General features: G+C 43.4%; 2 protein-coding genes and 4 pseudogenes across 3 annotated transcripts; 2 read left to right on the forward strand and 4 right to left on the reverse strand.

Moving 5' to 3' along the window:
* Positions 1–5154: 5154 nt before the first annotated feature.
* LOC136539214 (protein FAR1-RELATED SEQUENCE 5-like) lies at positions 5155–7420 on the reverse strand (annotated as a pseudogene).
* A 5823-nt stretch (positions 7421–13243) lies between these two features.
* LOC136539215 (protein LATERAL BRANCHING OXIDOREDUCTASE 1-like) lies at positions 13244–17096 on the forward strand. 2 transcript variants are annotated; one of them, XM_066531154.1, is made up of 5 exons: positions 13244–13498; positions 13589–13848; positions 14015–14342; positions 14492–14747; positions 15827–17096. In XM_066531154.1, exons 1-4 carry the CDS (start codon positions 13274–13276, stop codon positions 14732–14734), a joined length of 1056 nt encoding a protein of 351 aa, XP_066387251.1. In that variant the 5' UTR covers positions 13244–13273; the 3' UTR covers positions 14735–14747; positions 15827–17096. The 2 variants fall into 2 exon arrangements, with proteins under 2 accessions (XP_066387251.1, XP_066387250.1); XM_066531153.1 differs by lacking the exon at positions 15827–17096 and having other exon boundaries at positions 14492–15219.
* A 2446-nt stretch (positions 17097–19542) lies between these two features.
* On the reverse strand, positions 19543–22140 carry LOC136539217 (ATP-dependent RNA helicase FAL1-like; annotated as a pseudogene).
* Positions 22141–25002: 2862 nt separating this feature from the next.
* Positions 25003–25789, reverse strand: LOC136536792 (uncharacterized; annotated as a pseudogene).
* A 4-nt stretch (positions 25790–25793) lies between these two features.
* Positions 25794–26903, forward strand: LOC136536793 (uncharacterized; annotated as a pseudogene).
* A 6632-nt stretch (positions 26904–33535) lies between these two features.
* Positions 33536–35895, reverse strand: LOC136536794 (uncharacterized). The gene is made up of 8 exons (XM_066528972.1): positions 35759–35895; positions 35222–35638; positions 34988–35138; positions 34837–34922; positions 34586–34718; positions 34353–34495; positions 34039–34262; positions 33536–33648 (listed from the first exon to the last, which is right to left on the reverse strand). Exons 1-8 carry the CDS (start codon positions 35893–35895, stop codon positions 33536–33538), a joined length of 1404 nt encoding a protein of 467 aa, XP_066385069.1.
* Between the last annotated feature and the right edge of the window lie 36194 nt (positions 35896–72089).

A 72089-nucleotide genomic window follows, 5' to 3' on the forward strand; every position in this document is an offset into this window, starting at 1 on the left:
CATTAGCAAATTAATATAGTGTCTTTCTAAGTGTCTATGTTACTTAGTAGTCTAAGATTTGGGTCGTTTGACTTGTCGAGAAACCTAACCTCTGTAGTAGTAGGTTAGGGCAGCTAATCCTGTACATAGGATATATACAAGTTGTTACCAACAGAAAATTAGAACTTGCAATGGATTTTATAAATAATTTAGAGGTGCCTAGACCGCCGCCCCACTTGCATCCTTACCAACAGAAAATTAGAACTTCCAATGGATTTTTAGTCTACTGGATGTAGTTTTAAAAGGGTTTCAATGTAGCATGCCACTTATTCTTGTTTTTAAATTCCTAGGTGTCATGGATCGTAGCAACGACATGCAACAAGTTCGGAGGTCCCTGGAAGAGGGGGAGGAGATGGTTAGCAAACAGAAGGCGGACCGGCACGATCTTGATTTAGATATACAGCTTGAACGTGTCCAAGCTGAAATCAGGAGGAGAGAACAACGATGTAAATATGACAACTACATATCACTTCAGCGTGCCGAGCTGGACAAAGCGGTAGAGACTAAGCATTCAGAATTGGCCAAAAGAGTGCGGACAGAACAGATTGCCCTGCTGAGCAAAGCATTAACTGATCAGCATGCCACCTATGCCCAGAAGATAGAGCAGGAGCGTGCTCTCTCAAATGATGCCTTACAAAAGGTAATGTTTAAGTGTGTTCATTGTTCTGCATTATTCTTTTATCTTGGTTAATAGGTAGAGTAGCATTAATCACTATCCATTTTCTTTTTTTTCATGTTAATAGGTACAATAGCATTTTTCTTTAATCTTGGTTTGGTAGAGTACCTCTCTTTGTTCAGCTTTTGGAAGTTGGATTTTTCTTATTATTAGGTCTGTACCCAAATCTTTGTCAATCTTGTAATCTTGTATAATTATTAATACAACACTTGTACAAGCATAACATGATTTCGTACTTTGATGTAGCTACTTTTTAGTCTACTGGATGTAGTTTTAAAAGGGTTTGAATTTAGCATGCCACTTATTCTTGTTTCTTACAAAAGGCCCGTGAAGAAAATGATGCCAATATAAAGAACGAGAAACAACGCTTTGAGTCGATGATTGAGCAGGCAAGGGCACAATTGGTAACGTTGGAGAATGAGCGCTTAAAGATGAAGACCCTCATTGAGTCCTTCATCCAACGAGAGGAGGTCCGTGCCAACATGAATATAGAGGTAACTACGGTACTCTTTTAATTTATATTATATATATAACCAGCTGAACACCCCCCTTGTTTGCACTTTCAGGTAGAAGATATGATATGTATACCACGGAGATACATGTGTGTAATAACTAATAACGAGTGTGGCCCGGTATATGAATTTTTCATATAATTTTGGTTACTCGTTGATCTGAAATGATTCTTATTCGTCTAATCTATACATGCAGCATGTGGTAATGCACTTTAAGATTCACTCCGTGAAGGAAATGTATTCGGATCTACAGAAGTACTACGACAGTCGAGAACAATTGGCCGAGTTTGTAATTACAGAGCCAGCCACCGTTGAGTATTACATTCTGTCACAGCATTTGACAGCTTATTTTGGATACAAAGGAGACACACAGTTGTCCTACCTGAATCCTGTTCATGAGAGTGAGCCATCAACTGCATTGGTAAAGATTGACAGACAAGAAGATGTAGACAAAATGGTGGATGCACATGCTCATGAAAGGACAAAGATTTGTCATCTGTACATAGTGAACGGAGTTGGATTTTATGATGAGGACGGCCGTCCATGGCAGCCTGATGACGAAGGCCATCCATGGCAGCCTTATGAGGAGGACCGTCTATCGGGCAGCGCTGATGAGGAAGCTGAACAAGACGACACGTCTCCTGTGATGAAGAAACGACGCGCTGATGAGGAAGCTGAACAAGACGACATGTCTCATGCGATGAACAAACATGCTTCTTAGCTATTGGATAGTTGGAGTTTGGTCTTTTACTTGGTCACTTGTTTTATTTTTCTGAAAACTGAATGCACTTGCTCTTGGTCTTTTATTTGGACACTTGGTCTATTAGTGTTGCAAGCTGCTACTTTTCTGAAAACTGAATGCATGTTACTGTGATTGTGCAAGCTGATATTTTTTCCGAAAACTAAATTGCAGTGGCTTGTCCTTTGTCTATTTTACTTCTAATTAGAATATTGATAAAGGCAGCGCGCTCAGGGAATGCCCATTAGATGGCCTGGGCTCTACTAACTACAATGGTAGAAACAGGTGCTGCAATGTCCTGCAGATAGTCGATTGCTGGACTGGACAGTAACACCAGCTTGTCTATTTTTTCTGAATTGACTTTTTGTTGCTTAGAACGCTGAGTGAGCATGTCCTGCAGATAGTATAACCTGAACTCCTCAAGTACAAAACCAGCGTGTTGCTATGGTGTTCTATTGATAGACCTATGTTTTGATATGCACCTAACTTCTGGAGGACAACTCAATGAACCACATGCTGGGAATTGCAGGCATATGACATGTACTTTTACTGTAGAAGTGTGTTGTGTACCAATCCACGGAATTGATCGTTGGTATTCCTGAAGCTTGTTTTGAAATTCTCATTAATGTAATGGACACATGAATTTTCATGTTTTGGCTAGTGATTGAAAAATCGTGCTAAATTCTTGATAATCTGTGAACTGAATGGCTGCTTGCAATTGCTCAAACAAATCTTCGAAATCATCGACCTAGTGTGCTTTACTCTTTTCTCCACAGGCAAGATTAATGGTTTTTGTTACTGGTGTTTGAATCACAAGCAAGCTAGAATTGCATGGGTTCACCTATTTACGTCCACCTTTGTGTAAACTAACATTCTAATGAAGGCACAATGTTTCACGTGCAATAAGAATACTGCAGCAGTACAAAATTGTTGATATTGTTTTGTTTTTTGTACGTTTGTTGCAATCTGTTTGATGGAGTTTACCTGGATGCAAGTGGTTCAGGTCAGAATTAAGTTCATATTCGAAGATATCTTGTGAGGCAGCAATAATGCAAGGTGACTATGCCTTCATCACATAATGTGAAACTGCCAGTTAAGCAGTCATGAAACTGCTAACCTCAGGACAAACTGCAACGATACAAATCACAACACGCACTGGGTTTTGTTAAGTTCTCACTCTAGTATCAAGCACCTTGCCTTTTCCACAGACATCATTTCAAGTTGTCCTACACTATCAACCAGCTTGAGACAAAACCACAGTAAGTATTTATTTGTAAATGTTTGGTCAGACAACTGTGGACAGGAGGTTAGGTAATTAGGTTACAACCTGCTGCCTGGATTTGGGGGTCAACATGTATGTATAATCCCTTGGAGTGTTAGCTTAGATGAGTTTAGAAAGCAACCATATATAGCACAATGATCCTGTGCTTACAGTTACAGGCCACAACCATCTCAGTAAAACACATGTGCAGTACAAGACAATATATAAGAAGACAACTGAAAGAGTACTGTTCTGCAGATGATTAAGTTCGTTAATGAATAGATCCATGTACCCTGAAAAAAAATGAGCAAACAAGGTACTACTGCACAGCAAGTTGCATATATTATTCTGGTATCTTCAGATGTTGTACAGGAGTATCTCAGATTCAAACTGTTGCTACTTGCTAGTATGGAATGGTAGAATCAGGTAGCTTGTGCCTATTTTCAGGCACAGACAGACACAGAGGTTCAGGATTCAAACAGTTTCCTACAGCAGACTGAAACTGAATTCCTCCTGTGTGACTATTTCTAACCAACTATTGCTGCCAGTAGGACCGACATGCTCCGAGACAAACTAGTTGACGAATTGTCAGCCACACCACAACAGTTCTTGCTTCATCTGCACGCACAAGCATCAAAGTTGACTTGGCAGGCATGCACTGAAATCTGCATCACTCAATCATGGACAGTTAGGCCTACAATGAGGAAAGATTTGTTTTTTACCACAGTTACTGAATGAAGTACATCTCGCTGTCCATCAGAGAAAATTGTCGCAGCGGCACAGTTGTGTTGTGTGTCCATCTGACCATCTCGCTGTCCATCAGAGTTCAGAGGGAACCTGCTCCACGAAAAATATTCCAATGAACATTGCTATCTAAAGACATTGCTGCGTAAGTTCCATGTTCAGCCAAGATGGACTAGAACACTAGTACATTGATTCCTCCCTGTAGGCTTTTCAACTTGGCCTTTCTGGTTCACTGAATGGATTGCCCTTCAGTGCCTCCTACAATTTGGGAAAAACAAAGTATAGGGAATGCTCACAAGTACTGATTGTGTACAGATTGCTTATTTACCTACTAAGCAAAATCACACTGCCTCTGTCCACTGCCCACATGGCCTCTTCGCGATGTGGTGTCCTGCCAGCACCGTTCTCCTCCTGCTGTGCGGTAATTGTCTGCAGCAAGCCAGCAACAAGCAGGGAAACGATATTGCCTTGTTAGAAGCATCACATACCAAAACCATGCATTTACTAGCAAAGTTAATAAGGTAGAGAAAAAGACAGTCACTGAATTCAAATACATGACAGATAATAATTCAGTACGGAAACCATACTTACCATCAGAAATATGACAGTGCAATCCTTTGATCATGAAACCAGACATACTCCTTCAAAACTAAATGATAATGCACTAATTGCAGTAAGTAGTTTAGACAGATAATAATTTTAGGGTCAAATTGGCCCAGATCAGCAACACATCAACACGAACACAAAGCCGATGATATGAACAAACCAAGCATCATGATTCCATGATGTAGTTGCAATTTCTGACGAATACATTTACAGACAAAACGTGCTATGTGTCATAGCCTGAGGTCATTTCTAACTATCACTCTCCGCAAGGAAATACTAGAAACAACAGAGTTCTGCACTCTATAGCAGCGGTGCCGGAGATCCTCACTGGAGTTTCTCCATCCCGTAGGTATCTTCAGCTCCACTGGCTACCTTTCTTCTTCTTTCTGCTATCATCTCGGTGTATGCCTGAGAGAAGCCACCACAGGGTCAGTTCTATTCTATCATTCTTTGAACTACGTTTGTAACACAACAGTAAAGTAGCAATGTTTAGAACAGGGTTAGGCCAAAGGTATTTGACACAGAAGAAATGCTTAATTGACTGATATGCTGCAGCATACCTATTGTGCAACAGCAAGCGGATCCTTGGCAAATCATATATCCAGCACATCTTCAGGGAGCTTTGTTTCCTACAAATGAAGAGTAACATTAGCCATAACTAGACAATCCTCACAGACAGGCAATTGTTAGCTTTGATGAACATTACTCTTAACTACCTCTTCTCTCATGGAGCATGTTCGCCGATTGTGACCCTCACCCTTACACAGGGTACATTTCACCTTAGATCTCTTCTTATTTGAAACCGACTTCAACTTTTTCTTTGGGGCCCCTCTGCCAGGAACATGCATGGGATCCAAGACATTTCTGGACTCTGTAGAATCAACATACATGCATTGCGGCAGCACCGAACCATACCTCTTGTCTCCATTCTCTCCTCCGTTTGGCAGGATCATAGCAGCTTCCTCATGCAGAACACGTTTCAGCCGCTCATATGCTTCAGGTGAACGAGATGCTAAAAAGGATGCAGTGTGACTGATATTGCGTAGCTCATGGTACCTCTGTAGGCTATCGGAATAGTCATACATGGTGCTCTTCCTTATAGGAGGAAATGCACTCTTGGCCCCCCTTGTCCACCTTTTCAAAACACAGCAGCTTGGAAGCTTGCGTTCTTTGCGATATCCCAATACAAAGAAGATGTGTGATCAGGGGGTTCCAAGGGACTACAACTTAAGACAAGAACAAGAAATTCCCTTCAGATTGCCTTCATCAACACATATCTCACATTCAACATGGTATTCTCTGTCTCCTTTATCCTCCCTGCCAACAATATACTTAATCGCATCATAGTCATCTAGAATCTCTCTCGCAAAACACTTTTTGGCTGCTTTTATGCCGAACTGCACCTTGGCAAAAATTCTTGGTGTGAACGATTTCGCAGCCTCTTTCTCAATAATTGAAGCATCTGGTTCTAAGCATGGCAAAGAATTCAACGCTTCAAAGTCCAGATTCGCTTCATTACTGCGCAGCCACGAAAGGCAGTGGTCAAAGTGCTCAACCAGCTCGAACAATGTCATTTTACGATCTAGATTTACCTGAAGCCTAGAGTTCAGGCTCTCACTCCGCTAGTTGCTCCTCAGTCCTAAATAGCACTTATCAGCATGGTACGCAGCACACCAGATTTTCCTCCCCTCATACATCTGATACAACCACGACTCCTTATCTGTAACGTTATGCTTATCCAAGAATTCCAGCCATTTCCTCTCAATCTCTTCTATGGAGCAACAATCATAAAGGAAATACCTGAAATCAGCCTTCACACCATCATCGTGAAGATTACGCACAATGTTCTGCTCAATATGCCATATGCATAGCCTATGCGATGAATTCGGCCACACCAGCCTGATTGCTCTCTGCATAGCAAGGTCTCCATCAGTGATCACGGAAACAGGATGCTTCTGAACCATGGCATCAGAGAATGTGCTAAGAATCCACACATATGACTTAATTGTCTCCTACGAAATAATTCCACATGCAAAAAGAACTGTGCTGCCATGGTGATTCACCCCAACAAAAGGAACAAGGGGCAGGTTGTACCGATTCGTTTTGTACGTGCTATCAAATACGATGACATCACCAAATGCTACATAATCAAGCCGACATTGACTATCACACCAGAGCAGTCCCTTAAGGTGCCCTTTCCCATCAGTCTTGTAGTCGAAGAAGAAATCAGGATCCCTACGTCTACACTCTGTCAGGTAACTAATGACTGTTTGAGCATCACTAGCAGCAACTGTCTCCACCTTATTGCGATGGCAGAAATTATACAAGTCCCTTGTTGTGAATCCAACCTTATCATACCCACCGTACTGCATTTCCATAATATCCATTATCTAGTGTTTGCGGATCCCAGAAATCTGCATCGCCACAATATCAGTTTTTTGCTCATCGCTGATTCTTCTATGTGAACGCAGAAGACAAGCAAGGTCTCGTTCCGCCATTGGATGGTTGTGTTCATAGATGAAATCCTTCACATACCACTGCCCTGTGTTCTGTTCCTATGCAATCACAAATTTAGCAGGGCATCCAACACGAGTAATATTCCGTGGCTTCCGCTTCTTAATCTCCCTCTTCAGCTCCTTCTCTTCGCGGAAACCTTCACAATTGCAAACAAACTTCTGAAGGGTCCTCTCATTGTGGCCGTTGCCCCACTCACAATAGCTTTTCCTAACACTAAATCCTTTCCCCTTTGCGTATTTGTTATAAAACAGATATCCTTCTGTTTCACTACCAAATTTCTTCCTAACAATTTCATTGTACTCCAGCAAAGAATCAAGATCCGGCATTTCCTCCTGCATCAATCAACAACATTTGAGAAAAGTCTAAAGGAATAGTTCTGTAAAGGCACGATTTCATACTACATTTTCACATACAAGTCATTCAGTTGCTCTACCAAGTAGCGCTGATAGTGAAGTGCCTAAATATAGCAAACAAAGTACTGGAAAAAAAATTATAACTAGCAGCAGCAAGCATCCATACGGTAATGTCAAAAAATATTCGGGACTACAGTATGACAACTCTTGTTTTCCTTTCCCATTCGCACATATTACTATATTATTGTGGCATCAACAGCATTCATGTTCATAGATATCTTTTCTTTCACAAGGAAAGCCAACGGAGGAGCCTCCCAGTGCCAAGGCCGGGGATTGAAGCCGGGATGCTGGTTTGAGGGCTGGCTCAAGGAACCACCCGGACTAATAGCCCTACTGTTCATACAGTATCTACTAGGCTAAAAAGGGTTTATCCGCTCTTAAGGATATGCGGCCATTTTTAATCATTCCCCAAGGACCAGAGTATCAGACTTTGTTCCAATAAGTGTGGCCATCTACCAAGACAAGATAAAATTTGGAATCAGGCACCTATGCTGCAAAGCTAATGCTGTAATTGAATTTTATAGTGTAAAGTTATGAACCCTGAAATCATATTGCTAGTTTTGTTTGACCATTCTCAATGACAATAAACATTACGATAGAGAGTCAACGTATCTGTTGATATTATTAGTACTTAAACTTGCCCAGCAGTAATAAAATAAACTTGTTAGACATAGGTGTTGTACCTCTTCATCTGTGTCATTTACGTATGCCCATTATTTAGCAATGTGGTTGTGGTGTTTATTTCTAAATCTTTTAGATCTTCTATGGGATATGCATTTAGGCTTTGCAAAAATTCTATGATTGAATGCTAATGATGTGGCATTGAATATGAAGAAACAACGAACTTGTCAACTATGAAAAATAAAGAAATCACTAGGGCACATTTGAAGAAGCTTGTCTCAAAATGTTTCTGATAGTAGTTTTTGATTTTTTGATGTTATGTTACTAGAGGGTTTTTTTTATTTACAGGTGATTTAGCAGATAAATCCCTTTTCAGGGTGTGCTCATTTGATTACAGGTAGTAGAAAACCAGTACTAGCAATGTCTGGTAAAACAACGCTGCTAGAAAGGAATATATATTCCATCTACCAATAAGTGTGGCCATCTACCAATTGTGTGAGTAGTTTTCGCAGTAGACTTTGGATTAGAGTAGTATGGTATGTGTTTATCTGAAATGAGTTTATGTTTGCTCCTGCCTCTGCAGTGTATGCAATTCTGAATACTTAAATTGAAAGAAACAGTGAAGAACAACTGCATTTGCAACTGAAATCCTTGTCGATTTCCATCAACCAAACCAACAATACCTACATAAGAGATACACGAATGGCACCGACGAATTGCTCACCTCGCTGCGAAGGTCGTGGAGGGTTCTAGACGCCGGTGACGAGGTGAAGGCGGAGATCAGTGGCGGCGGCAGGTAGAGCTCCGGGCGGCGGCTATGGCGGTGCACGTTCTAGGGCTAGGGCTCGGGGCGGCTCCTGTAGGGTTCAAAGGGTGCGGCGCGGTGCTCTGGGCCTAATCTTCATATGCACGGGCGCGGGGAACCTCGGGGGGCGCGTGCACGGGAATCGGTTGGCGGTGGATTCGCCCGGTCGATGCGGCGCAACGGGGAAGGGACCGGGTCGCTGACGCATGCGCTCGGCTGCGGTTGCTGGGCCTATCGGCCTGCGTGCGCACGCGATGAATCGAGGAGGGGGAGTGGGCGGCGGCTGGGCCTGCCCATCATGAGGTGGTGGCCCAACTAAGCCACGTGAATACGGCAGTCAGCCATCTGCACCCGGTTTAGTCCCACCTCGCTCGCTGAGCAGCGAAGAACGCAGCTTAAAAGAACAGGAGAAGAAGCAGGGATTGAACTCCTAAACTATACAGTACCTACTCTCACTCGTCACTTGGGCCAATCGGGCTGGCGCGGCCTAGTTGGGCTCCCTCCGTGGTCGAGCCCGACCTAGCTGACGCTGGCCCGTGGCAACAAATTTTTTTGCCACCATTTATTTTAAATTTTTTTATATCTGCCGCTAGTGAGGCTATCACCATTCATATCCAAATTCTATGTATTGTATTTATTTTTCACCCTCCACAATCTTTTCCTCATCCATAATCCATGCTAATTGTTTTGAGTTACACTACTAATTGCTAATAAAAAGCCAAAACTTAAAAATAAGAAACACTCGAGTTCACACTTTAAAAAACTCGAGATTCCATTCAGAGCCAACCAAAGCAATGTCAACACCTCCTGGGAAAGGTTTCACGAGCACATGAAAAATTGCTTTTCTAGCATGATCCAATTTACGTTTTGGTTTACAGATCATACAGAGTAGCGACCAAGTTCAATGTTACAGCCAACAGATTCTGCTTATCGATGTCTCATTGCAGTGTCAAATCTCGTCTCAACATTAACAACGTTACAATCATACAAAGTAGGGCCGTAGGGCTGTAGGGACAATCATACATAACCTTGCAACTATAACAATGCGAGGTCATGAATATAACCTACTGAGTGCATTAGGAAGTTACATGCAAGTATTTTTTGATGTTTCAGCCCAGTCTTTGTTGGGCTCTCCCTTTGAAGATGCATGCCTCTTGTGACCACTCCGAGTCAATAGCGCAATGCTATTTGATCTTGGCATCTGGACAGCCCCAGCAACACAATCTCCAGCATGAGCACAGCTCCAAACTCGAGAAGGCCCTTCCCCTAGTGAACGTTATCTTCGGAATCCATTTTTTAACCTGCAAATTGACCATTGCTCGGTATCTTTACCAGCCAGCTTCTCGCACACATGGCAAGGAGGGTCATGCTTCTGCCCCTTGGGAGTGGTCCACTCTAAACACTCAGCATGGTAGACATGGGAGCATGGGAGAACACCAGCAACCGGTAAATCTCCAGTGCGTACAATTCTACAAGAACCCCAAGGTGACCTCTTTGTCACAAGCCTCTCACAGAGGTCACACCTTGTTTTCTGCATTACATTATTACGACACAAGGTAACTGAAGAAACTAGATCAACAACCTCAGCAAGAACTTGAAAACCTCTACAGTGAAGTGTGGAGAGGAAAATGAAAGCCGGTGACAGATGATGGAGACCGACTGTGGCTTCACGGCGGCGAGCAGGTGATGGCGAACGATCAGTCGGGAGACAACAAAAGGACGCGCAGAGTCGTCTAGGCGTGATTCACTGGTGACACACATGATCACAGACTATTGCTACACTGATTTTCCATACCACCTATATTAGTTCTGAAATGAAAAAAAAATCAAGTCAAGTCGAAGCATGAATTCTATGAAAAATTGATAATGTTAAGTCGAAGCATGAATACTATAGAAATAAAGCACCACCAACTCAGACTTTTCAAATGTTAGTATTAGTATCATAGTATGCTTTGCATTTTTTCTAAGAAAAACTGATAATGAATATGCAATGTGTCACAATACTAAATCACAATTGTGTAGGGTCCTATCTCATATTCTGCATATACCACCAGATAATAATGACCTCACCTTTTGTATATCAGATTATCACCCAAAGGTGTCTGGTGACAATACTCTCTGTTTTTCCCTTCCCCATACTGCTCTGAACAAGAAAAAACACTAATGAAACTGAGGCATTATTACGTTGAGCAGGAAAAAAAATAATTGGATCGGCTTTTAGCAGTAAAAGAAAAATAATTAACATTCCATAAGAACATGTATTATGCAACCTATCAAGCAGCACTGTTTTTTCACTTTCAACATTTAAAGCAACAAATCCATACGACTATATGAAAAATAACATTGGCAACCAAAATCCAGTGTACATTCACGTTTAACTCTGAACATCAAGCAAGTTCTTAACCAGGATAAATTCTAAATTTTTTTTGTTGCAGTTTAAACAGTCACTGAACTATGAACTAAGAACCAGTTTTCAGCTTTTTAACACTATATAATTTAGAGGCACTCATATGTATATTTTTCCCAAAAATCCTACCTAAAGATACCAACTTTAGTAATCCTCCCCACTGCAAGCGATTAATTTTTCAGAAAACTAGGTACTCCATCTGCTAGCTGCAATCAATTTAACCAACAGGCATGACAACCTAAAACAAATTGGATAATAACTAAGTAGTAAAAAGAATTCATAATAATTGTAGTATACCTCAGTCTGATGTTCACTACAATTAACTATTTGCCTAAAATAAGGAAGCATTGGGCAATTAAAAGGATATAGATTAAAGATCTAGAAAATTAACTAAACAGAAATCAAACATTTTCAGATACACGAGTTTCTAATTCCAATTAGAACAAGAATCCTCTAGATCCACAACCCAAGAACAAATTGCCTCCAGAAGACAGTGACATTACCATAGTTGAGGCAACAGCTGACTAAATTTCGATCTTGTTAGAGATGGGCAACAACACAAGCAGCGTGTATGGACGTGCTATGGCCTATGGGGAAGTGCATAGATTATACCTGGATGGGAGGAGGCGATAGGGCAGTTTCGGTGGAGGCGGGGGTCCTGATGCGGAGGACACCGCCGGCCGCGGCGGCGGAGGTCGGCGGAGGTGCCGCTCGCGTCAGGCGGCGGCGCCGGGGAGGAGGGAGGAGCGACGGCGCTAGGCACAGGCGAGGGTAGGCCGGCGACGACGGTGCCGCGCGAGGGCGGATGCAGGCCGGCGACGGCTAGGGCTAGCGCGAGGGATGGGCGCCGGTGCTGTGGGGAGGCGGATGTCGGGCAGGCCGGTGACGTTTCCCTTCTCGTGGGTGCGTGGGCAGGCTGGGAGGTGGGCCGGCGGGGGTGGTGGGTTGGCTTTGCGAAATGACCATAATGCCCTTGAATGAATAAAATCAATAAAAATAGCTATTTTGGGTAGGCATGAGGAAGCGTCAGCAAGCGTTAGGAAGCATTTTCAACCATTGTAAAATGGCTCTTAATTTATATATGTGGAAACTATAATGACGGTTAAAAAGGTACGGAGAGAGCACTTCCCTTTCCTTTCTCATCACGCGTGGATTTGTGAATATACAATCTGCATTCTGGTTGGTATGGCAGCTGGACTCCGTGTATTAGACAATTGAAATCACCCTGAGAAGGCCAGACAACTCAGTCGGAAAGCCTAATAGGCTCTGGAAAGCGCAAATAAAATCACCCGGAGCAGCTGGACAGGGCAGACGAATTCTAGAAAATTCATACAAAAATGCTGGAAGTTGTTGGAACCTGACTTGATCCGGAGCAATCTGTAACAACGTACAAGAAGAACCTCCTCAAGTGTCAGAATAAATATAGGCATCCAAGTGAGCTGAGTGAAATACGCACTCAGCCAACCAAGCCGAGCGAATAAACATACACGGCCATCCAAGCTGACTGTATGTATTCGGACAAATTTGAACGTGAACAATTCTTTTAGAGCTTCATTTGCAGTGCTACATTTTTTGTCCCGTCGACAATTTTGCCCACCTTTTTTCCAATTTTGTAGCTGACTATTCTAATATAATATTCTTGATAAATTTTCTTCTTCTGAAACAAATACTTTTCTCTGATAAGGACTGTCTTTGACCACCCTTATTCCAGTTTTCTAGCTGACTATTCTAATGTTCCTTGATGATTTTTCTTCTTCTCAAAAGCAATGGCTACTATTTTATCAGATAATGACCGTGCTTGACTAACTGGTGATAACTTCAACTGTAAGTTTTAGGGCCCCTGGCAGACTATAAGTATGATGGAAGATCGAGCTCTCTATATTCAATTCAGCAAGAGGCAATAAACACTTAAGTACCCCATCCCAGAACACTAATGGCTGACGAGTCATGGAGGGTGCCAACCCCAGTGCAAGAATTGGCGGCAGGCGTGGTGGAACCACCGAGCCAGTTCGTGCTGCAGGAGCAGGATCGTCCTGAAAGCCTGCTATTGGCCACTCACATGCCGGAGCCCATTCCCGTCATAGACCTCAGCAGGCTGCCGGCTGCCGATGAGGCTTCCAAGCTCCGGTCAGCACTGCAGACCTGGGGACTCTTCCTGGTGAGTCGTTCAGTTCATTATCTTCCCATTTGCATCGTGCAGTGCTTGCTTGCTCAGCCACGGACCAACAGCATCGTCTACTTTGTGCAGGTTACCAACCATGGGATAGAAGCATCTCTGATGGACCATGTGATGGCCGCATCACGAGATTTCTTCCACCAGCCGCTCCAAGAGAAGCAGAAATTCAGTAACTTGATAGGCGGCAAGCGGTTCCAGATGGAAGGTTATGGCAATGACATGGTGACATCCCAAGATCAGATACTCGACTGGCAAGATCGGCTGCAACTCAGGGTGGAACCAGAAGATGAGAGGAACCTTGCTTATTGGCCCAAACACCCTGACTCCTTCAGGTTATCTACTCGTTTAGTCGAAATTTCTTCTCCTTATGTCATTGAAGGATCGGAACACTGAAACTCCAGGGGAGAGGAGTGGGGTGTTGAATGAACGCGAAGAACCTGAAAAAAAAATTAGCAAATAATTCTCTTGAATGAACTATTGTACGGCCTTTGCTTGCAGGGATCTTCTGCACGAGTATGCATCAAAAACCAAGAATGTTAGGGACAATGTCCTACGAGCGATGGGCAAAATTTTGGAGCTTGGCGAAGATTATTTCATCAGCCAGATTGGGGAGAAAGCCCCAGCAATTGCCAGGTTCAACTATTACCCTCCGTGTCCAAGGCCCGAGCTGGTCTTTGGCATTAAGCCTCACTCTGACGGTGGCGCTGTCACGATACTTCTCGTTGACAATGATGTTGGGGGCCTGCAAGTTCAAAAGGATGGCATTTGGTACACTGTTCCATCCAAACCTCACACGTTGGTTATCAACTTGGGAGACTCCATGGAGGTAGGCATCTGAAAATCCAAGTCGTTTCCTCACTGGAATCTTCATAGAGTCACTTCTTCTTTTGTTAAGAGAAACAGAGAGAGTCTATAATTATGCAAATGCGAGTTCCTAAATGCAGTGCTGAATTCGATTGTGAAATTCTGACACAGATAATGAACAATGGGATCTTCAAAAGTCCGGTGCACAGGGTTGTGACGAATGCAGACAAGGAGAGACTCTCACTGGCCATATTCTACGGCGTGGAAGGTCAGAAAGTGCTTGAGCCAGCGGCTGGTTTGCTGGGCAAGGAGCGACCAGCACAATACAGGAAAATTAAGGCCGCAGACTACATTGTTGGGCTCCGTCAAGGAATTGCGAAAGGACAGAGATTTATCGATACTTTGAAGATCTAAGTTATTATTAAGGGTAAAGTATAATTTACACCCTCCAACTATCGCCAAAGTATAGATTTCAACCTCGAACTTTAAAACCGGATAACTTTGACCCTCCAACTCTTGAAAAAGTTCAACTTTCATCCTTCAGGGCGGTTTTGCGTATGAACAATACTTTTGATATTTCCAGGAGGCGCCGAAATTTTATATTATTTTTTTAAGCATCTTAACGTCCTTAAATGAAAAAACTCAAAACTACAAAGTTGTAGATCTCATTGAGAGCTACAACTTTGGTATAAAAAGTATTTTCATTTAACTCCATACAAATAATATATTAGTGCTCTAATGCGGCAAGCGCTAGTTGGCGATTATTATGGTGCTGAAATTTTATATTATTTTTTCGAGCATCTTACTGTCCTCAAATGAAAAAACTCAAAACTACAAAGTTGTAGATCTCATCGAGGTCTACAATTTATATATAAAAATTATCTTCATCCGCCATCGTATTGAAGGGTTTTCTATTTTTTAAAAATTAGAGTCTCATCACGAGACAAAATATATTGTCGTGTGATGAGACTCTAATTTCAAAAGATAGAAAACCCTTCAATACGATGGCGGATGAAGATAATTTTTATATGTAAATTGTAGACCTCGATGAGATCTACAACTTTGTAGTTTTGAGTGTTTTCATTTGAGGATAGTAAGATGCTCGAAAAAATAATATAAAATTTCAGCACCATAATAATCGCCAACTAGCGCTTGCCGCATTAGAGCACTAATATATTATTTGTATGAAGTTAAATGAAAATACTTTTTATACCAAAGTTGTAGCTCTCAATGAGATCTACAACTTTGTAGTTTTGAGTTTTTCATTTGAGGACGTTAAGATGCATAAAAAAATAATATAAAATTTCGGCACCTCCTGGAAATATCAAAAGTACTGTTCATACGCAAAACCGCCCAGAATGATGAAAGTTGAACTTTTTCAAGAGTTGGAGGGCCAAAGTTATCCGGTTTTGAAGTTCGAGGTTGAAATCTATACTTTGGCGATAGTTGGAGGGTGTAAATTATACTTTACCCTATTATTAATATCTTTGTCTAAACATGATTCAGTGAATGGTGAATGCACAAGGATAATAAAGAGCTGCTTTGCTGATTGTGAAGTCAGATTGGAGTCCCAGTCAATGTTCAATGTCCATGCTGTAATGCATTGTCACATTGTTATACATACATGCTCACTAGAATGTGGAAAAGATGTAATCCTGCTCATGTTATTAAATTTGGGGCATCAATAAATGATAATATGAATACCTATGCATGGTGAGTTGACAAGGTTGAGATGTACCGTTGACAATTGACATTGTGGATGATGAGTGATTGTCAAGTTGAGATTATTGAGATTTTGTTGAGTGGGTTCTAGCGTGACTTGAACTAACCAACATGTCGAGTTAGTGTATGTGGTGCAATATGTCTCGGTTGTGTTGGTGGTTGATGACGAGGGAAAAGGTCAAGAGAAGGTTTGTGCCGATGTACCACGTGCAGCGAAGGGCGGACTAGGACGCTTGGACCGAGGGACCGAGGCCGAGACGACCATGGGTGGTCCACATCAAGCACAAGGACGACAAGAGGATTTGCAGAAGGGGTGAAGATGGCATTGACCCAAGTCAAGGTGGGTTCAAGACAAGTCAAATGAGGGCCACGAATGAATTGGAGATCGTTGGCTGAGGACGAAGTGGATATGCATCGACATTGGGTGATTTGACAGTTTCAGCCTTAAACAATGAGCAAAAGGTTTCTTTGTTTCGGTCTCAAAACCGGGGTAGCAAATCGGAGACACTGTTCGCCTAAACGGTCGTTTAGCCTGTTTAAACACCGTGTAAACGCTACACGGTAGTGCTCCGTTTCCGTTTAATCACCCGTTTACCCCGTTTAATTGGCCGTTTTGCCCGTTTAATGGGACGTTTTGCCCGAATAATGGCTAAACGGTATGTGACTGACTATTTACCGTTTAGCGTTTAGGAAAACAATTCGGAGGACACATGTCATGTCATGAAGCTTGTGTCAAGGTGAAGCAAAGTCATGAAGGCACTGTGCCAATCCCATGGATGAAGAAAAATCTAGACCATTTTGCCCCTCGGGTATGTAAGTATTAGGTGCTATTGGTATTTTAGTCTTTTGCCATGTACCCTATTTATATGGATGTTGCTAGTTGGGTGAGGTATATCTAGCAACCCTAATTTCAGTTTCCATACATTAGCCAAGTGCTCAAGGCAATAGAGGCTAGCATAGGAGTTGCAATTATCTTGATCTAGTTTTTCAAATTCTAGTGGGAGGATGATAGGAGGCTGAACTTAGATTGCATTGATGAATTCCTCATAATTCAATCGAAGGTTGTTGGTTCAATTTCATGCTCCCATATCTTTCCCACTTGAATTAAAGACAAGATTTCTCTTTTCAAGAAATTTTGAACCCCTTTTCAATGGATTTTGTACCCGCTGCTTTGGCTTTATCTACCAAGTCACCCCTCCAAAAACCCTCTGCTTTTTCTTCTTTTGGTCGATGAAAATCTTTGAACTAAAGTTCTTGGGGTGCTCTTGACTGATTTATTTGTGCCTCGAGGTCTTGGAAATATATATGGGCATGTCCTTCAACAGATTTGACTCGAGCTCCTCAAATTCCTGATTTGAGGTTTCTTGACAGAACTCCAATTTGAGAGAGACATTTCAAAATTCTTGGTCAAGCTTGAACATTTTTGAAAAGATCTCTTGGGAATATCTTCACCATGGGGTTAAAAAAGGTGTGCGGAAATTTCAAGATTTTTGGCGGTCCTTTGATCAATATTTGGATTTTCCCCCCTTGTTTTTTATTTCTATTTGGTGCGTAACTTACGGACTTGAGTGTGAAACTTATGGACTTGAGTGCATAACTTATGGACATTTGTGCGTAACTTACGGGCTTGAGCAAACCTCTGAACTTTGTTGTGTAACTTCTGCACCTTAGCCCTTAAGTGTTGTTCTAACTCATTGTTACTTCCACTTTGCCTCTAGACCTTCCTAGCACTGTTCTCGAATTTTATAGTCACTTTATGGCTATGGGGTATTATATTGCAATAAGAGAAGTGTTTGGGGTGAAATTTAGGACGTGTGGCTAACTTGAGAGTTTTTGGCCCAAATTACAGGGTTTTCAGGAAGCTGTGCAGCAAAATTGGTGTGCTCCTGTGATCAGCTCATGCCCAGTTGAGCGTGTTCCTGAAGCTGAAACGATTAAGGGTCTTAAAAAATGGAGTCATAGGAGGATTGGAAATATAAAACTGCAGGTACAAATTGCTAAAGAAATTAATTACCGGCTTGAAGTGGCTAGAGACTCCAGACCTCTCAACAATGGTGAGGATTGGCTGCGGAAAAAGCTTAACCTCCATTGCCTTGGTTTGGCATCACTCGAGAGAACCATTACTCGCTTGAGACCACGGATCAGTTACCTGAGGGCGGGTGATGCAAATACTTTCTTTTTTTCACCAGCACTCTCAGTATAGAAAAAAGAAGAATTTTATTGGAAAGCTGTTGGTGGGTGACCGGGTCATTTCTGACCAAGCCAGAAACAGGAGCTTGTTTCAGAATCTATGAAAATCTCCTTGGTCCACCTCATGACAGAGAGGTCACGTTTGATCTACCTAGCTTCCATAATCGGCATCATGATTTATCTCACTTGGAGGAGGATTTCTCTCAAGAGGAGATATGGGCGGTGAGGAGGATTTCTCTGAAGAGGAGACATGGGCAACAATAAGAGATCTTCCACTAGATAAAGCTCCAGGACTGGATGAGTTCACGGGTCGATTCTATAAATCTGGTTGGAATTTCATCGAAGGTGATATAATGGCTGCTATTCTAGAAATTCAGCAAGGGTTCCATTTTAAGTTCAGGCTCCTCAATACAGCATTCATCACCCTCTTGCCTAACAAGGCTGATGCCACACAAGTGAAGGATTTTAGGCCAATAAGTCTCATCCACAGTTTCGCCAAACTGGTGGCTAAGGCAATGGCTAATCGTCTTGCTCCTGTTTTGCCCAATCCGGTTCGAAAGGTTGGAATATTCATGATAATTATCTTTTTGTGTCCAACAGATGGCCAAAGGTTTGCATAGTAAGAAAGAGGCTCACGTTCTCCTTAAGTTGGACATCTCAAAGGCTTACGTTCTCCTTAAGTTGGACATCTCAAAGGCTTTTGATTCGGTGGCTTGGCCCTTTCTCTTGGAGGTTTTATCTCATCGGGGCTTCGGCCTTCGTTGGTGCAATCTTCTTTGCCTTCTACTGTCAACAGCCCCCACTCAGATCTTGGCCAATGGGGATCCAGGTCCTAACATTGTCCATCGACGAGGGCTTCGTCTAGGGGATCCTTTTGTCTCCGATGCTGTTTATATTGGTTATTTCACTCATTTGCTGGGCCACTCAGTTGGGATTTCAGCAACCTCTTGCAATGGAGCGTGTGCAGCACCGTATCTGTCTATGCTGATGATGTTGTCATGTTTTCTTGGCCAAACACTAATTATCTTAACCTCATCAAGCTGCTGGATCTTTTTGGTCAGGTCTTTGGATTAGTTGAAACACACCATACATCAAATGTCACGCTCTTTCTGATAGATAAGCCTAGTGCTAAAGCACTTATATCTTACTTTTCCTGCACTTTTTACTTTTTTTTTTTTGCTTCCAAGCTAGTGATAAGAATATGCTCAGTATCTACTTTATTGGTTGAAATATGCTGTAGCAAGTTGAAGTCCCCTTTGCCTATAAAGGGCAAGGGAGTGTCATTATAAAAATAGGCCATTGCATTTTCATTCAATCCAAACGGCTAAGGGCCAAGCTGTCCTCTGGTAGTTCCATATCTGAATCTGAGATCCAACCGGGCCAACAATTTCGTGAACTTTAGGGGTCTGCTTATTTCAAAGTGGAAACAATTTCCTATTTGATAAGACTGCACAATGAGCATGTTAGATGGTGCTAACTAGACAGTAGAACCAGAGGAAATCCCATTGTTTAACAAAACTATTTAGCATAATTGCATTGTTATTCTTTCTCTAGATGTAAGGCATGGTGACCGTACAATTGTGCAGTCTACAAAAAGTGCAGATTTCCTTATATCTGTATGGCAAGATGTTGCGGACTTCATGTGAATATCACTATCACTTTCTGTATTTTTCCAATACTACAATCATGTGATTTCTTTTTCCTTTTTTGCATTATTTTTTCACACAATTCTGTAACTGCAAAGTGGAAGTTGGGTACAACACAGAGCACAAAATGTTCACTAGACAACTAGTCAAAACACCAGTTTATTTACCATAGATTGAACTACTTGAAGTATACGCTAGAGCAATCAATAGCAATATTTCTGTGGCAATTGAATATTTCTTTGTGATTCTGCCACTGATCTCGTAAGAACTAACGGTTAAGTGTAGAAACGATGCACAGAGTAAAGAATCATGTCACTGGATGTTGAACCATTCCTATTTCTACCATTTCTTAGAGAGAATTCTTTAGAGATAATCTGTATCATGAAAAGCAATCCAAAATCAAAGTAGTAGAAGTAAAACCATGAGTAGTTATTGTGGAAATAGAACAGTAACTTCTGAAATTTTGTACAATTGGGACTATCATAATATCTCTGAAACCTGCATAGCAAATATTTAAGTTTAGATCTTAAGAGAATACTAGATGATAGTAAAATAAATAATGGTGTATATCTTACATGTATTGGCATCTCGGCAATGAGCAGACCACTGTTCTCTTCTAAAGCCTTGAGTGTAGCCACCTCGCCACCAACGACCATGTTAATCACAATTCCATCTGCACCATTCAAAGGCCATCAGCTACATCAAGGAGCATAAGATGTGAATTGAATCACTATTATCTTAATATACCTGCTGCCAAACATGTTGACATGCGTCTTAAGTAAGCTTCCTGCAAAACTCAGAGTTAATCTTCAGGTCACATGAGACATCACAAAAGTAGAACTGGGAGAGCCAGTGAAACTGCGTAACAGAAAAATATATACATATAAAGCAAAAGAGCATACAAAGGTTCATGGTTTGTGTAGCAAATGGAGTAAAAGGAACAAATATGCACAAAAATGTGGGTAAAGCTCACCTTCTTTGTGGGAAGCTCATAGTTTATCAGCACCCGTGCCATAAGGGGTGCCTCTGCCATCGCTGCCTGAGGCAAGCAAGCATCTGTTGCGACTACAATGCTTAGTTTTGAGCCAGTACTTTCAAGCCTAGAACTTTCGGCAATATTGGTAGCTTTAGTAGTTTGATTCCACTGGATTGTTTCTTGACGAAACTTCTCAAGAACAGATGCACGCCTCTGCTTCAGCTTGATCACTATACTGTACATAGAAGACCCATTAGTAATATGTTGATGTTGATGTTGATGTGAAGTAAAAGCCTCCTAATAGCGAGGATCATAAACCTTTCAGACCTTGTGCAACAATTTCAGGGCACACAACAATATTTATGCTGGTAAACATCATAATTTTCAGAGAAAATATGCTGGATGAGGCATATTACTTCCAAGCCACCAAGAATTTCAGAGAAAAATGAACAAAAGGAAATACTAGAGTTAGTTACAACTAGGTGGTGAAATTGTGTTTGTGAATTACCAGCGGTGACATTGACACAAAGGAGAGGTTGGCGACGGCAGCATAGACGGCATCAAGCTCATCACGGGAGGAAACACATGTTGCAATCGGCAGCCCACCGCGGCGATCCGCGACAACCCCCAGGAGCTCCAAGAGTGTCCTCTGCGCACAATCACTTAATTAGCATAAATCATCATGAATCGAGACTAACCAAACAGTGGTATCGCAAAACTGCGCACAATCACTCAAATTAGTATCGGAGAGATGAAATCCAAGTGCACTGCCACAACTGCAAACGGAGCGAAGGGAGCGGGGAAAATAGATACGCACCATCTTGAACTGGGTGCGGTCGACGGCGAGGTAGTAGTGGCGGCCGGGGCTGCGGACAAACGGGGCGCACGATTGAATCGAGGAAGCGACAGGTGCAGCTCCCTCACCTGGAATGGCATGGGGCCGCTGCAGGGGAGGTCGGGGAGGGCAGAGCGTCAGAAAAATCTGCGGCGGAGCCAGCGACGGCGGTCGGAGACCTCATTGCGGTTCGCCGGGGAGGAGAGGATGTGGATTGTGGAATATTCCTCAACGATGCTTTTCGGGAAAGAAACAAGATTGACTATTTATTTACTATTTGCATGTCTTAAGATGAGCAAAATTTCTACTAAGAGCACCTCTAGAAAACTTTACATACTAAACTAATAAATCTTGCAGGTTAACAAAATAAATAGCAATCTTAAATTTTGTCCTTCTCCAACAATCTCATGTAATAGTTTCCTAAACGATCAATGCAAAAAAATCAACTCTAGCAAAATTTCTACTAAGAGCATCCCAAAAGTTTAGTATAATTTATATACACTAATAGATTATGCAAGTTAACAAAAAAAAATAGCAACCTTAAATTTTATCCTTCTCCAGCAATCTCATGTAATAGTTCCTTAAACAATTTGTACTGCAGAACCCCAAACTGTTTCTAACTAATCAAACCTTTTTTAAATAATTTCTTTATTTTTTACCACTTTCTCATCTAGAACCTTTTATTTTCATAATATACGCCTACGTCTAATTTACTCTGTTTTTCCAAGCAAAAACGTCCAACCAGAAGTGAATACCAAGTTTCTACCGATTGCGGAAACTTATAAGTTAAAAAGGGATATTTGGCAACTTTTTATGTTTAAAGAGCCTTTTTATCAAACTGTTGGAGGACATTTTTTTTCTTTTTACTAATATATCAAAATAAGGAGTTGTTTTACAAAACTAATGGAGATATGCTCTAGGGACCTTAAATTTGAGGACCCCTTAAATCTCTCCCTCATCCCTGATTACCGGGGCTCTAGAGGGAGCCCCTACTCTATTGTGTGTTTCTGTTTCTCCACCACATCTGTGCAGATCTGATCAACTCACCTTCTGTCGGTGTTTTGGTCCGGCAGGTCCTCAACCGACTAGTGAAAGTGTACTGCGTGCCCCTAATCCCGGATGGTGATGTAAAGAGACACAAGGTTTATACTGGTTCAGACAATAGGTGCCCTACGTCCAGTCTGAGAGAGCGATCTTGTATTCCTTGCACCGAGGTGCTTGTAGTAGGGGCTTACAAGTTGAGCGAGAGAGGGAGCTAGTCCAAGGTCTCTGCGTAGAGTGGCGTGGGGTGCTTGCGATGTTGATCTCTTGCAGTGAGAGAGCGTGTGTATTACAAAGCGTTGTGCGTTGCTTGCACGTATGTGTCTCCTTCCTAGAAGCGGCCCTGGTCACTCCCTTTTATAGTTGAAGGGAGGCACAGGGGCGGTACATGGATTTGTTACGTGGCGTTTTGTGAGCAGAGGCGGTATGTCCGAGCCCTGCAGCTCGTCACTATGGCGGCATGGTCGGTGGAGCAGTCTTGTCCTCGGTGCACTGGAGCAACACGCCGGTCACGCCTGATCCTGTGCGACGTGGGAGCTCCTGTGGTGGCATGCACGCCTTCTTCTGTTGGAGGCGTGCTGGTCACTGTATGTTTGACCGGCGCGGAGAGCCGAGGCTGGGTAGATGCGATGGCGCGGGTGTGCTGACTCTGAGGATACAGGAGCTTGGCCCTGTACACGACGTGGGAGCTCCTGCGGCTTGACGCAGGGCATGGCGCGTACTGCGGACGACATGCCGGTCCCAGAGTGCTGACAACGTGGAGAGCCGAGGCCCAGTCGGTGCAGAGGCTGAACCATTGTGGGGGGGCTCGGCGGGCGCGAGTCCCAAGGCTACAGGAGCCCAGAAGCGGATAGCCGAGGCTCGGAGGGAGCAGTTGGTCTTGTACGCTGATTCCGAGGCTACAGGGACCCGGACTTGACTTTCCAGGCCGCGATGTCCTTAGAGCAGGGGTTAGGCAGCACAGTGCAGCACAGGTGTCAGTCGTGGGCATAGTGCCGAGCACAGCGGCCGGTAACCCTCGCCCCGTCCTATCCCGAACGGCATGGCGTCGATGTGACTCCCGTCTCGTCGGCCACTCCGCTGTATCGTGCCGCTGTTTGGCTGACGTCGCGGGAGTGGTTGGACGCGTTGGTGGGATGTGACGTCCTGTCAGAGAAGTCGGTCAAGGCGGCGGTGATGGGGTTGATGCCGAGCCGGCCTCGAGCGAGTCGGTAACTGAGTGCTCGTCCGAGGCCTCATGACGCGGGGCCTCGGGCGAATCGGAGAATAAGTACCTCATCCGAGGCCTTATGGCACAGGGCCTCGGGCGAGGCGGAGAATCGGTACCTCGTCCGAGGCCTTTTGGCGCGGGGCCTCGGGCGAGGCGGAGAACCGGTACCTCGTCCGAGGCCTCGTGGTTTCATTCTGGGCCGAGCCCGCTTCGGGTGAGCCTAGATATTGTTCGAGGTGGTCCGGGTGGTCCAGCCGGGCCTCGGATAAGGTGGGGGTTTGCCGGTGGTTGTCTCTTGGCTTCGATATTTACAAGGTCTAAGTGATTTTTTCGGTTCTTGTTTAGGGGACCCCTTTTATGGTACCCGACACCTTCTCTGACCCAACGAGGCCACTGTTTGCCCGATGCCCACCATTAGCCTCCACCCCCGGCGAGGCCTTGGTAGCTAGAGGAGGGGCTGAGAGGTAGGCTACCTTGCAGCCAATAGCCGGTTGTATTATTAGTCTTGCTTTTAGAGCAGGTTAGTTTGTAGGTCAAACTGTGATATAGGTCCTATTTAGGGATGCAAACCACACAGTCAAGCCGCTAAAAGCATCTCTAGCGCTATCCTAATACATTCGCTATCTAGGGACAATAAGCAAGGCCCTGCGCCCCAAAAACGGTGGAGTTCTGAAAATTTTGGATCATTGCAGAAAGACCTGGAGATGCTAAGAAAGAATCTTGCTACACTACAGGAACTGGTGCAGATGATGTTGCTGTTAGAGAACTGACAAGGCAAATGAATGAAGAGAAAATTCCTTTATTGCCATTGAAAACTATAACCATCCCTTCATTGCCATTCAAAATTACATGATCCCTTCATTGCCATCAATTTTAGATTTTTTGTCCCCTCGTTGCCACTGCTGTTACAGAGGAGTCACAGCGTGACTTCGCTCCCATTCTCGATGTCCAGACACCATCCGACGGTTCAAAAAAGTGCCTCCCAGCGGTGGTTGGGCTGATGTCACCATGCTGCCACGGCTGTGGTGACGGCGGCGGGAGGTAGGTTAGTCCATCAGTCAGTCAGGGGTGCGCCCCCACCGACTACGCGAGCCGCTCAACCTTGACGGCGATCTCCGGCGGCACCCGCACGGCGGGGCATGGCCGCTCCTTGCAATGGCGGAGGTCTAGCCCCAGTGCGTCCGACACATCCTCGGAGCTCCACCCGGCCCGCCGGAGCGAGTCGGAGCACCGGTCGACCTTGAGCAGGAGCGTGTCGAGCACCATGTCTGAATCCACCGCGGCAGGGGCGGCCTCCTCGTCGTCGAACACACCCCCGGAGGCCGCCACCTCGACCATCTTCGTCACCTCTGTGTCCCTCCACCCGCCCTACCTCAGCACGTGGCCCAGCCGGTCAAGGTAGCTGTCCACCTAGTGCAGGGTCCTAGACCGCCTAGCCGCCGACGGCGGCAACACGCACCCAGAGGACCGCGACGACGTGGTGGACGCCTCCGATGAGGACGAGTCGTGGCGGCAGCGGTCGGACGCCGTGTCGCTCCAGAACTCGATCCAGCACGGCGCCTTACAGCCGCACGCCGCGCCGAGGCTACGGCGCATGCACGATGTTGTCATGGTGGTCTGCCGGCATGCTGCTGCGCGGCGCCACCGGTGTCGGCACCGCCCGCTGGTCTAGCGACTGGAAGCAGGCATTGAGGGTGAAGAAGTGGAGGATGTCGAGGCTGATGCAGAGGACGCGGTCGTCGGTGACGAAGAACACCGGGTTGCCCACGAGGTAGGGGCGGCAGGGCAGGAAGCAGTGGTCGAAGAGCGGCACGAGCAGCGGCGCGCATCAGATGGCGGAGCGCGTGGTGCTCTGAGACCTCATCTCGTGGATGCCCATGCTGTGGTACCTCAGCGAGAGGACGAGAACAATCTTTCGGCCGTGCACCCGGTGCAAGCCCGTGGAGGCGCTGCACGCGGTGCGCGCCGTGGCCATAGGCCCATTCCACCGTGCCTACCACGACCTCCCCTTCCCCGACGTCGCTAAGCTCCTGTTCATGCGGTACCTGCAGGACCAATGCGGGCTCGACGTGGATGGGTACGTCACGGTGCTCTCCCTGGAGCGCGACTGCATCCGCGATGAGTTCGGCACCAACGACGACTCGGACAGGGCCGCCGTGGAGATTCTAGAGAACGAGGAGAAGCTGTTGGAGATGCTGCTGCTGGACAGCTACTTCGTCCTAGTGGTGAGCTTGATGCTCAGCAAGACCGGCACAGGCAACACCACCGACAGTGTGACGCGGGCGGCGTCCATCAGCAAGGATTACTTCATACTACACATGGCCATGGCGCAGCACGCCGACGACATCAAGCTTGACATGCTCGTGCTCGAGAACTAGGTTCCCTTCGGAGCCATAAAGCTTCTCGCCACGTCGTGCCCCGGGCTCAAGCTCCAAAACTCCGTCGAGGAGCTCGTGCTCGGATGCTTTGACGACATGTACCCCAAGCACGCGCGCTGCGTCGGTGACAGCGTGGCCGGCGGCAACGAGTTCCATCACTTCCTACACCTCTTCCACTGGTCCCACGTGCCCAAGGACAAGTACTTCATCCTCTCGACGCCACGAACGCTCCTCAAGATCAAGAAGGAATCGGAGTAGCTGTTCCCCTGCTCCATGGAGCTTCAGAGGTCAGCGGTGTGGTTCTGTGAGGCATCGTCGAGTTGCGGCGACCTAGACATGTGGTTCTGGTGACACCCAGCGAGCCCCGTGGCCGTGATGAGCGTCCCATGCTTCCACATCCACGAGTACAGCACGGCGGTGCTCCACAACCTCCTGGCCTTCGAGAAACACTTCTACTAGGAGCACGACGTGTGCGTGACGGCGCACGTAGCGCGGATGGAGGGCCTGGTCCATTGCCCGCAGGACGTGAGCATGCTCCGCAAGCTAGGGGTCCTTGCCAGCATGCGGGGAGGCAGCCAACGCTGAGGAGGAAAGACGTGCCATGGCGCGCGTGGACAGGCGGCGTAGCCCCGCCACGTGCGCCGCCGGGGTGAGGCTGAGGCCAGCCATCCATCGGTCCACGTCCACCATTGCAGCAGTCGCCGCTGCCCAACACCACCGCCACCAAGCTTCCTCCTGCCTTGGACAGAGGAGGCACGGAGATGAGCCGAGGTGGTCTGCCTGGGTAACGATGATAGCCAGAGGAGGAGCGAGTGAATGCGCTGCTGTAGTAAGAGGTCGGTTGGGAAACGGGGAGACGAGTGAATGCGCTGCCGAGAATAGAGAAGTACTTTTTGAACCGTCGGATGGTGTCTGGACGTCGGGTAAGTCACACCGTGACTGCTCTGTCACATCAGTGGCAACGAGAGAACGAAAAATCTAAAACTGATGGTAGTAAAGGAAACATGTAATTTTGAATGGCAAAGAAGGGATTGTTATATTTTTCAATGGCAATGGAGGAATTTTCTCAACTTTCTAAGGTTTCTCTAGTTGATCTAGAAATCAAGGTTGATTCAAGATTTACTTACTTTGGGTCATCAGAACACTAGCCTCAGGCTGAGATGAGAAAGGAGCTAGGAAGTTCTGACTACGGTCCTACAAACACCAACCCTAACATAGTGGACTACGTCGACCATCAGGGCTGTCACCACCTGGGGCTACCACAATGATTCGTAGGGCCAGATGCAAGTCCAGGTAATCGCATGACTAAGCACCACGCCTATTCTATTGATTACTACTTAGTTTTGCAAAGACTAGAGCACTTGATGCAAGCAAGAATCCAATAAATAACTTAACGTAAATACTAAAGTTAAGTAAATAAAGAACTTAGGAATTGTAATTGAAGAACCCAGAGATTACTCAACGATGAATCCCATCTGTAGAAGTACAAATTCGAGGAAGATCCGATAGATCTGGCTCCCCCTTAGCTCTCTACTCTTCTCTCTCCCTATTTTTTATTTTACAACTAGATGGAAATCATCTAGAGGGACACTACTAAAGGGGGTATGAAATTATGAAGCTCTAGAGGATAGGGTTATGTAGGTGTGTGCCTCCTAGAGGGGGTCTGGGCGTCCTTATATAGGCCAAGGTGGAGTAGGGGCCAAGGAATCACCACATCATCGATCCGTGTATCATTTTATGGCCACCGTCAGATGAAATCGACCTTACTTGGGCGGTGGAGATCATATTTTAGTCGCCAAGGAACCTCCCCACTGACCTACGTAGAAAACCGGAAGAGAACCGGCCTCTAGATGCCCAAACCGGAGCTAAATCGAGGAAACCACGTTGTTTTTTGTTAACTTGAGAGAAATTGGCCTTATCAGCTAGCTAAACTGGTTGGCTCAGCCGGTCTAGCCGCTTCCTGACCGGCGAACCGCGCTGGACTGCGCCACCGCCTCGCCTAGTCCACTCCTGCAGCGCCATAATGACTGCACATGGGGCCCACTGCCGACTGCTGCGTTGACACCCGCGGTGTGAGGCCACAGCCTGCCAAGTGGCCATCGGTGATTTGCTGCATGGCACTATTGACATGGACTTCTCCTTTTATTTGTAGAATTAATATCTTTACATTCCTAGCTCCAAATATAGAAAATAATATATCCGTTTCGATCGTCTTGATGAGATCTTTGCGATGATATACTCCATTTCATCATTTGAGATAGTTTTATTTGGTAAAAAATTAAATATTCCTGCAAGACAAGTGAGAGCACAAAAACTCAAGGAACTTGTCAGTTTAAACACTATGCCTACATAGATGATGGAAATTATGAATATATGTATGGCAAAATGATGGTTTATGATTGACGTTAATGACCGTCAACACCCACAAGGCATTAAAGAGGTTGAGATACAACCTAAACCGGTGGACAGCCTCATCAAGAAAAACAAAGAAAATGAAAAGAGGTCGGGGCTGAAGAAGAACAACCCAAAGCAAAAAGAAGAAATTTTGAAGGTTGTTCCCACACCACCAAAGAAGAAAATGGTGTAGAAACAAAAAGAAGCTCTAAAGCCCACCACTACACCACCCAAATCAAACAAAATGGTGTGGAAACCGGAGAAAGTACAGTCATATATTTCCACTTCTCCAGACACAAATATACCATCATCAAGTAAAAAGTGAAGGGAGAAGAGTCCTGTTCATTGGACTTTAAACTATGAGCCCTTGCCGAAGGTAAATCGGTAGTTATCCTTTATATTTATAACCTACTAAAATAAAAAGTGTTAAACTTAGATAATTATAATGCATTCATTATGCTAAAAAAAGTTTAAACTATCCTACCATGCTCTATACAAGTATGTTTCGATTTGGGTATGATTTTTTGTTTAATCATACTTTCATAGGCTTTTCAAATTAAGCATGGTGTTTAGGTTGATTAGCCTACCTTGATCAAATTAAACAAGATATCTAGTTTGATCATTCTACCAAAACTACTAAGTACACATGTGTAGAATAAACAAAGGAATAAACCTATCAATAAAACCATATATAAAATAAAAATAAATGCAATAAAGCTACCCTGGAGTCATCACCAAGCAATCTCGGACCATAGGCCATGAACTAACTTGGGGAAGGACCCCGCAGAGGTACCTTGTATCTTTTATTTTTCCCATTTATTTTCTATATTTATTTAATTATTAGCATTTAAAAAAAACTAAAAATTTAAAAATACCAAAAAATAAAATATGATAAAAACAACAAAAATATGAATTCCACTCTCATATGTGTTTTAAGAATGTTTAGTCTCTCCTATGTTGAAATGATGAATAGTTGCTCTATCTACTGTGTCTAGGCTGTAACTTAGTATTTCCCAAGATTTAAGTTTATTAGCAAAAATGTCTCATCCTAAAAACTTGAAAACTTGTGGGTTACAAATGCATGCTCCTTTTCTAAGTTGTTGCGAGTTATGGTATGGTAAAATAGAATTTGCTATGACTTTGTTCTAAGAGAAACTAGACATCCGGAGTTTTTAATTTAAAAAATGCTAAAATTAAAAGTTCCTCAATGACTATGAATACCAATCAAGGCCATATGACATGATATACATGCAAAAACTTAGTCATATGCTGCTTGTTTTTACCTTGAGCTTTGTCAAATTGTTTGTGACCCTTGTGAAGATTCTTGTCATGCACCCATGATCAAGATACACATGCACCCATAAATAAACTGCTAACTCTTACACTGAGAGTTACGCAAAAACATGATTATTCCGCCCACCAAATAATTACTCCATTTATTTATCATGAGTCCCTATTTCTAAAGTTTTATATGCCAAAAAGAATATTATGGGCTAATGCTAAAAAAGGAGAAAGAAAAGAAAAATATCCATGCCAAAAGGCAAGAGAGAAAAAAAGAGAAGCATGCCAAAGAGCATAAAGAAAAGAAAGAAATAAATATAGCCCATACCTTCGAATAAAAGGCATTACTCCAAAAAGAGAGAGATTTATGATCAAAGGAGTACAAAAATATTTTAGAATTAGGAACATTATAAAAATTCCACACACTTGCATTCTTGATCAAAGTGTATGACTTGCATCTCCTTGAGGTCCGGTTTTTGACTTAGCAAAATATGCGATGCAAGTATGTCTCAATTTCATACCTACCCAAAACTCCATAAAAAAGCCCATAGTGGTAGGATGAAAAGAAGGAAAATATCAAATGCCTTGGTGAGGTTTCATACACATTGAGCGATTGAGAGAATCATTTGAGGAACTTACATTTATTTTACAAAATTCATAAAACTTCCGGAAAGACAGTTGATCAAAGAATGAATAATTGGTGATTCTGTTATAACCATTATATCTTGCAACCGCCCAAGAACTTGGAAAAGCTATACGCCCCACAAGGATCAAGGTAAAGGGTGGATAAAAATGCCAACTTATTTAAATTGCGGAAGAATACTTTGTTATAGTCATGGCACTTATAAAATATATTCGGCATAGTAGCAACTCTTGATCAACAACCAAATACTTAGCTATTTGCTCGGGATGAGCAGAGGTTAAGCTTGGGGGATTTATTGGCGGTCCTTAACGACCATATCCAATGGCCAATTAATATCCAAAACAAACAAACTTTTGACACATATGCATTTACTATTGACATATTTCCACATATATTGGATACTTAGTGTTTTGTGGGACATATACATGAAATACATGGGATTCATGGGAATAGGATCAAAAGGCGCAACTCTGGAAAGCGTAAAGCAGATTTTACAAAAGCACAACAAGCAAAAGCCCAAGCAAACGATGAATCTGGGCCAAGCACCGGCATAGACGTAGCCTAGGCCCACGCAGCAACCGACCAGAGAAGGGCGGTGGCTAGGCGCACCAGCTAGGGTGTGGCCGCACCCTGGGTGCACCCACACCCTAGGCACTGCCTCCTGGGCCCACCTTGCTCTAGCAGTATCATCAATGTGCCTAGGGTCAGTTTTGGGTGGTTTCCTAAATTATCTCCCCAAACCGACCATAGAGTACTATATAAGAAGGGGTCGAGCTCATTCTAAACACACACCTCATTTTGGCTCTACACCTCACACCTCCACTTGTATTCTCTTTTATCTTTTAGTTGTATTTGTGAGCAAGGCAAGACCTATCAAGGAGAGCTTGGCTCCTTGGGAGAAAAGATCTTTGGTAAGAATAACATGAAGAGTTCTTCTAAAGTCTTGCTCTCATTTGATCCATATAGTAGTGCTTATGAACTAGAGTATAGTTTTCATGTTATAATCATGACATATGAACTAGCATATAGTTTCTATGCTATGAGCTTAACATGTAAAACATTATGCTTAAACATTCATACAACTTGTATGATTAGAAGTAGAGCTAAGTTGAGGTGGCGGTTCGTCGTTCCTTTGGGTTTGCCCATGTCCTATGCTTGTCGATCCGTAGGGTCGGAGTCCCAAGGACTATGGGTAGTTTCCTTGTACATGGGCGTGGTGCCCGGGTGCACGGGAGCCTTCGGATATGAAGGTACTCCACGGTTGAGGGGTTGGCGGCAAGTGATGACAGCCGTGTCCGTCCCATGTAATCCCTCGTGTTCGGGTATTGTGTAGGAGTGCTAAAGTCTCTCGTGCTTGCTGGTAGACCAGTACTAAGAGATCTTCCTGTCCATCTTACACTTAGTTCTAACTCTAACCATGTAATTTGTATGACCATCAACTAATGTTTGCACAGCTATATTACGCCATGTTTACTTGGCTTATAAGCTGTACTTTTTCAGCCAATGAACAGTATTTTTGCCTCACAACAAATCAGCCAACAGTACTTTCAGCCATGGCTTATCAGCCAAGCGAACAGGGCATTAGAACATGCCTGCTCCACTTAGGAACATTTTTTTATTCTTTGTTTTCCTTTTATCCTTGAGGTTGGCCCAGATGTGTGTCCACTATCCTTAATATATCGATTTTACCCATGTCATAAACTTTGGTTTACTATGCAAGTGTGTAGTCTTGTTCATATCCATGCTAGACTCTTAAACCATGCCTTCCTTTAGAAAAATATAAATAACGATACCCTAAATACTTCCGGGTGAAATGCTACAACGATAGATCCGTGCGCTTGCGGATATTGTTTCTGTAATCGTTAAAAACTATCGTGTTGGTGTTCGTTGGCGGCATTGCTAAGATTTATCCAAATCTTAGTGATGGTGCTAAGAAATACAAGCATGCATTTCTAGTGTCGTTGCCCGGAATGGATTCCATCTCCATACTTAGTGATTGCCCTAAGAAATGCCAACACTATACAGACCACATGTCGCGGATGGGGTCGACAAGCCGAGTACCTAATTGCGACCGATTTATCCGTGAAACTGGCAAGGGGGTGGAGCCGGTCTAGAATGTCCGAGACATTGACTGGGCACCAGTCGAGCCTTTCTTGTGACACTCGGGCCGGATTGAGGAAAGGTTGGAGACGTGAGGCAACCCTTACCCCTGGTGCACGGGGTATGGTGGTTGTTCCCGTTCTCCATATGGGTACAGTTGTACACCTCTGCAGAGTTTGAAAGCCTGAAGTCCTTCAGGACGGAACCTTCCATTGTATCTACTTTCGATACCCATGGTAGCGTTGTTAAAGAGCTATGATCACTTCTGCGTAATCTTGATATTAAGTGTATACTTTCGTTCTAGTGATCAAGCATAGCATGTCACATCTTTAAGAAACACCATTGCTTTCCACAAATGTACAAATGCCTAATAATCTCTCATGCGTCCACGAAATATCTATGTGTTGAAATTAAGTCATGCGAGTACGCAATGTACTCACGGCGTTGTCGTTAAGTTATTTTGCAGGTTGTTAAGGCATTCCTTCGAGACTAGCTCCAATGAACGCCACGGCTAGTAGACCTTGGAAGGTCGTTTTCCAAGATGAGCTGCGTGTAACCCAATGAGTAGAAGAGTGAGATGAGATGTAACTTAGAATGAAGGCAGTAGTTAAGTAGAGGGTTAGTGTTAATAGTAGTTTTCTCCTTGAATCTATTTGATCGTCGATGATGTTTTCAGCTATGTGTTGGAGACTAGAGTATGTATGTAATTGAGTTGTTCGGTATGTCTTGTATCGGGTATGTGTGTATAAGTCAATGCAAAGATCCAGAAGAGGAGTTGCTGAGTGCGCTCCTAAGGGCCTCATGGTGGTGTGAGCGACGAGCCCTCTCCCACTCGATACCTGATCCGGACTGTCATCCTGAAAATCCAGTCTCTTTCTAGCAGAAGAGGTTTCATCCCTTCCCATACTCTTGCTGTAGGTAAACAATGAAGCATAGATAAACAATAAAGCAGAATGTCCAAATATGCTAGCAAGTTTTTCCCAACAGAATCAGGAAGATGTGTTACCGTGGCTGACTCTTCACCGATGGTGGATCGCTAATTTGAAGAGAGAGGGGAGGTTCTGCAGTATAGATTAATTTGAAGGTCATCAGTAAAGCATGCTGCAATGTTCGTAGGCTCCAGAACAGAAAGAAGTCAGAACTCACATTTGTAAGACCCGGGGAAGAAAGCGTAGCATCCCACCCTCCTATATCCTGAGAAGTGTTCTGAGAGGTAGTGTGATCAGGGGAGCCACCATTCGCGGCCTCAACAGCACCATCGACAGCAGGCTGCCGACCATATGGTGTGACCACCGAGATAACCTGGTAGGTTCTGTTGCCAGTAGTAGCTCTGTTGTGTTAGGGCGACCGCAAAAGTGAACCTCAGCGAAACAATCTTTGTCACGTCCAGTGGATATGTGTTAGCATGGGGAGATGTTCTAAGAAGCTGCTGAACCGTCTTCCCAATAATGCGGCGTGCCACATCTCCAAAGCATATCATCTCAGCTTCATCTGTTCCATCTAGCGCCACAAATGAAATCTTGTACCTGTCATTAGGCAGTAGGAGGGATTTAGTTAGCTGGACAGGAACAATGGATACGTCAGAAGGCTCAAGCAGCGGTTAAGTAGGAACGTACTTGAACTTGAAAGAGGTGTTTGAGCATGCGTTACATCTGTAGCCAGCACCGTCTGGAACACAGGACTTGCTGCAGGATGGGAACCACCATGACACATTGGGAGTGAGGCGGCCAATAGTAACGGTGCAGCGGTAACCGTTGTCCTGTAGCAGAGCATAGAGAGTTAAGCATACTATAGAACACGTGTATGAAGGAAGCTGTGAGCAGCATCTGAACTGATGTCCCTAGCTTACAGCAAAGTCATTTGGGTCCATCTCGTTAAGCTCTCGCAAAGTCTTCTCCGCACGCTGTGCAGGAGCCTGCGCCTGACCGTTCTCCTCACGCGGTACAGGAACAAACCTTATCTCAAGCCTCTGCCCCTGCAAGCTGAACAAAACAATAACTTGTTTCAGGGTGCCGGTGGGATGGACTCAGCTATCTGCTACTAATGTGTTGTTCAGCAAACACAGAAGTATGATGTGTTCAGGACCCACAAAAGACATACCTTCCATGGAACTGACGGGCCTCAGGAATAGGAGGGTTGAAGTACCAGCGTGATGCCGCATTTGCGCTCAAATTGTAGTTACCTAGCTACAATATGTGCTCCGTGGTATCGAAGAGACAAGGTAACTCGACAGTATCACGATAGGAATTACATCTAAATGGAGAGTAGTATCCTGGTAAAACTTCATCAGGCCTCCAACAAACAGCACAATGATGGGTTTAGCCTCGTTACGGTTGTAAACGCCATTAGTGGTGAAGGCAGCAGCTCTGTGTCCCCATAGAGTAATTTTCATTTCAGAGTAGCTGCATGCAACAGGACCAGATCAGAAATAATGCATGTTTAGCAGAAACAGCAAAGGAACAGTGCAGGGATAATCAGTGCTAACCTTAGATCCCTGAGGACGAAATGCCTGGTGAGTGTAGGGGCAAGCTTATTGGGCAGACGAACCCTATACGCCTCAGACACCTCGACCAATATCTCAATAGTATCTATGATTTTATTTTCATTAGTGTAAGCATACAACAGAACGAAAAGAACCGTCAGCTCGATGAACATGAACCCACCAAGGAAATTCTTGGTGTCACCAGCATGTGCAGACAGTGCATCTATTGGTGTTATCTTATAGGCGTACTTTGGGAAACCAGGCATGTCAGTTCTTGCGACAGAAATGGTTGTATGCGGGGTGAATTCCACCATGTAGGGGGAATCGACTGGCCTGTATCCTGACTTCGCATTAGAAACTCTAAAGCGGCTGATAACATAGATGCCATTCGCCTGGGATCTCACCATAGATGCTGTTACCCTATAACAAATATTGAGTTGACCGTGTTAGCATGTCTGTACAAAGATAGCGAAGATGCAGTCTTGATGGTACAATTACAGCAGCAGTAGCAGCCACTGAAACACAACCTAGAAGGGTTACATAGAGTTAAAGACCTTCTCAACAAGAAGCACTAGGTCGACGTGCTGAATCGGGCCATCATCAGTTCCACCACAATACTCCCACTTGCGGTAGACGTGGACACAGATGGCTGAACGCACTACGTTAGATTTGCACATCACTGTCGGCATCATCACTGTCGGATTTGTGAAAACCGACAGTGATGTACCTTCACTGCCGATTATGAGCTTAAAAATAAAAAAATAATTGGGGCTGGGCTAAAACCGGCAGTGAAGGACCACATCACTGCCGGTTTGTGGCTTGAACCGGCAGTGTTTTGGTGGCCACTCATCACTACCGGTTTAAGCCAAGAGCCAATAGTGATTGGGCTCTATCACTGTCGGTTCTAGCCAAGAACCGACGGTGATAAGCCTACAACACAAAAAGGCTGCAGCCGTCCCCTCCTTCCTCCTCTCTTCCATCCCGAGAACAGAGGCACGCGTTTGGACCCTTACCTCCATTGTTGCGGCTGCTCTTCACCATAAAGCTAGTGCTTGAATTTTGAAGAATGGCTTGATCTTTTTGCTTTAAGGTGAGTAACAAGCATCCACTCCTTTGATTTTGTTGCTTAATTAACTTCGTTTTGATAGCTACATTGCTTGATTCTTATTCTAGTTCTTTTTATATTCTAGAGAGCACTTTTCCAATTGGATATTTGTGCAAGGCTCAAATTATGCTAAAGCCCATGCTGGGAATGAGAACCCTGTCTTCTGCCCATGCAAAGATTGCAAGAATCATAGGAACTTTCGTCAAATTGAGTCTATACGATCGCACTTGATTATCAGGGGGTTCATGCCAAACTATACGATATGAACTATGTATGACGAGGTTGGTGTGAATGTTCTGCAGGGAAACGATGATGATGTGGACATGCCTGATGTAGCCATCCACGATTCTGACGAGGAACCCGGTGTCAACACGGAACCTATGGTCATAGTTAATAATATGTTTAGAAACACGCTAGCTGATGACACCGAGGATAACGATGGCATTTCTCAGCTGTTACGTAATGTAGAGACCGGATGTCTTAGTGAAAGACAGCTGAGAAAGCTAGAGAAAATGAGACAAGATGGCAAAACACCATTGTATAGGAATTGTCCAATGAGCAAACTGGAAGCCGACATCATGCTGTTAGAGTTCAAATCGACAAACGGATTGAGCGATAAATGCTTCGATCAGTTGTTAGGTATAATAAGGAAAATGCTTCCAGAAAAAAATGAGTTGCCAGAAAAGACATACTTGGCTAAGCAAATGATCTGCCCCATCGACCTCGAGGTTGAAAAAATCCACGCATGTTCCAATGATTGCATATTGTACCGTGGAGAAAAATACAAAGACTTGGACAAGTGCCCCAAGTGTGAAGCTCCACGGTACAAGGAAGGGCCGTCAGATGAGGGTACCAAGACCAGAGGAGGTCCCATAAAGGTTGTTTGGTATTTCCCTATAGCCCCCGGGTGCATAGGTTGTTTGCATGTGCAAAGTCAGCCAAGCTGTTGCGCTGGCATGGTGAAGAGCGTAAGAAAGATGCAATGATGAGGCACCCCGCCGATGGGCATGACAGGAGGAATGTCAATACTATGTTCTATAAGGGCATCGGTGGAGAGGTAAGGCACCTTTGGTTTGCTTTGAGCATAGATGGGATGAATCCTTTCAACCAGGTTAGAAGCAATCATAGCACCTGGCCAGTGACGCTCTGTATATACAATCTTTCACCTTGGGTCTGTATGAAGCGGTCGTACATCCAGATGCCACTACTGATCCAAGGGCCAAGACAACATGGGAATGACATCGATGTGTTTCTAGAACCAGTGCTCGATGAACTAGTGGAGATGTTTGAAAAGGGTGTGCCGGATGTTTGTGACGAGTACAAAAAGGAACATGTCACGATCAAGGGAGTACTTATCGCTACAATCACCGACCTGCCAGGTCGAGGTTCGTTGTCCGGAGAGAAGACAAAAGGCTATACTGGATGTGTCGAGTGCTTGGACGGCATCGATGCGGTAAATCTGCCAAATAACTCAAAGATAGTTTATATGGGACACCGTAGGTTCCTACCTAAGGATCACCCTTACCGCAGGAACAGAAAAGATTTCAACGGTACTATTGAGAAACACTTAGCTCCAAAATATCGAGATGGGCCTGTGATACTTCGAGAACTCAACAAACTGAAGGTTGTCCTTGGGAAGGGGGACAATGCAGTAGCAGCGCCTGATGGGAGCGTTTGGAAGAAAAAATCAGTTTTCTGGAAACTACCTTACTGGCCATTTCTGAGTGTACACCACTGTCTTGATCCCATGCACATTACTAAAAACGTGTGCGCTAACACTCTTAACACCTTGATGGACATCAGGGGGACATCGAAGGATTCACTAGCCACACGCCTGGACATGCAACACATGGGAATCAGGAAGGAGCTGCATCCCATGGAGCTAGAGAATGGCTAGTTCAAACTTTCGGTTGCATCATGGACATTGAAGAAGGAAGAAAAGCGTGCGCTTATTTATTTCTTCAATGAACTCAAAGTCCCGATGAGCTACTGTGCGAACCCGAAGAGGCTAGTGAACATGAGAGAACTCAAGTTCAACTATGTCCCTATGAAGGCCCATGACTGTCATGTCATTATGACTCAGCTGCTCCCTGTTGCCCTACGTGGTATCCTCCCCCAAAGGTCCGCGCCCCAATCATAAAGCTTTGCTCGTTCTTCAACACGATCTCAAAAAAGGTCATTGATGTGTCCACGCTAGAGCAGCTGCAGCGGGACATAGCCGAAACTCTCGATAGGCTTGAGATGCATTTCCCGCTGACTTACTTTGATATCTCATTGCATCTGCTCATTCATCTTGTTGACCAAATTAGAGCCCTTGGCCCAATGTACCTGCATCAGATGTTCCCTTTCGAAAGATTGATGAAAGTTTTCAGGAGGTATGTTAGGAACAGATTCAGGCCAGAAGGGGGCATGGTTGAAGGATGGTCAACGGAGGAGGCCATTAAGTTCTGCACATATTATCTAGACATCAAAAGGGCTGGAGTTCTAGAATCTCATCATGAGGGAAGACTATGTGGCAAATGAACGATTGGAGATAAATCTGTTATAGTAGACGACCTTGTTTCTTTTAGATAGGCATAGTTCGCTGTTCTCCAGCAAGCCGAGGGTGTGATGCCATACATTGACGAGCACGAGCAATCGCTGTAAACTCTGTATCTGAGCAGGTCACAGGCTTGGCTAGATAAAAAACATAAGGAGGAATTTGTCAGCTGGTTGCGACGTCGCTTGCTTGGAATAAAGTTGGGTAATCAACTAGATGCCCTAGCCAAGGGACCTTCGAGTACATATCTTAAGTATCAAGGGTATGGGATCAATGGATTCACATTTTACACAAAAAAACAAGATGGAAAGAGCACATACCAAAATTGTGGTATTCATTTTGATGCTCACGACAAAAACGGCAATGTGTAGACGACATACTATGGTTTCATAGATGAGATATGGGAGCTAGCCTATGGTCCGTTGAAGGCAGCTCTTTTTCGCTGCCAGTGGGTCTAGCTTGAGGAAATCAACACTGATAGCGAAGGGTTCACTACCGTTGATCTCACTAATACCGCATACAGAGACGACCCCTTTGTCCTTGCAAGAGATGTTATGCAAGTCTTCTATGCAAGGGACAACAAGAGAAAAGGAAGGCTAAAAGTGGTCCTAGAAGGGAAAAGGAAGATTGTCGAAGTCGATGGAGTGACGGACGAAGAAGACTACAGGGGCTATCAGGAAATGCCTCCATTCGGGGTGAATGTACCCCTACCTATCCTTCAAGAGGGTGACGAACCTGCTTACGTACGAATTGATCACAATGAGGCTCTCATTGTTGATGCACCTAAAGATAGTTAGATTATTGTTAACTATGTAATCATTATGCGGACGTTGTATGTAACACCCAAAATTTTTACCACAAATTAGCAATTAATTCTTAGCATTTATTAAATTTTCTAGGTATTTTTAACTTAGGCCAAATAATAAATATTGAATAAATAAAATAAACTATAAGTTTAGAAACTTGTTTGTTGCATTCATGCTGAGTCATATGGGTTTTGATTGAGTGTAGGGCTAGAAGATTTGAAATTTGTATTCAAAACTTATTTGAATTTGGCTTAAAAATGAAAATGGAGAAAATAGAATTTGATAAACATTTGATTTGAAAAAAAGGGAGAAAGACACCTTCTGGCCCAGCTAGCCTGGCCCTCTTCCCCCTCCTCCTCCCGCTGGCCTGTACCGGCGGCCTGCCCGCGACTGCACCGCGAGGCCTGCTCGCTTGGGCCCGCTGCTCCTTTCCCGCACCGGTCCACACCGCGCGTGGCCCAGTTTGGCGCCCTGGCCTGCTCGGCTTTTCCCGCAGCACGCGGCCAAGCGCCCGCTAGCTCGGCCCACCGCTCGGCCTTCATCACCCGAAGCCACCACGTCGCTCGCCCTCTCTCTCTCTCTCTCTCTCTCTCTCTCGCTGCGCGTCTGGACCCACTCGTCAGCCGCGTCGTCCACCTTCCTTCCCCGGCGCTCCCCTTCCTTCTTTTGCTCGGCCATGGCGCGTCACCGATGGAAAGTCACCGGCGCCGTTTGGAAGGTGCCGAGCCCCTCCCTGCTTCCCTTCCTTATTCCGCGCACCACCCGGCCTATAAAACCCTGAGCCGACCCCGCCTTCTCTCCCCACCTTTGCCCGCTACCGAGAGCCACCGCCGCCGGTGAGAGCCTCCCCCTTCCGAGCGCGAACGCCGACGCCAAGGCCACCCGAAGCATCGCCGGATCTTCCCGCGCCTGTAGGTACATCCCATTTCGCATTTTGGCGCTGTTTTGCCCGGCTACACCCTCACCCGCGCTCTCTCTCTCTCTCTCTCCAGTTCGCGGCCACCGTCGACGACCCGCCTCGGAGCCTTCCCGGACGCCGCGTTCCCCTCCAGGCGACTCACGGTGAGCCCCTCCACCTTCCCGTGCCCTCAGCTTTCGTTTTGGCGCCCTAGGAAGCCGTAGCCCAAGGTCCCGGCGCACCGGCCATGGCGCCGCTGGCCTCTCTTTCTTCCCCGGTGAGCCACCGCCCGGATCTCACCCTGCGCCGTCCGATCATCAAGGAACGGTCCAGATTAGCTGGTACCGGTTCGGTCCACAGCGGACCGTGGACTCAGTCCACCGTGGCCGCGTCAGCGCCCACGTCAGCGCGCCCACGCCCGCGTGGTGCACCGCGCCCATTGAACAGCCGCCACGTGTCGACCCGTCAGCATCCCCAGTCAACCCGCAGTCAACATCCGGTCAGCCATGCATGTTTTGCAGAAAAGCCCCCACTTTTTCCAGAAATCAACCCGCGGTCCAGTCCAGTTCAAACTAATTTTTATTTAGTCCTGTTTTTATTCATTCAAGTCCCTGAAGTTTCCAGAAATAGTAAGCCCGGTCCAGATTTCATTTAAATTCAGATTTTTAATTATTTTAATTCGAAAATAGGTTAGTTTATTTACAGAATTGCCATTACATCTTATTTCATGCATAACTTTCACGTTTTAAGTCCGATTTGAGTGATTCTTTCGCTCATGTGTTCGTAGAAATGCGTAGAACAGATCTGTAAGCTTTTCAACATATGTTTTCACTGTTTGGTGTACTGTTCTAATAGAGTTCTATCTTGTATGCATGTAATGATTGGAATGATGCTTGATTGATGATTGGATCACGATTAGAGGGTGAGCCATTCGAGGTGACTGAGGACCCCCAGCAGGATCAGCAGTATTCCCAGGACGACTTTGAGGAAGGCAAGTGTACCAAAGGCCCCTTGTTACCTATGAACTACTACCACTTACATTCATGCATGAGTTTAATTTGAATTGCCTTTAAGGACTTTACCTAGATGATTCATTGTACCACATATCCTTGATACCTAGGTTTATTGGGTAGGCATTTTGGATAGATGCTGCAGCGCTTAATATGAAGTAATTGTTAAACATATTTAAAGACTATATGCAATGTGATAAAATGGAGCTTTTTAGCAACAGATAGGGGGCTGGAGTACGGGGTTGAGTACTCTAGTGCCTCTCCATAAGGACTTTATCCTGAAGCGGCAACCCAGGAGGGACCGTACAACCCCGAGTGTCAAATGGCTCTGACTTTAACCTATTATCTAGTTTGTACTAGCTCGTCTGTAGCTCCAGTAAGGGGTAAGAGGGTATCTTTCCTTTTTCTGTTAGGGTGTGCACCGTGCTGCGATGCCCACGTGTGCCATTCCTTTGTAGCTACGATTTGTTAGTGCAACTAGCTAAGGGTTTCATAGTGAAACTCTGCCACACTTCCTAGGAAGAGGTGTAGTGGGTCTCGCGAACCCTGGCATTGGGAATCACGGCTCGATGGGTAAAGATGTACAATTTCTGCAGAAATAATTAACCTGTTATAACAGCCGTGCTCACGGATATGAGCGGTCTAGATCCTTCAAGATTAGTGGTTACTGTGGATGATGGATGGTTGGGATTTGAGACAAAGCTGGATGATACTTTAATACCACTTGGGAATTGGGACTGTTCATTAAAGTAGTAATTCAGGTTGCTAAAAATTGATCAACTAAAATTTGCGAACCGCAGTCAAACAGTGTCAAGCCTATTTGAGCCTCATAGATCCCTTTCTTATACTTGCTAAGCATGGTGAGCTTACACTTGCTTTACATCAAATGAAAATCCCGGATGGGTAACAGATAATGGATATGAAGAGTTTCCGGAGGATGTCCAGGACTACTAGGAAGACGTTCACCAGTTGGAGTCCCTGTGGCAGTTGGGCTAGTTTTTCCGCTGTGTTTGTAATAATATTACCTTTGAGCAAACTTTGTATTTAACTTTATGATGAGATATGCGATGTAATAAGTACTTTACTTTGATACTACTGCAATTTGTGATATGTGTGTGTTTGGACATCCTGGGCGCACATATATGAGTACTTGGTTTTGCTTTGCAAAATTGGGTGCGACATTGTATCAGTAATTCGCACTGAATATTTAATTTATATTTTGTGCGCATCTCTACAATTTAATTATTGACTTTGTAATCAAATATTAAGATGATGTTCACAAACACTATTATTTGATAATTATAGACCATTAATTAATTATCATAGAATTAAATAATCAAGACACAAATTTTTGTGTTATTTTAGAATATAAACTAACTGCATTATTTCTATTAATAAATAAATAAAGAAAAATAAACTAAGCGAACTCCCTATCCTAGCTCAGCGGTTAAGGCCGCACACTCTGTACTCTGAGACCGCGCTCGAATCCCAGGTGGACCAAACTTTTTTGATTTTGCATTTATTATTTAGTAGTGCATTACAATGGGATAAAAGAAAAAAATAAAACCATTCTAACCGAACTTCCTATCCTAACTCAGCGGTTAAGGCGACGCACTCTCGACCCCGCGACCCGCGCTCGAATCTCAGGCGGGCCAAACTTTTTTATATTTTTTACAAAAAGGATGCGATGGTAGGCTCCAAACCGATAGTATTTTTTATATTTTTTTAATAAAAGATGGCGGCAGGGCCCTTCACTACTAGTTTTGGTTTTAAAACCGGCAGTGATAGCTTCTATCACAGTCGGTTGCTCAAACCGACAGAGAAGGCCTAATTCATTGTCAGTTTTTAAACTAAAACCGACAGTGATGTGTAGACGCTCCTCACATGCCAACAGTGCTCCCATGACCACAACAGTTGGAGCACTGCTCCCACCTACCCCGACAACTTTAGTTTAGAAATAAAAATATACCACGACTAAAATGACCCTCAGCCAAGAGCTAGCCTCTCCATGCATGTTGGTTTCAGTCAGGCCTTATCAGCTATGATATAATGTTTTCCTCTCACAATAAACCACAGATATCATTATGCATCGTAGTCCACCAAAATAGTGCACATATGAGGCCACCTTCACTATCGGTTCTATTTAAAAACTGGCAGTGATGTCCATGCCCCCTATATAAAACAAACTACCGGCCACATACATCGATCCCACCCACCCACGAACTCTCGCAGTCTCATTTCTCATGTTTCACTCTCACTTCTCAAGACATCCACTCTCTCTCTCTACGTGATTTGGTCATGGCTCCTATATTTTTTAATGGTATTGATATGTTGTCTTCTCCAATATTCTATCTATATTTATTTGATCTATATTTATATTCATGTTTCTTTGCATTCTACATTTATATATATTCTTATTCCTTGCATTCGATCTATATTTAATTATGTTGCCACATTTTACTTGAAAGAATTTTTTTGTGCATATATTTTATGTTCATATTTTTTTTGCATTTTATCAATCAGGTGGTATAAACAATGGACCTCCCCCACCACAAGAACCAGGTTTCCACCCTGGCGATGAGCCATTCGCTCCTAATGTGGCCATTCCACGGTTCCCTGTTTCAGCTATTGTATGAAATATTTTCCAACATCTTTAGTTTTTTTATGCTAACAAATAAGTGTAATTAGTTTAATATCATTGTTGCATGCATATATGTCGCAGACTATATCCCTAATAGATTGGCTACAAACAGCACTTAGCTGGTTCTTTATCTCGGACATCGTCGAGAACACGACATCTAATGCAAGTGGTTGGCTATCGACGTGTGAACTCAGTTTTTTCATCCCTTTGAGGGGTTAAAATCATCGGAACCATATCCACGGGACGGGAATACAGAGCCCGGACCTGATAAGCGCCCAATTAAGTGTCATGCGCATCTGTTTAGAGGCACTTCGACGTATTTGCTATGATGTGCCTGATTTCTCGCACTTCAAGGCACTTGCTTTGAATGCTGGTGATATCCCCGTTCCGCAAGCAAGCGAATGGTTTGTGAGCTACAACCATGCAGATGTGGTAAAATGGTCACTTATACCTGAGTCATGGTTATTTGTTGTTTATTATTGTAATAATATTCTCTAATTTTTTCTTTTTCTCCACGTGCAGATTGCGCTATAGGACCTTACCTATGTTGCATGTGGCTTGTGGGCCGTTCTAGACCAAGCTACGAAGCAACTCGGGTACGATTGGGACTTCTACAATAGAAACCTCGACCAGCTCACTATAGAAGGACGCCGGTACTATATAAGGATTACTAACAGGGGCAGTGGTCGTTCAGTAGGTTACATCTATGGCCGACCATTCTTTCGGTATTATGAGGCACGAGAGAGTGCACTCATACGGGCATTGGACTTCATCGATACAAGCGGATACATAATCCATGACATCCCTTACCATATATGGCTACAGAGGCATGTTAGTGTGTGTGGCTCGATCGATTCTGGTAGTGATTCTGATAGTAATTAATGTTTATTTAGCTAGGTTTTCAAGGCCGTAGTTTAATTGGGTTCTAATTTTAATATGTACGGCTTTGTGTGTTTAATTATTGTCATGCATGTAATTCGTGTAACATTTATTGGGCAACTAGAAATATATATTCCGGTGTCGTATTGGTCTCAAAATTATTCTCAGGCTTCCATGTGCCACGTGTGAAGAAAACACCAAATTTGGGATTTTTCGGAGATGGTTTGCTACTTTCTGAGGTTTAATTGAATTTCCGCGCGACGACAGTCTACCCACGAAAAGATTCGGAATGGTGCCAAACCTTTATACAGGCTCTAATGTGCCATAGGGATAAGAATTTTATGGAGGTGGATGAAAAAATCTATTGGGTCCAAGATGAAATTCACCCTCTTTTGTCTCATTTGGCACAGATAAAAATATAATAAATAAAAAAATGATCAGAAAAACCTCAGATCCTGTGTGGGGTCTTAATTTGGGTGTACAGGTTTGCCAAAAAAAATTCAAGCCATTTCGACATAGGCAGAGTATACATGCTTCACAGAGGTATATTTGTCTTTTCATCGAACCATGACTATACACATAGGTTATCAAGGTTTATGTGGTTCATAGGCATTCCGGTATCGTATTGGTCTCAAAATTATTCTCAGACTTGCATGTGCCACGTGTGAAAGAAATACCAAGTTTGAGATTTTTCGGAGATGGTTTGCTACTTTCTAAGGTTTAATTAAATTTCCACGCGACGACACCTATTAATTATAGGTTGAACTGAGTGTACCCACGAAAAGATCCAAAATGGTACCAAACTTTTACATAGGCTCTAATGTGCCCTAGGGATAAGAATTTTGTGGAGGTGGATGAAAAAAATCTATTAGGTCCAAGATAAAATTCACCGTCTTTTGTCTCATTCAGCACACAGAAAAATATAATAAATAAAAAATTGATTAGAAAAACCTAAGATCCTGTGTGTGATCTTAATTTGGGTGTATACGCTTGCCAAAAAAATTTCAAGCCATTTCAACATAGGAATACATATGCTTCTATTTATTCAGTATATAAAAGAATTTTTTAATATATATAAACATCACTGTCGGTTTTAAAAAACCGGTAGTGATAAGAAGAAATCGACAGTGATGCTGGTTATCACTGTCGGTTTATTTTGAAAACCAGCAGTGATATATAAAAAATTAAAAAAAAATTATGCTAGCCCTCAGGTTTGAGCTCGAGTCTCAGGCTGCAGAGTTGAGAGACTTAACCGTTGCGCTAGTATAGGATGTGTGCCAAGGTTTATTTATTTTTTATTTTTGACCTTTAGACCACTTAATAAATTATAAAATAAAACCAAAAAAATTGTGCCGCTCGGGATTCGAACACGGGTATCGGGGGCTAAGTTGCGGGGTCTTAACCATTGTGCTAGTAGGAGGTATTTGAAAGAAGTGAAAAAGATAACGTACTTATGCTGTAATCGCTACACGGCAATCACTGCCAGTTTAAAGAATGGCCTGACAGTGATATTTCTACATCACTGTCGGTTTAGACTTAAAACCGGCAATGATGTACTCCATCACTGTCGATTTATAATTAGAACCGGCAGTAATGAGGTCTTGTATAAAAGCCCGGCGTGGGTTGAAATTATCCAAATTTCAACCCCGCGCCAACCGTTCCCAGCCCTGCGCTCCTCTTCTTCGATGCCGACGCCCGTGCACCGCCCCAAGCCAGAGCACCCACCCCCCGCCCCCCGCACCGCCGTTCCCAGCCCCACGCTCCTCTTCTTCGACGTCGACGCCCGTGCACCGCCCCACACCGGAGCACCCGTCCACCGCCCCCGCGTCGCTGTTCCCAGCCCCACGCTCCTCTTCTTCGACGCCGACGCCCGTGCACCGCCCCACGTCAGAGCACTCCCCACGTCGTCCACCGCCCCTTGTTGGAGCACCGCTGAAAGGTCCTAATGGCTAGAGAGGGTGAATAGCCTATTAAAAATTTCTACAACAACACTTAACAAACCGTTTAGACAATTATGAGGCGAAGCAAGTATTGCGCTAGTGAAAGGTCCTAGTATGGCTAGAGGCGGGGTGAATAGCCTATTTAAAAATCTACAAATCAACTAGAGCAATTTGATTAGTATGACAAATAGCGTAATGCAAACTTGCTCTAGCTCTACAAGGGTTGCAAGCCACCTATCCAATAATTCTAGTAGCAATGATTACTTAGGCACACAAACTTGCTATTCTAAAGAGCTCAACTAGATGAAAGTAAATAATTAAGCAAGCTCTCAATTCTAGTTACACTAAAGAGCTTGTATCAACTAGTTTGCAAGAATGTAAGTAAGTAGGGCAATTATACCGCCGTGTAGGGGATGAACCAATCACAATATGAAGATCAAGCCAATCATCGGGAGAATGTAAATGACAAAAGACAATCGATTTTCTCCCGAGGTTCACGTGCTTGCCAACACGCTATGTCCCCGTTGTGTCGACCAACACTTGGTGGTTCGACGGCTAAGAGGTGTTTCACAAACCTCGTCCACACGATAGGACACCACAAGAACCGACCCACAAGTGAGGTAACTCAATGACACGAGCAATTTACTAGAGTTACCTTTCGGCACTCCGCCGGGGAAGGTACAACTCCCCTTACAATCACCGGAGATGGCCACAAACAATCACCAACTCATGCCGATCCTCCACCGCTGCTCCAACCGTCTAGGTGGTGGCAACCACCAAGAGTAACAAGCGAAATCCGTAGCGCAACACGAATACCAAGTGCCTCTAGATGCAATCACTCAAGCAATGCACTTGGATTCTCTCCCAATCTCACAATGATGATGGATCAATGATGGAGATGAGTGGGAGGTCTTTGGCTAAGCTTACAAGGTTGCTATGTCAATAAAAATGTGCAAGAGTTGGAGCTTCAGCCGGCCATGGGGCTATAAATAGAGCCCCCCATGGAATAGAGCCGTTATACCCCTTCACTGAGCAAAACACGCTCTGACCGGACGCTCTGGTCAGACTGACCGGACCCTGGACTCAGCGTCCGGTCCACTGCTTTATGCCACGTGTCTTTCTGAGTTAAAACTGAACCGTCAGATCACAACGGCTACATGCTGACCGGACGCTCCGGCTAAACGGACCGGACGCTGGAGCCTCAGCGTCTGGTCGAGTACAGTAAGGGTACAAATCTATTTTTCCTCGACCGGACGCGTCCGGTCCACCTCGACCAGACACAACCCAATGTCCGGTGGTAAACCCTAGCTACTATACCGCTAGGTCAGCGTGATCAGACGTAGGTAGTCAGCGTCCGGTGCAAACAGATCCAGCGTCCGGTCACTTGATCGACGCTGGCATCTCCTCTGTCTTTTTCACCTTTGCTTAAATGTGCTAACCACCAAGTATATCACCTTGTGCACATGTGTTAGCATATTTTCATAAACATTTTCAAAGGTGTTCATACTTCACTAGATCCTAAATGCATATGCAATGAATTAGAGCATCTAGTGGCACTTTGATAACCGCATTTTGATACGAGTTTCACTCCTCTTAATAGTACGGCTATCTATCCTAAATGTGATCACACTCACTAAGTGTCTTGATCACTAAAACAAAATGGCTCCTACATTTTATACCTTTGCCTTGAGCCTTTTGTTTTTCTCTTTCTCCTTCTCCAAGTTCAAGTATTTGATCATTACCATGCCATCACCATTGTCATGATCTTCGTCATTGCTTCATCACTTGGAGTAGTACTACCTATCTCATAATCACTTTGATAAACTAGGTTAGCACTTAGGGTTTCATTAATTAACCAAAACCAAACTAGAGCTTTCAATCTCCCTCTTTTTGGTAATTGATGACAACCCTTACACAAAGATATGAATTTAAGATCATTTGAATCCATGTTGCTTGCCCAAGCATGTTTACCATGTATAAAGGATATAGACAAGTTTCATGAACTCCAAATGGTAGTAATTGCTCCCCCTACATATGTGCTAAGAGTTTGAATTGTAGCTTGCACATATGCTTAGATAGGAAATATAGGAGTCAATTTCTACCAAGTGATGCTAAGGTATAAGAGATGGACCTTTGAAGCGTGATACCAATCGGAGTGCACCAATATACCATCCTTAGCACCATTAGTAACTAGACATACACAAAAACTAGAATACCCCATGAGATCAACATTAAAAGCAAGGGTCTAGTTTTCATAATGTGAGCATGAGTCTAGTTACTTAGCCTATGCATGCTAGTTTTTCATTTCAACATTCAAACCTACAACTAGCATACACCACACAAACATGGATATTTGAAATAAAAAAAAACTTATGCCATGCAAGCAAACATATGTTATGCTCATTCAAATGCATTATACAAGTTTATGAGCTTGCTCCCCCTACTTGTGTGATCAAAATTTTAATTGATCCCTTCTTTCCTTTATTATATCTCTCCCCTAACACTCATATCTTTATTTCTCTCCCCCTTTGTCAACAATTAGCACAAAAGGTGAGCTCAAATTATGGATAGGTTGGGGTGAAACTATGTGAAATAAGGATCATTTTCCCAATTTGGTTCAATCTAGATTACTTGCAAAAGATATTTAACTCGGTTTGATCCAAGGACAAGCTTCTTCACACCTCCAAATAAGGGTTATCTTGTACCATGTTGAGTTAAACACTTATAGCCCATTTTCTAAATCAAACACTAGGTTTACAAGCCCACAAACATGTCATATGCTACCACTAGATCATTTCAAACAAACAAGCAATAGCGGTACCATATAAGCATCAAATTCATTTGATTTTCATGAATGAGCCTAAGACATGATAGGAATGACTAGATGCACTAAACAAGTCCTTAGCAATGGATGGATGACATGTCAAACAACTTTACCTTGCTTTGCTCGAAGGAGAGGCATGTCATATAATGGGGGTGCATCAACACATATTGGAGAAATCAAGTATGTTCAATTCATTCCTTAGCTTGCAAAACCTCTTCTCATCAAGTGGCTTGGTGAATATGTCGGCAAGTTGATCTTCGGTACCCACACTCTCTATGCAAATGTCCCCTTTTTGTTGGTGATCTCTTATGAAGTGATGACAGACATCTATATGCTTTGTTCTTGAGTGTTGAACCGGATTGTTGGTGAGCTTCACGGCACTTTCATTGTCACATAGCAATGGCACTTGCTTGAACTTGATTCCAAAGTCACTCAAAGTAGCCTTCATCCAAAGTAATTGAGCACAACAACTACCAGCCGAAATGTACTCCGCTTCAGCCGGTGAAAGTGCCACACTATTTTGCTTCTTTGATGACCAAGACACAAGTGATCTTCCCAATAGTTGACATGTGCCCGATGTGCTCTTTCTCTCAACTTTGCATCCCGCATAATCAGAATCTGAATATCCAATCAACTCAAATCTTACTCCCTTGGGATACCATAATCCAACATATTGTGTATGCTTCAAGTACCTCAATATTCTATTTGTTGCCTTCAAATGACTTTCTCTTGGTGAGGCTTGAAATCTTGCACACATGCATACACTAAACATCACATCCGGTCTTGATGCGGTCACATAGAGTTGACTTCCAATCATAGACCGATACATCTTTTGATCCACCATATTGCCACTAGCATCACTATCCAAGCTTCCACTTGTCCCCATTGGTGTACTAATAGCTTTACTCTCATCCATTTCAAACTTCTTAAGCATGTCCTTGATATACTTGCCTTGACTCACAAATGTGCCATTCTTCATTTGCTTGATTTGAAGACCAAGGAAGTAACTAAGCTCTCCAATCATAGACATCTCAAACTCACTTGCCATCATCTTGCCAAACTCCTCACAAAATTCTTGATTTGTTGATCCAAAGATGATATCATCAACATAGATTTGCATTACAAACAAGTCATTTCCAAGCTTCTTGGTGAAGAGAGTGGTGTCAACCTTTCCCATCTTGAATCCCTTAGAGAGTAGGAAATCCCTCAATCTCTCATACCATGCTCTAGGTGCTTGTTTCAATCCATACAAAGCCTTTCTCAACTTGAACACATGGTTGGGTTTCTTTTCAACTTCAAAACCGGGAGGTTGCTCAACATACACAAGCTCATTGATGTACCCATTGAGAAATGCACTTTTCACATCCATTTGGTACAACTTGATGTTGTGGGCACAAGCATAAGCTAGCAAGATCCTAATTGCTTCCAATCTTGCAACCAGGGCATATGTTTCTCCAAAGTCAAGACCTTCAACTTGAGTGTAATCTTGAGCCACTAATCTTGCTTTGTTCCTTATTACTATCCCATCTTGATCTTGCTTGTTCCGAAAGACCCACTTAGTTCCAATCACATTATGACCCTTAGGCCTCTCAACTAAATCCCATACATGATTTAGTTTCAATGGATGATACAAATGAGAAATGCTCACAAAATGAGGCCAGTCTTGATCTTGTTTGCACACCTCTTGAAATATCACCAATGATAGTGTCTAATGGATGGTCTCTTGCAACATTGGTTGGTTGGAGCACTTGCACTTGATTGCTAGCATTTGATTGATCACTTGGTTGAGATGATGGACTAGCTATTTGTTGATCTTGCATATTGCCATCACTAGTGCTTGCTTGGACTTGATCATTAGAACCACTAGCTTGCACATTTGAGTTAGAGAGTACTTGATTCTTGTCATCTTCAACATCAATCACCTCTCTAGGCCTTAACTCACCAATGTCCATGTTCTTCATTGCATTGACCAATTGAGTGCCTCTTACATCATCTAGATTCTCATCTTCCTCTTGGGAACCATTTGTTTCATCAAACTCCACATCATGAACCTCCTCAAGAGTACCACTAGCCAAATTCCAAACTCTATAAGCCTTGCTAGTAGTGGAGTAACCAAGCAAGAAACCTTCATCATATTTCTTTTCAAACTTGCTCAATCTAGTGCCTTTCTTCAATATATAGCATTTACTACCAAAAACCCAGAAGTATGCTATGTTGGGCTTTCTTCCATTCAATAGCTCATAAGGTGTCTTTTCCATCATGGGGTGACAATAGAGTCGGTTGCTATAGTAGCAAGCCGTGTTGATTGCTTCGGCCCAAAATGAATGACTCACATTGTACTCACTCAACATTGATCTTGCCATATCAATCAAGGTTCTATTCTTTCTTTCAACTAGCCCATTTGATTGAGGAGTATACTTGGCCGAGAATTGATGTCTAATTCCAAATTCATCACACAACTCATCAACTCTAGTGTTCTTGAATTCACTACCATTGTCACTTCTAACTTTCTTGATTGTGGTTTCAAACTCATTGTGAATGCCTTTGACAAATGATTTGAATGTTACAAACACATCACTCTTATCAACAAGAAAGAACACCCATGTGTATCTAGTGAAATCATCCACAATCACAAATCCATATTTGTTTCCACCAATGCTAGTGTATGTGGTTGGTCCAAACAAGTCCATGTGCATCAACTCAAATACCTTAGATGTGCTCATTATGCTCTTCTTAGGATGTGTATTACCAACTTGCTTTCCGGCTTGACATGCACTACATAGCTTATCCTTCTCAAATGTGACATCTTTCAAGCCTCTAACTAAGTCATGCTTAATCAATTTGTTCAATTGTTTCATTCCAACATGACCAAGCCTTCTATGCCATAACCAACCCATGCTAGACTTAGTGATCAAACATGTTGACAATTGAGCTTCTCTAGCATTGAAATCAACTAAGCATAGATTCTCATATCTAAATCCTTTGAATATCAAGTTAGAGCCATCTACACTTATGATCTCTACATCATCCATACCAAATATGCACTTGAATCCAAGATCACACAATTGAGCTACCGACAATAAGTTGAAGTTCAAGCTCTCTACTAGTAGTACATTGGAAATGCTCAAGTCATTGGATATTGCAATCTTACCAAGCCCTTTGACCTTGCCTTTGCCATTGTCACCAAATGTAATACTATCATAACCATCATTGACATTAGTATTGATTGAGTTGAACATTCTTGCATCACCGGTCATGTGTTGAGTGCACCCACTATCAAGAATGCAATGCCTTCCTCTAGCTCTATAATTGCTCTTGCTTTCATTGATTGAATTGAACATTCTTGAATCACCGGTCATGTGTTGTGTGCACCCACTATCAAGCACCCAATGCCTTCCTCCGGCTTTATAATTTACCTACAAAAGAAGATCAATTCTTTTTAGGTACCCAAACTTGCTTGGGTCCTTGTAGGTTAGTCACCAAGGTCTTTGGTACCCAAATGGCCTTCTTCTTTGGGCCCACAATTGGTGTACCAATGAACTTAGCCTTCACACCATTGGCACCCTTATAAAGCATGTAACAAGAATCAAATTTGATTGAGGATACATTAGGTAGCTTGTTCTTGTTAGTCTTGCAATTTTGCTCTATATGCCCAACTTGCTTGCATCTATTGCAAAACCGACCATTGCCCTTCACAAAGCTAGCTTTGGGAGTGACAAAGGCCGTCTTGCCTTTCTTGGGGGTATAGCCTAATCCCTCTTTGTTGAGAGAAAACCTTTGGCTACCCAAGCACTTTAGCAAGCGGGCATCTCCACCATAGGCATTGCCTAAGGCACGAGTGAGCTCATTCACCTCCTTCTTGAGGGTTTCATTTTCCACCATTAGTGATGTATTATTCATAGGTGCAGTGGTAATGGTTGTGCTACAAGAAGTGTTAGTGGGAGCAACAATAATGGGTTCATGAAAAGATTCATTAATAAGATCACATGTTAGTCCCACATCACATGTTACTATCACTTGCTCCTTCTTGGCTTCCTCCTTCTTGACTTGCTCAATGAGAGAGGAGTGAGCCTTTTCAAGCTTAGAGTGAGCTTTGCCAAGCTTCTCATGGGCATCCACTAGCCCCTCATGAGTGGCATTGAGCTCATCAAAGGATTGCTCAAGAAATTTTACTTTCTTGCGCAATTCTTTGCACTCCTTTCTCTTCATCTCATTGCAAGCATGCACTTTCTCACACATGTCCAAGAGCTCCTCCTTGGAGTACTCCTCATCATCATCATCATTATCATTATCATTCCTACAAGAGTTACTTTCACATTCATCATCATCACTCTCATCATATTTTACCTTGGTTGGCTTTGCCATGAGGCATGTTGATGGAGTGTCGAAGATGGAGGGCTTGTCATTGATGGCGGTGCTTGCTAGTGCTCTCTTGATAGACTTCTTGCCATCATCACTAGAGTCATCACTATCCGATGAGCCATCACTATCCCAAGTGACTACATAGCCTCCACCCTTCTTCTTCTTTTGGAAGGTCATTCTCTTCTCCTTCTTTTCTTTCTTATCCTCCTTGTGCTTCTTCTTCTCATCCTCATCATTGTCACTATTGTATGGACAATTTGCTACTACATGATCGGGGCTCTTGCAATTGTAGCATCTTCTCACATACTCTTTCTTCTTGGTGTGATCTCTTCTCTTTCTTGCACCATAGCCCTTCTTCTTCATGAACTTGCCCATCTTGCGCACAAAGAGAGCCATAGCCTCATCATCAATATCACTTAGATCTTCATCATCACTTGATTCTTTCTTGGACTTGCCCTTGTTTTTGTATGATGATGAACTAGCCTTGAATGCTATGCTTTTCTTCTTCTTGTCCTCTTCTTCCTTCTTGTCCTCCTTGTCATCCCCCTCCCTTTGCACACGGTATGTCTCTTGTGTCATGACATCACCTAGTACTTGGTTGGGGGTAATGTCCTTCAATCCTCCTCTTATGATGAGCAATCTTAACATCTCAAATCTTGGAGGTAAGCACATCAACAATCGATGGGAGACATCATCATCCTTGATCTTCTCTCCCAATACCTTCAAGTCATTGACAATGAGTTGCAATCGATGAAACATCTCCGGAATGCTCTCATCATCCTTCATCTTGAAACTTGTCAACTTGTCCTTGAGGATGTACAACTTGGCACTCTTCACCGCCGGTGTGCCCTCATATGTTTCCTCCAATCTCTTCCACACCTCATTTGCTCTATCACAATCCTTGATTTGATCAAACACTTTGGAATCAATGGCATTGTATATAGTGTTGAGAGCCATTGTATTGCATTGCTTATTGATCTTATCTTGATTTGTTGGATCATCAGGATCAATGATAGCATAGTCATTCTCGGTTACTTCCCATACTTGATCATTGATTGAACCAAGATACATCCTCATCTTTCTCTTCCAATAACCATAGCATGTGCCATCAAAGAACGGTGGTTTGCCCCCACATGGTTGAACACAACTTGAGCCATAATTTGACACCGAGGTTGTTAAGCCTTTAATCAAATGGTGACCACGGCTCTGATACCACTTGAAAGGTCCTAGTATGGCTAGAGGGGGGGTGAATAGCCTATTTAAAAATCTACAAAACAACTAGAGCAATTTGATTAGTATGACAAATAGCGTAATGCAAACTTGCTCTAGCTCTACAAGGGTTGCAAGCCACCTATCCAACAATTCTAGTAGCAATGATTGCTTAGGCACACAAACTTGCTATTCTAAAGAGCTCAACTAGATGAAAGTAAATAATTAAGCAAGCTCTCAATTCTAGTTACACTAAAGAGCTTGTATCAACTAGTTTGCAAGAATGTAAGTAAGTAGGGTGATTATACCGCCGTGTAGGGGATGAACCAATCACAATATGAAGATCAAGCCAATCACTGGGAGAATGCAAATGACAAAAGACAATCGATTTTCTCCCAAGGTTCACGTGCTTGCCAACACGCTATGTCCCCGTTGTGTCAACCAACACTTGGTGGTTCGGCGGCTAAGTGGTGTTTCACAAACCTCGTCCACACGATAGGACACCGCAAGAACTGACCCACAAGTGAGGTAACTCAATGACACGAGCAATTTACTAGAGTTACCTTTTGGCACTCCGCCGAGGAAGGTACAACTCCCCTTACAATCACCGGAGATGGCCATGAACAATCACCAACTCGTGCCGATCCTCCACCGCTGCTCCAACCATCTAGGTGGTGGCAACCACCAAGAGTAACAAGCGAAATCCACAGCGCAACACGAATACCAAGTGCCTCTAGATGCAATCACTCAAGCAATGCACTTGGATTCTCTCCCAATCTCCCAATGATGATGGATCAATGATGGAGATGAGTGGGAGGTCTTTGGCTAAGCTTATAAGGTTGCTATGTCAATGAAAATGTGCAAGAGTTGGAGCTTCAGCCGGCCATGGGGCTATAAATAGAGCCCCCATGGAATAGAGCCGTTATACCCCTTCACTGGGCAAAACACGCTCTGATCGGACGCTCCGGTCAGACTGACCGGACCCTAGACTCAGCGTCCGGTCCACTGCTTTATGCCATGTGTCTTTCTGAGTTAAAACTGAACCGTCAGATCACAACGGCTATGTGCTGACCGGACGCTCCAGCTAAACGGACCGAACGCTGGAGCCTCAGCGTCTGGTCGAGTACAGTAAGGGTACAAATCTGTTTTTCCTCGACTGGACACGTCCGGTCCACCTCGACCAGACACAACCCAGCGTCTGGTGGTAAACCCTAGCTACTATACCGCCAGGTCAGTGCGACTAGACGCAGGCAGTCAGCGTCCGGTGCAAACAGATCCAGCGTCCGGTCACTTGATCGACGCTGGCATCTCCTCTGTCTTTTTCACCTTTGCTTAAATGTGCTAACCACCAAGTGTATCACCTTGTGCACATGTGTTAGCATATTTTCATAAACATTTTCAAAGGTGTTCGTACTTCACTAGATCCTAAATACATATGCAATGAATTAGAGCATCTAGTGGCACTTTGATAACCTCATTTCGATACAAGTTTCACTCCTCTTAATAGTATGGCTATCTATCCTAAATATGATCACTCACTAAGTGTCTTGATCACTAAAACAAAATGGCTCCTACATTTTATACCTTTGCCTTGAGCCTTTTGTTTTTTCTCTTTCTCCTTCTCCAAGTTCAAGTATTTGATCATTACTATGCCATCACCATTGTCATGATCTTCGTCATTGCTTCATCACTTGGAGTAGTGCTACCTATCTCATAATCACTTTGATAAACTAGGTTAGCACTTTGGGTTTCATCAATTAACCAAAACCAAACTAGAGCTTTCAGCTAGCCTACTAAAATAGCAAGCCACCTACGACAATTCTAGTTTATACAGTTTCTATCCACACAATAGCTATGACACTATACTAAGTTAGTGTGCTCTAAAAAACTAACTAAAGAGCCACACTAACCAAACTAACAAGCTCTCACAACTAGCTACACTAAAGAGCTTGATAACTAGTTTGCGGTAATGTAATGAGTGTGAGCAAGAAGGTTATACCGCCGTATTGAGGAAGGAGCCAATCAATCACAAGAATGAATAACAATGAAGACCAATCACCTCGGAATCAAATGATGAACGCAATGATTTTTTACCGAGGTTCACTTGCTTGCCGGCAAGCTAGTCCTTGTTGTGGTGATTCACTCACTTGGAGGTTCACGAGCTAATTGGCATCACACGCCAAACCCTCAATAGGGTGCCACACAACCAACACAAGATGAGGATCACACAAGCCACGAGCAATCCACTAGAGTACCTTTTGGCTCTCCGCTGGGGAAAGGTCAAGAACCCCTCACAATCACCACGATCAGAGCCGGAGACAATCACCACTCTCCGCTCGACGATCCTCCCTACTCCAAGACATCTAGGTGGCGGCAACCACCAAGAGTAACAAGCGAATCTCATAGCAAAACACGGACACCAAGTGCCTCTAGATGCAAACACTCAAGCAATGCACTTGGATTCTCTCCCAATCTCACAAAGATGATGAATCAATGATGAAGATGAGTGGGAGGGCTTTGACTAAGCTTACAAGGTTGTTATGTCAATGCAAATGGCCAAGAGAGTGAGCTTGAGCCGGCCATGGGGCTTAAATAGAAGCCCCCACGAAATAGAGCCGTTGTACCCCTTCACTAGGCACAACATGGGGTGACCGGACGCTCTAGTCATATTGACCGGACGCTGGACCTCAGCGTCCAGTCACACGATGCGTGCCACGTGTCCCCTCTCTTCAAATGTTGATCACTCGATTTCAACGGTCAAGTGACGACCAGACGCAGTAGCTCAGAGTGACCAGACGCTGAACCCCAGCGTCCGATCGTTTCCAGTAAGCATCCAGAGATGACTTTTCATGACTAGACACGTCTGGTCATGCTTGACCAAACACAGCCAGCGTCCGGTCAGTCACCTTCAACATTGTGTGTTGCCATGTCAGTAGGACCGGATGCACCCTGTCAGCGTCCGGTCACTGAGTGACCCAGCGTCCGGTCAGAGACCGACGCTGCGTGCCATCTACTGCCACTGACCGGATGCTCCGGTCCAACCGAGACCAGCGTCCGGTCACTCACAGTGACCTCCATCTTTTCTGTATAGGGCACCGGTGAAGTTCCTAACCCTTGATCAAATATGCCAACCACCAAGTGTATCACCTTGTGCACATGTGTTAGCATATTTTCACAAACATTTTCAAGGGTGTTAGCACTCCACTAGATCCTAAATGCATATGCAATGAGTTAGAGCATCTAGTGGCACTTTGATAACCGCATTTCGATACTAGTTTCACCCCTCTTAATAGTATGGCTATCAAACCTAAATGTGATCACACTATCTAAGTGTCTTGATCACCAAAACAAAATAGCTCCTACCATTTATACCTTTGCCTTGAGCCTTTTGTTTTTCTCTTTCTTCTTTTCAAGTCCAAGTGCTTGATCATCACCATGGCATCACCATCATCATGTCATGGTCTTCATTTGCTTCATCACTTGGAATGTGCTACCTATCTCATGATCACTTGATAAACTAGGTTAGCACTTAGGGTTTCATCAATTCACCAAAACCAAACTAGAGCTTTCAATCTCCCCCTTTTTGGTAATTGATGACAACCCTTTCACAAAGATGTGAATTAAAATTCAATTGAATCCATGTTGCTTGCCCAAGCATTTTTACCATTTGTAAAAGGATATAGACAAGTTTCATGAACCCCAAATGGTAGCAATTGCTCCCCCTACATATGTGCTAAGAGTTTGAATTGTAGCTTGCACATATGCTTAGATAGGAAATATAGGAGACAATGTCTACCAAATGATGCCAAGGTATAAAAGATGGACCTTTGAAGCATGATACCAATTGGAGTGCACCATTATGCCATCCTTAGCACCATGGTTAGCTTGATACCACTTGGAAACACTTGGAAATGAAATCACTAGATAGACTTATGCATGCTAGATTTCCATTTCATCATTCAAACCTACAACTAGCATACACCACACAAGCATGGATATTGAAATTTAAAACTTGTGCCATGCAAGCAAACATATGAAATGCACATTCAAATGCAACCTACAAGTTCATGAGCTTGCTCCCCCTACTTGTGTGCTGAAAATTTTAATTGATCCCTTTCCTTTGTCATATCTCTCCCCTTATGTCAAGTTTTCCCACTTTGTTGTCTTTCATTATATTAGTACACTAATATCTTTGTTTTTCTCCCCATGTACTAATATCACTAATATCTTTGTTTTTCTCCCCATGTACTAATATCACTAATATCTTTGTTTTTCTCCCCCTTTGTCATCAATGACCACAAAGGCTTAAAGTATAGATATGTTAGGATTATCAATGTCAATCAATGGGGTGAGGATTATTTTCCCAAATTTGGTCCAATCTAGATCATTTACCAAAGATGTTTAACTCGGTTTGATCCAAGGACAAGCTTCTTCACACCTCCAAATAAGGGTTATCTTGTACCATGTTGAGTTAAACACTTAGAGCTCATTTTCTAGATCAAACACTAGGTTTACAAGCCCACAAACATGTCATATGCTACCACTAGATCAAAATAAGCATAGAAGCAATAGTGGTACCATACAATTATCAAATTCATTTGATTTTCATGAATGAGCCTATTAAATGTGAAAGATGTCTAGATGCACTAAACAAGTCCTTAGCAAGGATGTATGCCATGCCAACCAACTTTTACCTTGGATTATTCGAAGGAGAGGCATGTCATATAAGTGGGGATGCATCAACACATATTTGAGAAATCCAATATATTCAACTCATTCCTTAGCTTGCAAAACCTTTTCTCATCCAATGGCTTGGTGAATATATCGGCAAGTTGATCTTCGGTGCCAACACTCTCAATGCAAATGTCCCCTTTTTGTTGGTGATCTCTTATGAAATGATGGCGGACATCAATGCGCTTTGTTCTTGCATGTTGAACCGGATTGTTGGTCAACTTGATTGCACTCTCATTGTCACATAGCAATGGCACTTTCTTGAACTTGATTCCAAAGTCACTCAAAGTGGCCTTCATCCAAAGTATTTGTGCACAACAACTACCGGCGGATATGTATTCGGCTTCGGCGGTTGATAATGCAACACTATTTTGCTTCTTTGATGACCATGAAACAAGTGATCTTCCCAACAATTGACATGTGCCCGAGGTCCTCTTCCTTTCAACCTTGCATCCCGCATAATCCGAGTCAGAGTAACCAACTAGTTCAAACTTTGCTCCTTTGGGATACCACAAACCAACATTTGGTGTATGCTTCAAGTACCTCAGTATTCTCTTTGTAGCCTTCAAATGGCTTTCTCTTGGTGAGGCTTGAAATCTTGCACACATGCATACACTAAACATGACATCCGGCCTTGATGCGGTCACATAGAGTAGGCTTCCAATCATAGACCGATATAATTTTTGATCCACCATGTTGCCACTTGCATCACTATCCAAGTTACCATTTGTTCCCATTGGTGTGCTAATGACTTTGCTATCACTTATGCCAAACTTCTTGATCACGTCCTTGATATACTTGCCTTGACTCACAAAAGTACCATTCTCCAATTGCTTGATTTGATGACCAAGGAAGTAACTCAACTCTCCAATCATGGACATCTCAAACTCATTAGCCATCATCTTTCCAAACTCATCACAAAAATCTTGATTGGTTGATCCAAATATGATGTCATCAACATAGATTTGCAACACAAACAAATCTTTTCCAATCTTCTTGATGAAAAGAGTGGTGTCAACCTTGCCCATCATGAACCCTTTAGAAAGTAGAAAGTCCCTTAAACTCTCATACCATGCTCTAGGTGCTTGCTTCAAACCATACAATGCCTTCTTCAACTTGTACACATGGTTGGGCTTCTTGTCATCTTCAAAACCGGGAGGTTGCTCAACATATACTTCTTCATTGATGTAACCATTGAGAAATGCACTCTTGACATCCATTTGATAGAGCTTGATGTTGTGGGCACAAGCATAGGCTAGCAAGATTCTAATTGCTTCCAATCTAGCAACCGAGGCATATGTTTCTCCAAAGTCAAGACCTTCAACTTGTGTATATCCTTGTGCTACCAATCTTGCTTTGTTCCTTACTACTATCCCATCTTGATCTTGCTTGTTTCTAAAGACCCATTTGGTTCCAATCACATTGTGTCCCTTTGATCTCTCTACTAATTCTCATACTTGATTTCTTGTGAAATTATTCAATTCTTCATGCATAGCATTAACCCAATCAACATCCTTCAATGCTTCATCTATCTTCTTTGGTTCAATGGATGACACAAATGAGAAGTGCTCACAAAATGAAGCCAATCTTGATCTAGTTTGCACACCTCAAGAAATATCACCAATGATAGTGTCCAATGGATGATCTCTTGCAATATTGGTTGGTTGGAGCATTGGAACTTGATTACTTGCACTTGCTTGATCATTGGGTTGAGATGATGTACTAGCCACTTGATCTTGTTCATTATCATGAGAGCCACTTGTACTAGCTTGAGTTGTATCATCTTGCACATTTGAGTTAGAGAGCACATGTACTTGATCATCTTCATCATCATTCACTTGCCTAGGCCTCAATTCACCAACATCCATGTTCTTCATGGCATTTGAAAGTTGAATGCCTCCAATATCTTCCAAGTTATCATTCTCTTCTTGTGAACCCTTGGTTTCATCAAATTCAACATCATGAACTTCCTCAAGAGTACCACTATCCAAATTCTAAACTCTATATGCTTTGCTTGTAGTGGAATAACCAAGTAGGAATCCTTCATCACATTTCTCATCAAACTTGCCCAATCTAGTGCCTTTCTTTAAGATATAGCATTTACAACCAAAGACCCGAAAATTTGCAATATTGGGCTTTCTACCATTCAAGAGCTCATATGGTGTCTTCTCTTTCAATGGGTGACAATAGAGGCGGTTGCTACAATAGCAAGCCGTGTTGATAGCTTTGGCCCAAAAAGATTGACTAACATTATACTCACTAAGCATAGATCTTGCCATATCAATGAGTGTTCTATTTTTCCTCTCAACAAGGCCATTTGATTGTGGAGTGTACTTCACCGAGAATTGATGTCTAATTCCAAATTCATCACACAACTCATCAATTCTAGTGTTCTTGAACTAACTACCATTGTCACTTCTAACTCTCTTGATGGTTGTTTCAAACTCATTGTGAATGCCCTTGACAAATGATTTGAATGTTGCAAACACATCACTTTTGTCCACTAGAAAGAATACCGATGTGTATCTAGTATAATCATCCACTATCACAAAGCCATATTTGTTACCACCGATGCTAGTGTATTGTGTTGGCCCAAACAAATCCATGTGCAATAACTCAAATGCTTTACTAGTGCTCATCATGCTTTTCTTGGGATGGGTGTTTCCAACTTGTTTTCTAGCTTGACAAGAGCTACAAACCTTATCCTTTTCAAACACAACATCTTTCAAGCCTCTAACCAAGTCATGCTTAACCAATCTATTCAATTATTTCATTCCAACATGACCAAGCCTTCTATGCCATAACCAACCTAAGCTAGACTTAGTGAACAAGCATGTAGATAATCTAGCTTCACTAGCATTGAAATCAACCAAGTATAGATTCTCATATCTAAAGCCTTTGAAGATCAAGTTAGAGCCATCTACACTTATGATCTCTACATCATCTACCCCAAATATTCATTTGAATCCAAGATCACACAATTGAGCCACAGATAGCAAATTGAAGTTCAAGCTCTCTACAAGCAACACATTGGATATGCTCATGTCATTGGATATTGCAATCTTACCAAGCCCTTTGACCTTGCCTTTGCCATTATCACCAAATGTAATACTATCATAACCATCATTGCCATTGGTGTTGATTGAGTTGAACATTCTTGCATCACCGGTCATGTGTCAATGCCTTCCTCCGGCTTTGTAATTGACCTACAAAAGAAGATCAATTCTTTTTAGGTACCCAAATTTGCTTGGGTCCTTGAAGGTTAGTTACTAAGCTCTTTGGTACCTAAATGGCTGTCTTCTTTGAGCCCATCCATGGTTTACCAATGAAATTAGCATTTACACCATTTGCACCCTTGGTAAGCATATAGAAAGAATCAAGCTTAATGGAGGATACATTAGCATTTTTGCTCTTGTTTTTGCATTCATGCTCTTTATGACCAACTTGCTTGCAAATAGTGTAAAACCGACCATTGTTCTTCACAAAACTAGTCTTGTGAGGAGAAAAGGCCGCCTTGCCTTTCTTGGGGGTATAGCCCAATCTCTCTTTGTAGAGAGAAGCTCTTTGGCTACCCAAGCACATAAGCAAGTGGTCCTCACCACCATAGGCCTTAGCCAAGGTGTGAGTGAGCTTATTGACCTCCTTCTTAAGGTTCTCATTCTCAACCATTAGTGAGGCATCACAAGTGAGACCATCACTACTAGATGAGGTGGAAGTAGAAGTACTACAAGAAGGGTTAGTGGGAGCAACAATGATAGGCATAGATAATGATTCATCAATTATATCACAAGTTAAACCTACATCACAAGTCTCAACATGCTTCTTTTTATCTTGCTCATTAAGCAAAGAGGAATGAGTCTTTTCAAGCTTTTTGTGAGCCTTGCCAAGCTTCTCATGGGCTTCCTCTAGCCTCTCATGAGTTGCTTTGAGCTCATCAAGGGCTTGCTTAAGGGCTTTTACCTCCTTATTCAAGCTCTTGCATTCCCTTCTCTTAATATCAAAGTGTTCTTTGGCATCTTCTAGCATGTCAAATAATTCATCTTTAGTAGGTTCATCATCATCACTATCACTATCATTTTCACTATCATGTTCATCATCACTTCCATCATCATCACAAGTTTGTACCTTAGTGGCCTTAGCCATGACGCATGATGGAGTGTCGAAGAGAGAAGGCTTCTCATTGATAGCAATGCTTGCAAGTGTCTTCTTCTTAGTGGTCTTGTCATCATCACTATCATCATCATCACTTGAGGAAGCATCACTATCCCAAGTGACCACATATGAACCACCCTTCTTCTTCTTGAAGGTCATCTTGTCCTTCTTCTCTTTCTTTTCCTTGTCCTTCTTCTTGTTCTTCTTGTTGTCGTCATCACTGTCGCTATTGTATGGACATTGAGCAACAAGATGATCTTTGCTTCCACATTTGAAGCACCTTCTTGACTCTTCCTTGTTCTTGGATGAAGATTTCTTTCTTCTAGCACGATACCCTTTCTTCATCATGAACTTGCCAAATTTCTTGACAAAGAGAGCCATCTTCTCATCATCATCATCATCCCATGAGCCATCATCTTCACTTGATGTTTCTTGCCTTACCTTGCCCTTGGATGATGTGGCTTTGAAGGCCACACTCTTCTTCTTCTCATCTTTCTTCTCCTTCTTTTCTTCCTTCTCATCATCATCTCTATATGTATCATCGGTCATTATATCTCCCAACACTTGATTTGGTGTCATGGTGTCCAAACCACTCCTCACTAGAATAGTGACCAATGTGCCAAATCTTGAAGGTAAGCATCTTAAGAACTTGTGGGAGAAGTCCTTGTCCTTCACCTCTTCTCCAAGTGCTTTGAGATCATTGACAAGCACTTGAAGCCTATGAAACATCTTCGGCACACTCTCATCCTCCTTCATCTTGAAGCTTGCAAACTTCTCTTTGAGAATATATGCCTTTGCACCCTTCATGGCTTGAGTGCCTTCAAATGATTCCTCCAATTTCTTCCACGCCTCATGAGCCATCTCAATATTCTTGATTTGCTCAAATGTTCTCTCATCAATTGCATCATGAATGGCACTTAGAGCAATGTCATTGTTTTAGAGAAGAACTTCTTCGACCGCAAAGGGATTCTCTGGATCACCAATCTCAATTTTGGTTTCTACCACCTTCCACACTTTTCTATTGATTGACTTGATATGTGTGGTCATCTTTGATTTCCAATATGGATAATTTGTGCCATCAAATTAGGGTGGCTTCTTGGTGTTGTTGATTTGAGCCATTTTTACACCGAAGGTTGTTAAGCCTCAAATCACGGTGACCTCGGCTCTGATACCACTTGAAAGGTCCTAATGGCTAGAGGGGGGTGAATAGCCTATTAAAAATTTCTACAACACTTAACAAACCGGTTAGACAATTATGAGGTGAAGCAATTGTTGCACTAGCCTACTAAAATAGCAAGCCACCTACCACAATTCTAGTTTATATAGTTTCTATCCATACAATAGCTATGACACTACACTAAGTTAGTGTGCTCTAAAAAACTAACTAAAGAGCCACACTAACCAAACTAACAAGCTCTCACAACTAGTTACACTAAAGAGCTTGATAACTAGTTTGCGGTAATGTAATGAGAGTGAGCAAGAAGGTTATACCACCATGTCGAGGAAGGAGCCAATCAATCACAAGAATAAATAACAATGAAGACCAATCACCTCGGAATCAAATGATGAACGCAATGATTTTTTACCGAGGTTCACTTGCTTGCCGGCAAGCTAGTCCTCATTGTGGCGATTCACTCACTTGGAGGTTCACGAGCTAATTGGCATCACACGCCAAACCCTCAATAGGGTGCCGCACAACCAACACAAGATGAGGATCACACAAGCCATGAGCAATCCACTAGAGTACCTTTTGGCTCTCCGCCGGGGAAAGGTCAAGAACCCCTCACAATCACCACGATTGGAGCCGGAGACAATCACCACTCTTCGCTCGATGATCCTCGCTGCTCCAAGCTGTCTAGGTGGCGGCAACAACCAAGAGTAACAAGCGAATCCCGCAGCGAAACACGAACACCAAGTGCCTCTAGATGCAAACACTCAAGCAATGCATTTGGATTCTCTCCCAATCTCACAAAGATGATGAATCAATGATGAAGATGAGTGGGAGGGCTTTGACTAAGCTCACAAGGTTGTTATGTTAATGCAAATGGCCAAGAGAGTGAGCTTGAGCCGGCCATGGGGCTTAAATAGAAGCCCCCACGAAATAGAGCCGTTGTACCCCTTCACTGGGCACAACACGGGGTGACCGGATGCTGGACCTCAGCGTCCGGTCATGTGATGCGTGCCACGTGTCCCCTCTCTTCAAATGTTGATCACTCGATTTCAACGGTCAAGTGACGACCAGACACAGCAGCTCAGAGTGACCAGACGCTAAACCCCAGCGTCTGATCGTTTCCAGTAAGCATCTATTGATGACTTTTCACGACCGGACACGTCTGGTCATGCTTGACCAAACACAGCCAGCATCCGGTCAGTCACCTTCAACATTGTGTGTTGCCATGTCAGCAGGACTGGATGCACCCTGTCAGCGTTCGGTCACTGAGTGACCCAATCTCCGGTCAGAGACCGACACTACACGCCCTCTGCTGCCACTAACCAGATGCTCCGGTCCAACCGAGACCAGTGTTCGGTCACTCATAGTGACCTCCGTCTTTTTTGTATAGGGCACCGGTGGCACTGTTGGACTGTCCGCACTCTACGAGCGGACACTCCACCGATGAAGTTCCTAACCCTTGCTCAAATGTGCGAACCACCAAGTGTATCACCTTGTGCATATGTGTTAGCATATTTTCACAAACATTTTCAAGGGTGTTAGCACTCCACTAGATCCTAAATGCATATGCAATGAGTTAGAGCATCTAGTGGCACTTTGATAACCGCATTTCAATACTAGTTTCACCCCTCTTAATAGTACAGCTATCAAACCTAAATGTGATCACACTCTCTAAGTGTCTTGATCACCAAAACAAAATAGCTCCTACCATTTATACCTAGTAATCATGGCCCTAAACTATTTAAGAACCATTGGTGTTATTTGCATGTTGTCGCAACAAGTTATTCCCTCGAGTCACAGCTAAGTGACCTTTTGCACTGTGTGCAGTCTAAGTATTTAAACATTGATCATCAACACCTCTTGACATAGTTAGATTGAATATGTGACAATGATATGAGCATATCTGTCTCGAATAGTAGTTGCATAATGTTATGATATCTCTGTACTTTGTAATTATTGCAAGCAATGGAAACTAGCAGTCAAAGGTACACGTTAATGACTATGGACGTCTTATTTGTGACGGTAGGGAGTGTTCTGTTTGTGTAAGAGTTAGATAAGAATTTCTACTCTTGGTTAAGCAATGATGGATTCTTGTCAAATGTGTACAGGTATAATCGCTATAGGTAGAGTGTCAATTGATTTTGATGGAATGTATAGCATGCTTAAAAAAGGCATCTATACATGTTTGTTCCATAAAAAAAAGTTAAAAACAACTTTTAAAATTGGTTCGGCAGCAGCAGCAAGTATGATTACTAAACCACATTGATCTCTGAATAATAAACAGTCCAATTATTGAGGTAATTTTTTATCATGTCAAGGATAAAGAACATTAAATAGATTTAGTTTGGCCATATAACATGAATAATAACTCTTGTTCAGTGAGTTACCATTACCACTTACCACATGCCTAATTTACTTAAATGTATAGGCAACCATGGCATGGTATGTAGTGCATGTTGGTCACATGCCTGGGATTTATCGAACCTGGGAAGATTTCTATACTCAAGTCAATCTCTACCCTGGTAATTTGCACAAAAAAACAACACAGAAGCTGAAGCTTTGTGGGCCTACTATAGTCATCCGGCCTACCTTGCAAACCATGGGCAACCGGCCTACTATGGTCCAATGAATGCAAACCATGGCCATCCGCTAGCACTAGAGATCGAAGTGAAGCCACCCGCCGGAGATGTAAAGATTAGGAGAATTGCTCCTTGGTCTTGGAAAGATGTCATGCTTTTATTTAGGGCTATAGTCATCGCTTTTCTTATTTGGAAGTTGATGTAGGCATAGTTTCGTAGAACAGTAGGTGCACTTTGTTGTATGTGGTCAATCAAACAATGAATTTGTTGTATGTGGACTGATTATTAGACTTTGCATTAAACATATTATATATATATGAACATATGCTATTAGTAGTTGTCCGTGGCCAAAACTAACCACGATCGTGTCACAGCCATGACTCATCATCGCCTGTTACCCCGTCGCTAAAGAACAGATCGGCAACAAGAAGCGGCTGATGTCGCTAGGACGGGAGAGCCGCATGATCCGACAAATGGTGACGGTGTCAATCAGGTCAGTGAGAATAAGCAGCCATGGACCCCATCCAGCCTGCTCGATCTGGGTCAAAATGACCAAGATGGACAGGTAACTTTGGTATCATGTGACTATGTAGCCACACACGCTAATCAATTGAGAGGGTCATAGCTTACTTGGTGTCTCTAGCAGGAGCCTCCACCGCCCGAGGAGCTAGAGGGTTTGGGTAGCAGGAAGGCCAGATCCAAGTGAGGCGTGTCAAAGATTCCTGTTGGTAGGAATGCACATTGGCACATTACTAAGTTCGATGAATTCAGAGATCCACTCTCACCGCCTATAGCTTTGACCAAATACAAGACTATCCTTGGGTTACTTGTTAGGGACTTCATCCTGATTAAGTACAGGAAGTGGATTGGGAAGGATGATGACCGGTGGAGGGTTCCCGAAAGCGAGAAGGATTACATATGGGATGTCAAGATCCTAGAGTATTTCACTTTCCCAGCCGAGTATGACAGGGAGTTAGTCAAGAAAAAAGCAAAAGAAATCATGGGGACATGCTTCAAGAATTTCAAGGGGACATTGTAAAAGAATTTTGTCCTCCAAAATAAAGAGTCAGATTTCGATGGTGGACAATTTAGTAAGCAGAAGGACTTCTGGTAGGATTTCAAGGAATACAGGTTATCCGAGGAGTACTTAGAACTGAGCAAGAAGAATAAGGAGAATTCGTAGAAAGTGACGAATCCTCATCATCTCGGCTCCCGTGGCTACGCCAAAAAGATGACAGAATTTGAAGCAGAACTTCAAAAGATGGATCGCCTTGCTGAGGAAGGTGTTTAGGTTGAGACCGCCGATTAAGAGCCCAAATCGGTATTATACTGTATGGGGAGAAATGTACGGCACGCCGAGGATGGGAGCTTTAGCTCCTCAAATCAACCCATGAGCGAACTCATCCAGAGGATCTCCCAGGTAACTAAGGAGGTGAGGCAAGGGACTCGCACTTCTAATAGGGAGAAAGACGTGCTCACCCAAGAACTCGGAACCAAGGAGCACCCTGGTCACACTAGAGGAACCGGTGTTGTTCCTTGGAAACTAGCATTCCCCCAAGAATCTAACACTTACCAGAGCCACTCGAGGGGTAGAGTGGAATAGGAGGCAGAGTATTTGAGGAGACTAAAAGAGATGGAAGATAGAATGGAAGCACAGATTGAGGCGACCGTTGAAGTGCGAGTCGAGCAAATTTTGTTGTCCAAGGGGTCAGTAGTACCACAAAACCCTACTCCTACTGCCTTTAGCCCACAGTTTAGGGCTCACAGCAGCTGTGGATCGACCCCGCTCGACGAAGAAGAGGCGAATGTGCCTCATCCGATGGACGACATCACTGAACCCATCAATGTCAGGTTGTACATCCGTCAGGAATAGACAAAGGACAAGGTGGCCCTCGGCCAGGCCTGGCCTGCGGGAGATGGGACAATTAATGGCTGCCCAATTCCACTAGGGTACGCTCACGTCACCATTGATAGAATACTTGATAAGAAGTATAACAAGATACCCATTGAGTATCCCATAGCGAAAGACATGCCAAAACTTGGTCAAAACATGGGCTCTCAAGTGGCCTAGCGCAAGCGCTTCATTAAGCTTGACTATCAATTGTCCTCTGATGATGAGGACGACTGTGAGTCTTCGCCCACCCGTGATGATCACTCACCATCTCCCAACAGAGATCACTCCCCTCCTCATCCAGAGCCATCACCCCTGAGAAGACAGAGGTCTCCTTCTATTCCTCCTCCTCCGACTCCATCTTCATCAGCCCCGAGAAAAGAGACTCCTCCTTCTCCTCCTCCTCCATCTTCATCAGCGCTGGGAAAATAGAATTCTCGTCGTCATCTTCCTCCTCCACCTTAGCCCAAAACAAGATCAAGGGCATCCTCGCAGTCGTAGAAAAGGTCCTTGGATTCGGTCACTAATGCTCCCAAAGTGGACCAACAGAAAAGAAAAAGGCCATTCAGTGGCAGCGTTACCACCTTGATGAAAGAAAAAATTACAGCACACATCTCGAAGGAAGATTGTGTTAGTTTCTTTAATCTCTGTGCCTCACTGCCTTTGTTTTTTTAGACTAAATTCGAAAGGCAAACACAGAATAAATATGCTACAACAAGAGACGAAGAAATACACAATAAAGATTTAAGGAACATACAGAAGTACATCGAAGACAACCCATGATTAACCATGGAAGAGGCTGCGACCATCTATTATGATGTACAAGGGATGGCAACACCGACAATGAAGTATGAAAGGGGCAATCTTTTGATTCCCGATCATGAGTATAAAAATCTGACAACATATATGCGCCAGTTACATGAATATTACATGTCTCAAGCAACAGAGACTGACGACTTTGGTTTTGAGGTTATTATTCGTTCGCCACATGTTTTCCATTATCCTGAAGAAGAGAAGTTCGATGTCGAGTGGGAGTGCTTGTTCCAGCTATACCAGAAATGCTCTCTCGATGTTCAAATGTTGACGCTGTGGACTATGTAAGTACCCTACACGCATGATTTTATAATTAACTACTCTCTCGAGACACAAATTGTTAACTTTTGAGCACTTCCCATGATTTTATGTAGGTGTATAGCAAAATTTTGCATTCTAAAAAGCAAATGGGATTACATAGGCTTCTTGGACCCTATGCGAGTCAATGAGAGGACATGTCTAGGCCTCTATGGATGTGATGTGGAAGACCTGAAACAGAGATTGATTGTTGTTTTCGACGAATTCACAATAAAGAAGAAAACCCACATACTTCAAGCCTACAACTGTGAGTATGTGTTCTCGGCTTTTAATTTTATGCTTTTTTTGTTAAGATTATTCGATAATTAGGATTCTGTGATTGCAGCAACCATTTCGTCTTCATTTGTGTTAATCTTGCCAAAAATCTGCTCGAGGTGTGGGACTCGAAGAAAAAACTATTTCATCATCTGGATGCACCGGTGGCAGTGCTGAATTAGTAAGCGATCCTAATAACATATTATTTTCTAATCGCACATACCGCTTTCTAATGTTTCTCCCTTTAATGTTGCTCAGTGTCCGAAGAAGACATATCGGTGGGACGCCGGTCCCATTCAAGGTTGTTGAAATGGAGGGGAAGTACCTATCACAGCCGGCGGGAAACAATGAATGCGGGTTTTATGTAATGTAGGCAATACTTCGCTACATCGGCGGGAAATCAGAAGAAGCTGATAAGTTAGTGTGTATAATCCTTATTTCATTTATGTCTGTTAATAATTCAACAAAATGATTTACTGTTCCTCTTTGGATATCATCTTTTTTGAATGATAGCGCAAGAAATATAAGCACGAAAGGCTACTAGACATGGAGATCGTCGCACTACAATCGGAGCTAGCAAAATTCATCTTAGCTGAGGTATTGGAAAAAGATGGAGTATTTTTCATTGCACAATCCATGAAGTACAAGGACCAGTATGGCCCAGAGCGGCTCACTAGATTATTGTAAGAAGTTCAAGAAGCATTGCACAATCTGTGAAGTCCGAGAACATTTCTTTTTTGTTTTGAGT

The sequence above is a fragment of the Miscanthus floridulus genome, chromosome 2, assembly GCF_019320115.1.
Source record: "Miscanthus floridulus cultivar M001 chromosome 2, ASM1932011v1, whole genome shotgun sequence".
Lineage (NCBI taxonomy): Eukaryota > Viridiplantae > Streptophyta > Magnoliopsida > Poales > Poaceae > Miscanthus > Miscanthus floridulus.

Bases quoted from the DNA above. Each gene is read 5' to 3' on its own strand.
- LOC136539215 (XM_066531154.1), top strand. From the start codon at position 13,274: ATGGCTGACGAGTCATGGAGGGTGCCAACCCCAGTGCAAGAATTGGCG. The intron at 13,499-13,588 runs GTGAGTCGTTCA...TACTTTGTGCAG, and splicing joins AGACCTGGGGACTCTTCCTG to GTTACCAACCATGGGATAGA. The intron at 14,343-14,491 runs GTAGGCATCTGA...ATTCTGACACAG, and splicing joins ACTTGGGAGACTCCATGGAG to ATAATGAACAATGGGATCTT.
- LOC136536794 (XM_066528972.1), bottom strand. From the start codon at position 35,895: ATGTGCAAATCTAACGTAGTGCGTTCAGCCATCTGTGTCCACGTCTAC. The intron at 34,263-34,352 runs GTACGTTCCTAC...GCCTAATGACAG, and splicing joins AACACCTCTTTCAAGTTCAA to GTACAAGATTTCATTTGTGG. The intron at 33,649-34,038 runs GTTATCTCGGTG...GTTTACCTACAG, and splicing joins CTGGCAACAGAACCTACCAG to CAAGAGTATGGGAAGGGATG.